The sequence below is a fragment of the Magnolia sinica genome, chromosome 6 (genome assembly GCF_029962835.1).
Source record: "Magnolia sinica isolate HGM2019 chromosome 6, MsV1, whole genome shotgun sequence".
Lineage (NCBI taxonomy): Eukaryota > Viridiplantae > Streptophyta > Magnoliopsida > Magnoliales > Magnoliaceae > Magnolia > Magnolia sinica.
In genome coordinates this window covers 50,716,134-50,788,222 of record NC_080578.1, presented here as the reverse complement: position 1 = coordinate 50,788,222, position 72,089 = coordinate 50,716,134, and the positions used below count along the sequence as shown (strand labels likewise).

At 37.0% G+C, this 72,089-nt stretch overlaps 1 long non-coding RNA gene across 7 annotated transcripts; it reads left to right on the top strand.

Moving 5' to 3' along the window:
• The first annotated feature begins 50,886 nt into the window (after nucleotides 1–50,886).
• LOC131248759 (uncharacterized) lies at nucleotides 50,887–59,951 on the top strand. Of its 7 annotated transcripts, XR_009172433.1 has the most exons (5): nucleotides 50,895–51,039; nucleotides 57,174–57,250; nucleotides 57,363–57,853; nucleotides 58,837–59,104; nucleotides 59,185–59,951. It is a non-coding gene; the product is annotated as an uncharacterized LOC131248759 (long non-coding RNA). The 7 variants fall into 7 exon arrangements; XR_009172427.1 differs by having other exon boundaries at nucleotides 50,891–51,039; nucleotides 58,837–59,951; XR_009172432.1 differs by having other exon boundaries at nucleotides 50,894–51,039; nucleotides 57,174–57,227; nucleotides 57,460–57,853; nucleotides 58,837–59,951.
• The last annotated feature ends 12,138 nt before the right edge of the window (nucleotides 59,952–72,089 follow it).

Sequence of the window (72,089 nt, the reverse complement as noted above, 5' to 3'; positions counted from 1 at the left end):
TCACATGGTTACTTATCATAACTCATACATCTATGGGCAACCACTTTATTAAGCTCCCACATGGTCAGGTTGCCGATGCCATAATTTCACTTGGTTAAGTGGACATATAATTAGTATCATGGTCTAGTGACCGCATCTCAAAGCATCCAAGGCACAATCACAAGCATACCCACCATACCCAGTTATACTAACTCTTAAACTATGACCGCCATATACTTCATATGGAGAATGACTTGGATTCAGTGTCACGTGATCAAGAGGCCAAGAACTAGCTTCCATCACATTAGATATAGTTTAGTGGTCCCCACATCTGCCTCACTTATGAGCATAATGTAAGGGTTGTATTTATGTCGCATGACACCGAATTGAGGGCCACTCCATTATCAAGTTGTATAATTGAACCTATATAATAATTCTCATAACTAAGAAAATTTACACATACAACCCGATTGTTCATGGTTTAAGTGACTATGGCTATGCCCATAAGCGCATAGTCTTGTCATTGGGTGGTCACCAATGCCACCCAATTTCATGTAGTTGGATGGCCTTATGTCAATTTCGCAATCATACGGTTAGACGACTACATATACTCCACAATTGCATATGATTAGGTGGCCAAACATACGTCACATGCCCACATGATTAATGGGCCAAACATGTATATCACATCCTCACACCACTAAAGTCTATATATTTGTTATAATTGAACATGTTTATGGGTTTAGACAGATGTTATATGATCCTATTACTTAGGGTCGTACTCTAACCAAAGTGCCAAGTGGTGAAGGGTTGTGCACTCGTTATAAAATTAGGCAATCTAAGGCAACAACATAATACAACTTGTATCACATACCAAGTGGTGAAGGGCTATAGACACAACACAATTTCACATGATTCAACATAGCATACATTTAACACATGGGGATCACAAACTCTTGCCGAAGAGGGCCAATGGTTGGCCCAAACAAGGCTACTACTGATGGGCCCACACGACATTCACTCAAAATGGGCCTTAACATTCTTAGGCCCACACATCAATGGAATTCACATGGGTTCTATACGGTGGAGCTCATGGGGTTATGCATTTATCATAGTTATATCAATTGTAGGTTGTCCACGCATTACATGGTCACATGATTGTACACCATCAATATATAGAAAATTTAACAAAGATCCGGACCATTCACGTGTCAATCCAATTTGCGTAATTAATGGGCCACCAATCCATGGTGGGCCTGGGGCTTAAAATCAAGTCAATTTGTGGCACATGTGGGCCACACCAAGCTTAAAAATTGAGAGGATTACCCTCCATTAAAACATTCATAATTGCTTGTTGGGCCACCGAGGCGTGGATCACAAATCTAGCCCATCCATTATGTGCGTCCCACTTGGTTAAGGGGTGAAGCCAAGTTTCAGATGCATCCAAATTTTAGGTGGACCTCAACAAGTGATCCTATATACTCGAGCTCCGAGTTGTACGAAAGGTTCAAGGAGATCAAAGTTACATGGATCCCAAAGTGATGTATTTATTATATATACGTGGTTCATTTATTTTTTGAGATCATTTTAGAGAATTATCCAAAGATTAACTAGACCTTACCACAAATAGCAGTGAATAAAATGATTTCACCATTAAACAATTCACGGGGCCTATCATAATGTTTATTTTCCATCCAATCTGTTCATAAGGTCACAATGACCTGAATTAATAGGAAAAACAAGTTTCATATTGGTCCAAAACTCCTATGACCCAAAAAGGGTTTCAATGGTAGACATTCAATCCCCTACGGCTTTTGTAGTGTGGTCCACTTGATAGTTAGATATATCTTATTTTTCTTCTCAAGCATTAAGACAACTCACCAAATGGATGGATAGTTTGGATATAAGACATACCTCATGAACACAACAGACCCATAGCTTCAAAATTTATTTATTTATTATTTTTATTTTTATTTTTAATGGTGTGGGCCACCTGAGTTCCATGTACGACTGATTTTTAGGGGTGAGCCATTTTTAAAGGGGACCCATCAAATGCACGGTGTAGATGCTCGACATGCATCAAGGTGGGGCCTGTGGTGGGGCCCACTTACTTTCAGCGTCCAGCAGCAGGACGCTGTTTGCTGCAGCGTCATCTGGACTCTTACAACAACAGCGTCCAATGTTGTTATTCTTTTTTGTATTTGAGGTTTTTCATAGGTGGGACCCACATCATGCCGATCTACTCCATCCACTGGATTCTCAGGCTCGTGACTGATATAATAAGCCCAATATTCTATATATTTCGGTGTATAGAAATATCACAGTGGGCTCCAACCATTTATTACTATTAAAATATCTTTTTGATGGTGTGGCCTACCAAATATCTGGATTGGCTTCATTTTTTGGCTCAATGCCTAAAATGAGTTGGGAAATTGTATGGACGGTGTGGATCAAACATATACGTCAAGAAGGGGGGGCGTTGGTGGCCCACAGCCCCTTCCCTCAAGCAAGCTGGGACGCTGCTTACTCCAGTAGTCCTCTGGACACTGGCAGGAACGTCCTCTCTTCCTTCTCTTTTTTATTTTTAAATTTTTTTTTTTATAATTAGATATGTGCACGTGTGTGCATGGTGTGCGTGTGTGGCCAGCTCAATGAGCAACACTTGGACGGTTTGGATGGCATACAAAATTTTGGTGGGGTCCACTATTGATGGTCCCACATGAAGCCTATGACAATTTAAGTTTTGTATATATTCTCCTATACATCCACATCATTATCATCAAATTATCACCACCATTAATTATCCAAATAATAAGAAAGAGAACACACCATAAGAGTGGAGGGGGGTGTACTCACCTTAATGGACTAAATGGATGGTTGAGATGAATGGAATGGATGGGATTGATGGAGTTGATGGCCCACCAAGATCACTCCTCTCTCTCTCTTGTCTAGAAAAATGGTGAAATGCTAAGGGATGAAGGACTATTTGTAAAGAAATTGTTAAAATGTGGTTAGATTTAATTAATGTGATCTTGGTTAGCTTAAACTAAGATTATGAAAATTAATTCATGATTTGTAATTAATGATGGATTAAAGGATCATGGGATGACATAGTATGATGATGTCATACATAGGGTATGGAATGGAGAGATGTTGACTTTGGGGAGCACATGAAAGAGGGGAGGTATGGGTGTGTGACATCATACACATGGGTAGAGATTCTCTCACCCATTTGTGGCATGTGCATGTGTGCATGGCATGTGTTGTGCACATGTGTTGAATGGAGTACATGGCGCCTTACGCACATGATACACTAATGATTCTTCACGGCGTATCTCACTAACAGAGTATCGTACAGACGCACGGGTTGTACTTCCACGATCGCGGCGATAGGGCAGTCGATATGAAATAGGTTTCGAGATCTTGAGGTCCCTGTCAGTTAGGTGTATACTATGAACGGCCAGTCTAGCTAAGGGTGTCGATTATCATGCACATATGCATAGAAACTACTACAAAATGGATTGGGTGTTACAATCTACCCTCCTAACAAAAATTTCATCCACAAAATTTATAGTCATAATACATTAACAAACTCATAACATGGAAAGCCAAACATATGTATCATCATACATATACAGTACAATCATCTATCCCACAAGTGAGGGTATTACTCGTGGCTATCTCCCTCATGCCTGGGTGCTAAGTATAATCTCTACGGTTTCAACTAGGGAATCCTGTTTTGACTAGGTTCTCAAACTGGGAATCCTATATTTATCTCTCTAGATTCATACAAATCAGCAGTACTAATAGCATCTAGGTTTTCAATCAATCACTGTGGAAAACCTATTTTAAGTTCTTCTATGTTTTCCAACTACTAACTTTGCTCGTAACTGATCCCAAATGTTATGCTTTGATACCATCTTCTGTCACACCCTAAATCCGGGGACGGACAGGTTCTGTGATGCCCCGAATTCGGCACTCGACTTCTATACACCAAGTCCCGAGTTCGGCGCACCACAACGAAGATTTTTGATTGATTTTTTTAATCCAAAGATTATCTGGACCTTACCACAAATAGCAGTGAATAAAATGATTTCACCAATAAACAATTCACAGGGCCTGCCATAACGTTTATTTTCCATCCAATTTGTTCATAAGGTCACAATGACCTGAATTAATAGGAAAAACAAGTTTCATATTGGTCCAAAACTCCTATGACCCAAAAAGGGTTTCAATGGTAAGCATTCAATCCCCTACGACTTTTGTAGTGTGGTCCACTTGATAGTTAGATATATCTTTTTTTCTTCTCAAGCCTTAAGACAACTCGCTAAATGGATGGACGGTTTGGATTTAAGACATACCTCATGAACACAACAGACCCATGGATTCAAAATTTATTTATTTATTTATTATTATTATTATTATTATTAATGATGTGGGCTACTTGAGTTCTGTGTACGGCTGATTTTTGGGGGTGAGCCATTTTTAAAGGGGACCCATCAAATGCACGGTGTAGATGCTCGACATGCATCAAGGTGGGGCATGTGGTGGGGCCCACTTACTTTCAATGTCTAGCAACAGGATGCTACTTGTTGCAACGTCATCTGGACGCTGACAACAACAACGTCCAATGCTATTTTTTTTGTATTCAAGATTTTTCGTAGGTGGGGCCCACATCATGACAATCTACTCCATCCACTGGATTTCCGGGCTCGTGACTGATATAATAAGCCCAATATTCTATATATTTCGGTGTATAGAAACATCACAGTGGGCTCCAACCATTTATTACTATTAAAATATCTTTTTGATGGTGTGGCCTACCAGTGATCTGGATTGGCTTCATTTTTCGACTCATACCTAAAATGAGCTGGGAAATTGGATGGATGGCATGGATCAAACATATATGTTAAGGTGGGGGGGCGTTATGGGCCCACAGCCCCTTCCCTCAAGTAAGCTGGGATGCTGGTTGCTCCAGTGGTCCTCTAAATGCTGGCAACAACGTCCTCTCTTCCTTCTCTTTTTTATTTTTTTAACTTTTTTTTTTATAAATTAGATATGTGCACGTGTGTGCATGGTGTGCGTGTGTGGCCAGCTCAATGAGCCACACTTGGATGGTTTGAATGGCATACAGAATTCTGGTGGGGCCCACTATTGATGGGTCCCACATGAAGCCTATAACAATTTAATTTTTGTATATATTCTCCTATACATCCACACCGTTGATCACATCATTATCATCAAATCATCACCACTATTAATTATCTAAATAATTAAAAAGAGAACATACCATAAGAATGGAGGGGGGTGTACTCACCTTAATGGACTAAATGGATGGTTGAGATAGATGGAAGGGATGGGATTGATGGAGTTGATGGCCCACCAAGATCACTCCTCTCTCTCTCTTGTGTAGAAAAAATTGTGAAATGCTAAGGGATGAAGGACTATTTGTAGAGAAATTGTTAAAATGTGGTTAGATTCAATTAATGCGATCTTGGTTAGCCTAAACTAAGATTACGACAATTAATTCATGATTTGTAATTAATGATGGATTAAAGGAGCATGAGATGGCATGGTGTGATGATGTCATACATAGGGTATGGAATGGAGAGATGTTGACTTTGGGGAGCACATGAGAGAGGGGAGGTATGGGTGTGTGACATCACACACATGTGTAGAGATTCTCTCACCCATGTGTGGCATGTGCATGTGTTATGCACATGTGTGGAATGAAGTACATGGCGCCTTGCGCACATGATACACTAATGATTCTTCACGGCGTATCTCACTAACGGGGTATCGTATAGACACACGGGTTGTACCTCCATAATCGCGGCAACGGGGTGGTCGATATGAAATAGGTTTCGAGGTCTTGAGGTCCCAGTCAGTTGGGTGTATACTATGAATGGCCAATCCAGGTCTAGCTAAGGGTGTCGATTATCATGCACATTTGCATAGAAACTGGTACGGAATGGATAGGGTGTTACAATATGAGTTTACGATGGAAATTTATTTGGTTAGTAGCACTTGGAACTTAATTACCGAATTAGCATTTATACATGCTTAGTCTAATTCGTCATTGCTTGCTAATACCTGATTAACTGTATGCATTTGTGACTAATCATTGCACACGTGACACTTAGGAATTCGGGAGCCGAGTAACTACTTGGTCCTTGACTTTCAGGGCATTATGGAGTTGGTATCAGAGCATGATTTGGATTAAACTGGGCCTATGGTAACGGGTTTATCGCGATTCACTCTGACTTAGGAGGGAGCGACTAAATTTAAGGACAGTATTAGGATCCTAAAACTTTATCTAATCAACGAGATGAACCCCTATAAACTAGCCTAGTATAATAAGTAGGACCACTTAAGTAATACGAAGTGATCCAAGTCATTTCTAACTAGAAATTAGATGGTCTAAGCTGACCATGGTTAAATAACGTAAGTCCAAGTCGCTCTAGTAGCTTAGAGGACTTCTATAGTCCGGTCTGTGAATTTGACGGTCTCATTTGATATTGGATCAGTTTAATCTCAACTAAGACGAAGCAAGGATGTGTCTATATCGAATCTAAACCACCTGGGCTAGTGTACTCAGCTTACGAACTTCATATTAGGTAGAAAACAACCCCTGGATTGTAGTACATGCACCATACTCAACTTAGAGAAGAAATAGATACATTTAGGGGGACCCAGGGGGTCACATGGAGTGAAAACACAAACCTCAGGGGGGTGGACAGCGCCGAATGGTGGCGACACCGTCAAAACCTCCAGAGTGGGCTGGCGGCACTGCCAAATCTATGGCGCACCACTGCTGGCTCGAGCGTGTGGGTCCCTCCCACTTGCGGGGGCCCCCCTTACATGTCCCTACACCCCTTTAAACCCCCTTTTACCCTTTTTCAAAACATTTTCACCCTTCGAAACCCTTCCTCAACCCTCTTTCACTCTAAAATCCTCCTCTCTAAGCTCCTAGGACATTTTCCTCCTTGCATGCTCTAATCCTAACCTCCTCTCAACCTCGATCTTCCTAAATCCTCCCTACACATCCCAAACTTCTCTCATTGGGGCACAAAATCCCCTTTCCAAGGTCTTATAACCTTCATCTCCTTGAAATCTCTCCATTCCATGCACTTTTCCACCTCCATGGCTTTCTTCAAGGTGGTAACCTCCATTTTCTCCATTTATATGCTCCTTTCCCTCATGGGGAAGAAACGAGCGGACCCAGATGAAGTCGAGCCAAGTCGTTCGAGTGGTTCCAAGAAGAATATGAGTGCCAGTGCGAGTTCGAGCACCAAGCGAAGGTCAAAGCGGGACCTTGATCCCTAAATCCCTATAGAGAGGTCTCTACCGGCGAGCATTGAGCTTGGTAAGTTCCATCAACATAAGGTCGTTTTTGAAGCTCATGTGAATGAGAAGCTATTTGGAGAATATCCAGTGATCGACCACCTTTTGGCAAATGGTTAGGGTCTTGTATTTGAAGGAAACTCTCACACTAGTGGGGGCTTTATACAAACCTTTTATGCACACATGAAGGACCCAACCCTTGAACCACTTTAGTTTATCATTCCACTGGGTAAATAGGAAGCTAGGGTTGATGTGGATGTTATTGCCCGCATTATGAGAGTGGAGTGTAGCATTGTTCATGCCAGTGAGACTAATCTCACTGAGAGACAGGAGAGAGATCAGCGCATGCGTTTCCTATGTGGCTGACTAGCTGAATGAAGGTGTGAGAACAACCTCAAAATGACACACATGACCCTTGACTATCGCCTGCTCCACCATATACGCACGTATAATGTGTATCCCAGGTTGAGCAACCACACGAAGTGCACTAGATTCATGGTGGACTTCCTGTACCGGGTAGGACATGGAGATAAGGCATGCCTGCCCACTCTTGTCTTGACCTAGATTGTGAAGGTGAGGCAATCTATTTGGGAAGATCAGTCCCTCCCATTTAGCCGACTGATTTGCAAAATTGCTCATAGTTTTGGGTTCAGACAGCACATTGATGATCTCGCCCCTATCCACTTCATCAATGAAAACACCCTTAACAATATGAAGATGGGCCCCAGGCAGCATATAACACAACTAGAGGAGATGGGGGATGAGATAGGGGAAGAAAGTGAGGATGAAAAACAGGAAGAAGAAGTGAAAGCCTAGGACTACGACTGGGAGCCTCTTGCCACTCATGGTGAGCGAGAGACCCTAGCTAAGGTGGTGGAGAACCAGGAATATTTGAAGAAGAAATTCAAGAAGATATCTCGCACTTTGAAAGCCCTCCTGTGCTACATGCAGGATAAGGGAGCACCTCCACCTTCGCCGGAGTCGGAGGATTAGGAATGTAGTATGTGTTTGTTTCTTCCTTTTTGTAATAGCCTTGGGTACACTTAATTTATTTGTTTGGGGTTATGAATGTTGAAGTTCTTCGGTTTAGGTAGAAATCATGCATCCTCTATCATTGTACATTAATGCCATAGCATATGTAACAATGACAAATTTTGTTTAATGAAATGCATGAAACTACTTTTGTTAAGTAATGTGTGAAATGTTTGGAGAACTAATGAGGCTCGAATGATAATGCTTTAACTCCATAAATATTGTATAATATGTCTGTGGATGTTTGGTGCTTAAACGTTAAGAAATTGTCTTTCAGGACAATGAGGCCCCAAGGTGACAATCGTCTTGTCCGCCTAGCCTTGGGCGGGAGAGACGATCGTGGGCGGCTTACCACAAATGAATTGCCCCCTAGTCAGGGCGGAGCTAGTCAAATTGACATGGACAATGAGATGCTGAACTACCACTTAGAGGCACCACAAATCCAAGGCGAGACCTTCACACATTAAGCCACCCTAATTGGGGGCACTATGGAGAAAATTTTACATGTGATGCAACAACAACAACAATCATTGCATACCTTGGTGGGAGCAATGGCCCATCATATGAATGCACCATCACTAGATCAAGTCGGTATGTCAGCCGCTCCATACAACCTTTTCAAACGCTTCCAAAGGTTACGACAACCTACTTTTGCCGGTACTCACAAACCCGAGGAGGCTGAGAGTTGGCTAAACCAGGTTTGAAAAGCGATTCGGCCTCTTCATTTCTCAGGCACTGAGCAGGTGGAGTTGATATCATACCTGTTTGAGAAGGAAGCTGACGTTTGGTGGGACACCGTGTTGAGAACGGTCCCTGAAAATTTTGTATGGATGTAGGACTTCGAGACGTGGTTCTTTCAAAAGTATTTCCCACGTACTTACCGTATAACAAAGGAGAATGAATTCTTGCACCTCTAACAGGGAGGTATGTTGGTGGCCGAATATGAAAATCGGTTTACCGAATTATCTCGATATGCTCCAAAGATTGTGGCCGACGAAGAAACACCCATGAGGCGCTTTGCTGAAGGTTTGAGAGATGGGATTTGCATGAAAATGTGCTGTGCAAATATTTAGACTCATGCAGAACTGGTTTAGATGTCCCTATGGTTAGAAAAGGATGGCGAAAGGATTTCTCGAGCACGTATAAAAGCTGAGTCCCGGGATGAACTGGAGGAGAATCCTCGTCCTCATCAGGAAGAAGAGTGCCACCCAATCTGCCTCCCCAACACATGCCTTATTCACCCGCTCATGCTCATCTCGACCGTGTGCGGGTATTGTCGGAAGGTGGGCCATTCAGAGGCCTACTATTTTTCAAGAATGAGAGAGACAGCGTACAAGCCGTCCGCCACAGCTAGAATCGCCTTCACCCCCTCAACATGCCACAGCCCCATCTTAGCAACCATGTAGGCCACCGGCCCCTCAAATTAGGCCACCATTTCAAACTATATATCAGCCCAACCGACCTCAGTAAGCTCGAGTTCATGCTTTAATAGCCGAGGGCATAGAAGCAGTCGCGACTACTCCTGCAGCATTTGAGGTTACGGCCTATGTTCAAGGTACTCCCATATTCTTTCTTGTGGACACAAGGTCCACAACTTCACTTATAGCATCCATAACTATCAAGAGTCTAGGACTACCAACTGCTCTCATGTCAGAAGTAAGAATTATAGCGGCAGCCGGAACATTCGCCGAAGTTACGTCCATTTGCCGAGGTTGTCTCATAGACTTTAGAAAAAAAAGGATACACGTGGATCTCATAGTCATAAAGGTCTCCACCACGACATAATCCTGGGAATGAATTAGCTCTCCGTAATGAGAGCTGAGATTGATTGCGAGGACTAAACGGTGACCATATATGAAGATGGTAGCTCTCCTTTTACATTCATAGTTCAGGTAAGCTACTCACAACGGGTCCTCTGTTTTGCTTTGTTAGAAGAAGATTACGAAGAGATTTCATTAACTCGCACCCCCATAGTGAGCAACTTTGTTGACGTATTCAAGAACATTCCAGGACTTCCTCCCCAGCGGGAGATTGACTTCACCATTGATTTGCTGTCGGGCACTGCGCCCATTTCTTTCCCGACCTATCGGATGCCTCTATATGACATGGAGGAGCTCCGACTTCAAATTGATGGGTTGTTGGAAGCAGGTTTTATCCAACCCAGTGTGTCTCTATGGGGAGCCTCAGTTGTGTTTATAAGAAAGAAAGATGGCTCCCTGCGTTTTGTGACTATTTAAGGTTGAATCAGGTCACCATAAAGAACAAATAGCTCCTACCTCGAATTGATGACCTGTTCGGCCAATTGAGAGGTGCCCGATACTTCTCAAAGATCAACCAACAATTCGGATACCACCAACTCTAAATTAGTCCTGAAGATGAGCCAAAGACAGCATTCAGGCCCAGCTTTGGACATTATAAGTACTTGGTTATGCCTTTTAGACTCACAAATGTGTCAGCTGTGTTCATGGACCTAATGAACAGAGTCTTCAGACCTTTTATGTATCGATTTGTCATCGTGTTTATAGATGATATTATGATTTATTCTAAGAGTTGTAGGGAACACGATGAACATCTGTGAGCGGTCCTAAAAATGCTCAAACGAAACAAGTTATATGCTTAGTTCCAAAAATGTGACTTCTGGAAAGAAGAAGTGAAAATTTTGGGCCACGTGGTGTCTAAAGAAGGCATAGCCGTGGACTTGGCCAAGGTAGTGGTGATACAAGATTGGAAGCGATGAGCTTAGTTACAAAAGTTAGAAGTGAAAAGGCCTAGCTATATGTCCTAAAGGGGGGGGGGGGGGGGGGTTAAAAGGACTATGGCAAATTAAAACTTTAATAGCAGAATTAAAATAAATAAAGTAAAGATAGCACTTTAAACCAATCATAATATGGAAATGTAAAGAAAACTTCAAATTTTAGAACAGAGAGGTTGATACCAATGTTGTTCCAAGGACAACCTTGCACCATAAAAACCAAGGGTTTATGGTAGGACAACCTTATTAGAACAATTTGAATATCAAAAACTCAAACTGAAAGGAAATAAAGGAAATAACAAGAAATGAAATTCTAAACTATTTTCCCCATAATGCTTGAAATGTAAATATTACAACATTCACATCCACACATACATCCTACAAACTTGAATGATAAAACATAGGAAAAATAAATCACACATCCACAAAACACAAAGAGTTATAGTGGTTCGCCTGTGTGTTCACTAACTGTTAAACAACAGCCACACAACTTGCTACTCCACTCCTAATATCCTCACACAGGGGATATCAGCGTTCACTATGAAAATAAGTTTCTTAGGTTCACCTAAAACCTTCACAATTGTGTCTTTCAAATGGGCTTATACAATTCAAAAAACCCCACTTTCTGAGTTTTCTGGCTCTCCTCAGATAACTAACACAATGAGATTTTTCTAGCTCAATCTCAAAAGAAACCAATATAATAAAAGATTTACACAAATGTAAAATACCTGGATTTCTCCTTTCATAGTAGCCTGATAGAACCAATCGGAGTAGAAGTTCAAATATAGAAGTTCAATGTCCAATACTCACTTTGAAATGGTTTTAAGTTTTAATTAATTTTAAACTAAACCAGATGGGCTAGCTATATTTGATTTTGATTCCAAGAAGAAGGAATACAAAAATTCCTCTTTTCAATTCAGATTGGAATATAGAAACAAAAGTAAATCAATAAAGCTAACAAAAGAGAATATTAAATATGCACAATATAGCTTAAAATGAACACAAACTTATCTCAGAGTGATGCCTTAATTTTACGTGAATTGAGTTATGAAACTCTGAAATTCGTCGTCTATTTATAGTTTCAAAAATCGAATCTATGACCGGTCCTGTGCACACTACGACTGGTCGTACGACCAACATCATTTTGAAATTTTAAGCGCGATCAGATCAAACTGTTCCACAACTGGTCAAAGGTCATCCATGACCGGTCGTGAGCCCTCCACGACTGGTCATGACCAACCCATGACTAGTCATGAGGCACTTGGTTTATTCCCTGGAGTTAAAGCGTAGGTGCACGACTGGTCTTGGATCGAGTCGACACTGTTCCTACAACTGGTTGAGCAGTCTCCAGGACTGGTTGTAGTCAACTTAAAAAATTCTAAAAAATTGCGACAAACTTAGGATTGGTATTGGAATTTCTTGAACTGGTCAAGGCAGTTCTAAGACTAGTTGAACAAGGATTAGGCCTAGTCTTAGAACAGACCAAACATCTATAAAATTATTCAATTTGAATTACGTATACAAAATGACCTACCCAAAGGTCAGTCTAAGGTCTTTCATACCTTAAATGTGAAGTATGGACATTGTGTCTTCATTTCTTCAGATGATAGTTGATCTTTGAAGATTATGAAGCTTGAAATCTCTATACTTGATGTAGCATTAAACTTAAGATCTTTTAGAGCTTGAATCATACTTCTTCTAGAGTTGTACACCAACTTGAGTCTCGAACAATATCACTTCTTTTGTTGTACCTTGTACTTGCATTTCTTGAAATGGTTTGAAGTAAATCTTCGTTCTCGACTTGAAGCAATGTGTTTAGAGAGATGATGCAATGTCTTGATCATATATACCAATGAGTGACACAAGACATAGATTACACAAGACATAGATTGATGTTTTGGTACCACAAAATTTGACAACCAAAGGAGCATAAAACCATCGCACTTACAATCTCTCCCTTTGTCAAATTTGTGACAAAACATACTCCAATCAAAATAAGAGAAACATTACATGCTCAATAAGGAATCATGCACCAGTCATCTATAAGACAACCAGTTACAACCTGGTTAAAGAATCATGCACCGGTTGTTATTAACTAGCATAAATTCTTCCTTACTTACTCCCCCTGAGTAGTACACATATATTCAGTCCATATTATCCATAATCAATAGCAATATATCAATCCATATGCAAAACCAAATAAATTCTCCCCCTTTTGTTGTAATATGACAAAGGAAGAAAAATGGAACAGGATAATAAACAGGAGTAATAAATAGATTAACTAGTCAAGAAATAAGTAAATTAAAGTCCACAAGCCATTAACTACTGTAAACAAAAGTCAGTTAACCAAACAAAGTTCACAAGCCAACAAAAATAGAAGTAAAGTTATTACAGACCAAGAGTAAAGCACTTAATCAGATCCTGAAGAAGGAGCAGGTATGGTAGGATCAAGTTGATGAAGGCCCTTGTTTAGGTGCCTAAGATACTTGCGCATATATTTAAACTATAAATCATGGGCAACATTCATATTCTCTACCTTTTCCTCTAGAGCACAAAGACGAGCATCATAATTAGAAGGCTCATAGTCAAGATCATTTCCAGAGTCTGATTCAATTTCATCAAAAATATCATCCATATTAATATTATCAGGAGGAAGATTGCCAGCCTCTTCTTCATTCCTTGCTTTCGCTCCACCACCACCCACATCCACTTGGCCAGGAGCTAAATCCAATTTCATCTTGTGAATATTTGAATTGTTAAAAATAAGATGATGGATAGGAGCCTCTCCAACAAGCATAGCAACTAGCATGTGAGAAGCTAAAACAGTCATAAGATAGGCAAACAGAATATCATCAATATTACCAGCCCAAACAACATCTGAGTACCCAGCTAGTTGAACACTTTAGTACCAGAAATGAAAGAATGCAAAACTCGAACCATAAAGGCAGTTAGCTCTGTTTTATTACCAGAACGCGGATACAGATTGAAAATAAAAATTCTATGGAGAACCCTGTATCTGGGTAATAAATACTTTGAGGGGAGCGCATTCCCTTTATGAGTCCATTGTACATTCAAATTACATAGATCTCTAATGAGCATGTGTTTTTCTAATTCTGAGGGTTTCTCAACTAGAGTATGAATAGGAATACCCTCGTCATTGACAGGTATGTCCACAAGGCCAGATATCAGATGACGATCTACATCAAATGGACCTTCTCTAGTAGTAATTTTAAATAATAAATTCTCAGTCAAAAAATCAGAAATACATGCAAACATGGACTGAGCAATAGATTGGTATGCAGGCCCACCCCATTGTAAGATGTTAGCCCATCCTACAGCTTGAAGAAGAGGTAGGATACCAAAAGGAGCAATGTGGTCAAGATCAACAGGACGTTTAACAATGAAATTGCACATATGTAAATCCCACACATATGAGGGATCATCTTCGGGTGATCGAAGATGGCGTCGAGTGATAAGGGTTGATCTAGAAGATGATGGACCATGGGAAGTTTTCTTTTTCCCTCTAGCATCCATTTGGAATAAAATAAACAAAGAAACAAGTAACTACACAAGATGTGGAGTGGGGTTTTGATAGATTGAATTTTTCAAGATAAAACCCCAAAATTGCAATGAATGACAAAATAAATTACTCTAAGAGTGAAAAGCGCAAAAGACGCACTAACCTTGAAGATCTAAGAAGGTGGGTACGACCAGTCGGGCGTCGGCTCGTTGGAGAGAAATTAGAAAATGAGGAAGATGAAGTTTTCTCCAAATTTTGAAAGGGTCAACGAGCTACACGACTGGTCGTGGGTCTCCTCGACTGATCATGCCACAACTGGTTGAGCACGTCCACGACTGGTCGTGTACCATAAAAAACATGCATTTTTCATTAAAAAAATGAAATTTAAATCAATAAATTATCAAATATATATACACTATGATACAAATATGCATATATAATCAATTTAGAATGCACATACCAAGATCAAATTTCAATTTATTAAACATGTTTTTGTCAAGCGGTTTAGTGAAAATGTCAACAAGTTGAGTCTTGGTAGAAATGTATTCCAAAGATATCAACATTTCTTCCACTAATTCACGAATATAATGACACCTAATGTTAATGTGCTTGGTACGTGAATGCTGGATTGGATTTTTTGAAATGTTTATAGCAATGGAATTATCACAATATAATATCATTGATTCCTATGCAATTCCATAATTGCTTAACATACATTTTATCTAGACAAGCTGAATACATGCATTTCCAGCTGCGATGTATTCAGCCTCAACAGTTGAGAGCAATATAGAACTTTGCTTCTTGCAAAACTAAGAAACTAAACAATTTCCAACATAGAAACAACCACCACTAGTTGATTTCCTATCATCAATATTACCAGCCCAATCAGCATCTGAGTACCCAGCCAGTTGAACACTAGTATCATATAGATACCAGAGAACCAATTTAGCAGTACTTGCGACATATCGCATAATCCTCTTAACAGCAGTTAGATGTGACTCTTTAGGTTCAGATTGATATCTAGCGTAAATACCACCACTAAATGCAATATCAGGTCTACTTGCAGTTAAATAAAGTAAACTACCAATCATACTACGATATAATTTAAGATCCACATTTTTACCTGTAAAGTCCTTTGAGAGTCTTAAAGTTGTACTCATAGGAGTATCAAAATTCTTACCGTTCTCAAATCTGAACTTTTTAATCAAGTTCAGAGCATATTTGGTTTGAGAGATGAAAATACCATCAGGTTGTTGTTTTACTTGCAACCCTAGGAAATAATTCAATTCCCCAAACATGCTCATTTTGAACTTAGATTTCATTAAATCTGCAAACTCAATAGTCATGTTAGTATAGGTAGATCCATAAATAATATCATCAACATAGATCTACACTATTAAGATGTGATCATTAAGTTTTTTAACAAAAAGAGTCTTATCTACACTTCCCATTTGAAAATCATGACTTAGTAAAAACTTAGTCAATTTCTCGTACCATGCTCTGGGAGCTTGTTTTAAGCTGTAGAGAGCCTTTTTAAGGTGATAGACATGATTAGTGTTCTTGAGGTCTTCAAAACCCATTGGTTGTTCAACGTATACTTCTTCATGCGGATCACCATTTAAGAAGGCACTCTTTACAACCATTTGATAAATTTTAAATTTTCTAAAACAAGCAATGGATATAAATAGTTTGATTGACTCAAGATGAGCTACTGGGGCAAATGTTTCATCATAATCAATACCTTGAATTTGAGTGCACCCATGTACCACCAGTCTAGCCTTGTTTCGAATTATATTACCAAGTTCATCAGACTTATTTTTAAAAATCCACTTCGTTCCGATAATATGTTTGTCTTTAGGTCTAGTAACAAGATACCAAACATCATTTCTCACAAATTGGTTAAGCTTTTCTTGCATCGCAACAATCCAGTTTTCATTAGTAAGAGCTTCTTTTATGTTTTTCAGTTCAATCTGGGATGTAAAACATACGTAATTACATATATCTTCTAATTGTCTACGAGTGCGTACACCAGTGAGAGGGTTTCCAAGAATCTGTGTGGGTCATTTTGATTTGATGAAGTATCCGGTTTGTCAATTAAAAGAACTTCATCATTATTTGAACTTGTGTATTCAAGTGATCGTTTATGACCACATTAATAGATTCTTAAATAACACCAGTCCTTTTGTTAATACCATTGTTACTTTTAGTGTCAAATTTTTTCTGATTTTCACGGTCACGTAAAATATAGCAGCCAAAAACTCAAAAGTATTTGAAAGTAGGCTTCTCATCCAGTTCATAAGCAGTTTTGTTATTTGACTTAATTGTATAAACTTGGTTGATTATGTGGGAGATTTATGAAAAGGCCAAGCTATATGTCCTAGAGGGGGTGAATAGGACAATGCCAAATAAAACTTATAACAATGAAATAAAAAGAAAATGATAGCCAAAGTAAATCACAAAGCAAGAAATTAAAATAACCTCAAAATTCAGATCTTGAGAGGTTGATACAAACGTTGTTTTAAGGATAAACCTTACACCAAAAAGAGTTTATGGTAGGACAACCTTATTTCTAGAAAGATCTTTGTATCAAAACTCAAATCGAAGAGGAATACAATAATACAAACTGAATAAATTATAATTAAAAATGTATTGTTCTAGGGATAGCCATACACCATAAAAATGGCAGGGCAACCTTGTTGGAACAACTTTCAAAAGAAATTAAAAATTAAGAAATAAATTCTAAGCTATTACAACATTTTCACAAAGCTTGAATTAAATAATTACAACATTCACCACCATACATACATCCCACATTAAAGATTAGAAGAATAAATCAATCAACCACAACACAAGGGTTTATAGTGGTTCGCCCGTGTGTTCACCAATTGCAGCCGCACAAAATGCTACTCCACTCCTAATATCCTCACACAGGGATATTAGCGTTCACTTTTCCCAGGTTCACCCAAAACCTTTACAATTATGTCTTTATATGTTTATAAGTTTTCCTGGCTCTCCTCGAAAACCAATACAACAAGATTTTTCTCGGCAAATCTTGAAAGAAACCAAAATAGAAAGGGATTTACAATTAAATGTAAAAACCTGATTATCTCCTAGAAAGAGTTTAGGTTCTAAAGATTTTAAATTAAACCAAATCCTTAATTGATTTTGATTCCAAAGAAAGGGAATAATAATTCCTCTTATCAAATCTAAACAAAATCAATTAAATAAAGTTAAGGAAAGAGAATATTAAATAAGCACACTTAGCTTAGATGGAGCACAAAATTATCTTGAATGAATTAATTAAACGATAATTTTTAGTGTCAAACTCGACTCACGGTCACGTAAAATATAGAACTTGCTACTTAGATTGGTAGAAGCAAGTCTAGGACTAGTAGGTAAAATAAACATATGGTTTATGTATCCGAAATGACCTACTTCTAAGGTTATCGCTCAATCATGAAGTATGGACATTGAAAACATTAGGAACAAGTGACCTTAAAGAATGAGTCTTGAAGTCTTGATGTAGATCAATCTTGAAATAGTGATGTAGCTCAATCTTGAAAGAGTCTTGAGTTATTTACCTAAGTCATTTTACCATTTGATTTTCTAGTGTAAACATGGTTAATTATATAATATACAGTATTTATGGCTTCAGCCCAAAGATTTTTAGGGAGCTTCATACTATTTAACATTACATTAGCCATTTCTTGAAGCACTCTATTTTTCCTTTCAACAATTCCATTTTGTTGTGGAGTTTTAGGTGCAGAGAATTCATATAATATCCCCTAATAGCTACAGAACTTCTCAAAATTGCTATTCTTAAACTCAGATCCATGATCACTACAAAATTTACTAACTTGAGAACCTTTTTCAGTTTGGATCCGTTTGATAATCCTTTTTACTTCATCAAGGGTTTCTGATTTATCCCTTAGGAAGGCTGCCCAAGTGAATCTGGTATAATCATCCACAATTATCAAAATGTATTTTTTTACCACCTCGACTCTCCATCCTGGTTGGTCCTATAAGATCCATGTGGAGAAGTTCAAGAGGTTTAGATGTAATACTAGAGTCCATCTTTTTGTGAGCACTCCTAGTTTGTTTGCCTATTTGGTATTCGCCACATATTTTGTCTACTTTCTGTAATTTAGGTAGACCTCTTATCAGTTCTATTTTGCTCAATCTATAGAGATTGTGGTAGTGTACATGTCTAAGGCGTTTATGCCATAACTCGGTCTCATCGGTATGGACCATGTAACACAGTTGATTAGATGAGCTAGAATTACTTATGATGTAGCAGTTTTTAAAAGTTCTACGACCAGCTAATATTACTGAACCATTTTTGTTTAATATTTCACACCGTTGGTTAGAAAATTTAACATTATGATTTTTATCGCATATTTGAGAAATGCTTAATAAGTTATGTTTTAAACCTTCAAAATACAAAACATTCTCAAATAAAGGAAGGTTAGAAAGTTGAACCATACCTTCACCAATAATCCTACAGTTGCTACCATCACTAAATGTGACTGAACCATCAGTCATATCTTTAAGATCGATGAATAGACCTTTATCACCAGTCATATGTATGAAGCATTTATTGTCTAGGTACCACTTTGAATGGCTTGAAGCTTTGAAAGCTGTGTGGGCAACCAAACAAGTAACCTTAGGAACCTATTCCATAACTGTTTTGGGTTTAGGAGTATAGTTGGTCTTCTTATGTTCGTAGTTATTGTAAGAAAGACCCACTGAGTTATATTTTAAGAGCTCCTTAAGCAAATCAACTATTTTTTCAGCTAAAGGGTTTCGGTTCTGATTTTTGTAGTTTATATGATTACTTTTATGTTTGAAAGATTAAAAAGTTTTATCATTTAAAAAAAAAATAATTTGATTTGAACTAATTCCTTTTGATTTTGAAGATTCTGTAAGTAATATGGTTTTATGCTCCTTAGGTTGTCAAATTTTGTGGTGCCAAAACATCAATCTATGTCTTGTGTAGCTCATTGGTATATATGATTAAGACATTGCAGCACCTCTCTAAATACTTTACCTCAAGTTAAGAATGAAGAACTACTTCAAACCATTTCAAGAAATGCAAGTACAAGCTACAACAAAAGAAGTGATCTTGTTCAAAGACACAAGTTAGTGTACAATGTGAGATGAAGTGTAATTCATGCTCTAGAAGATCTCAAGCTCAATGTTACATCAAGTAGAGAGATTTCAAGCTTCACAATCTTCAAAAGTCAGCTATCATCTGAAGAAATGAAGTCTCAATATTCATACCTCACTTTCAAGGTATGATTGACCTTAGATTAACCTTAGGGTAGGTCATTTTGTATACATAATTTAAAATAGATTACTTTACATGTATTTGGACTGTTCCAAGACTAGTCCTGAACTCTGTTCGACTAGTCCTAGTTTTGGCTCGACCAATCCAAGAAATTCCTAAACCAGTCCTAAGTTGTTGCAATTTTTAAAATTTTTTTGATTAAGCTACGACCAGTCCTGGAGACTGCTCGACCGGTCATAGGAACAGTGATGACTCGTTCCAGGACTAGTCGTGCACCTTTGACTCAAATTCCAACGACTAAATCTGGTGCCTCATGACCAGTCGTAGGATGCTCACGACCAGCCGTGGAGGGCTCACGACCAGTCGTGGACACCTTATGACCAGTCGTGAAACGGTTTTATCCGATCGCGCTTAAAATTTTAAAAATTTGTTCGGTCTATGACCAGTTGTAGTGTCCTCAGGACCAGTCGTAGATGCCTTTTCTACAACTATAAATAGAACACGAATTTCAGAGTTTCATATCGAATTTTAAGTAAAATCAAGGCATCACTCTAAGATAAATTTGTGTTCATTTTTAAGCTACATTGTGCATATTTAATATTCTCTTTTGTTAGCTTTATTATTTGATTTTGTTTCTATATTCAAATCTGAATTGAAAAGAGGAATTGTTATATTCCTTCTTCTTAGAATTGAAATCAAATATAGCTAGCCCAACTGGTTTAATTTAAAATCAATTAGAACCTAAAACCATTTCAAAGTGAGTATTGGACATTGAACTTCCACATTCGAACTTCTACTTCAATTGGTTCTTCCGGACTACTATAAAATGAGAAATCCAGGTATTTTACTGTATTGTAAATTTCTTTTATTTTGGTTTTTGTTTGAAATTAAGCTAGAAAAATCTCAATCTATTAGTTATCTGAGGAGAGCCAGGAAAACTCAGAAGTGGGATTTTTGAATTGTGTAGGCCCATTGAAAGACAAAATTGTGAAGGTTGTAGGTGAACCTATAAAACCTATTTTCATAGTGAACGCTGATATCCCCTGTGTGAGGATATTAGGAGTGGAGTAATAATCTGTGTGGCTGTTGTTTAACAGTTGGTGAATACATAGGCAAACCACTATAATTCTGTGTATTGTGGTTTAAATGTTTGCTTAATTTCTATATCATTTATCATTCAAAATTGTGGAATGTATGTGTGGATGTGAATGTTGTAATATTTACATTTCAAGTACTGTGGGGAATGTTGTAATAGTTTAGATTTCAATTCTTGCTATTTCCTTTCTGTTCCTTTTCAGTTTTAACTTTTAATTCTCTAATTGTTCTAGTAAGGTTGTCCTGCCAAAAACCCTTGGTTTTTATGGTGAAAGGTTGTCCTTAGAACAACTAGATTTTGTGATTGCTTTACATTCTGTATTGTGAATTATTATCTTTCCTTTTCTTAGCTATCTTATTATTTTGTTCCGCTGTTATTATTTTAAATTTGGCATAGTCCTATTCACCCCCCCCCCCCCCTCCAGGACATATAGCTAGGCCTTTTCAAGTGGTATCAGAGCCTACTAGCTTGTTCTAATTCTTTATATTTGGATTTATTTCTTGAGTTAATCGATTTAAGCTATTGATAAGATGTCAAATTTTGATAGCCTCTTAGTCACTAGGCCTCCACCATTTGATGGATCCAATTATGCCTATTGGAAAGCTAGGATGAGGATTTTCCTTAAATTCATGGATGAGAGCATGTGGCAAGCCACAATGACTGAATGGAACCCCCCTACCACTGAAGTAACTGGTATCGTTGGTTCAAAATCAATAAAAGTTTCACTATATTTCACTTGGACCACAGTTCAGAAAAGTGAGAATAGTGCCAATGCAAAAGCACTAAATGCAATCACTTGCGTACTATCACCGAATGAATTCAAAAGAATTATATCCTGTGACACTGCAAAGCAAGCTTGGGATATTTTAGAAATGACACACGAGGGTACTTCAATTGTCAAGAAATCTAATGTCTAACTCCTCACAACCAAATTTGAGGAAATTCTATAGAAGAAAATGAAATGTTTATGGACTTTTATATAAGATTAAATGACACTGTAAACTCTATGTGGGGTCTTGGCGATAAAATCTCAGAAAGTAAAGTGTGTGCAAAAATACTACGCTCACTTCCTGAACAGTTCAATTCTAAGGTAACCGCGATACAGGAACTTCGTGATACGGACAATATGAGGATAGAAGAACTAGTTGGTTCTTTACAAACCTATGAGTTAAACTTTAAAACTCCCAAAGGTAAATCTATCGCTCTTAAATCTTCTAAATGTATTTCTCAAGAAAATTTTGATTTAGAAAATTCTGAAGATGATATGGCTATTTTAGCGAAAAGTTTTACAAAATTTTCAAAAGTAAAAAGAGGGTTGACTTTCAAAAATCAAATGATAAGAAAAGATCTAAAACTAGAACTTGAAAATCTTTAAAAGATAGTTAATGTTACAACTGCCAATAATATGTGCATTTAACAAACAAGTGTCTTAAAAAGGACAAACCCAAAAAGAAGAGTATATTGGCTACTTGGGATGAATCCTCTGATTTTGAAGCCTCTTCTGAATCAGAAGATTCTGAAGCCGAGTCGGGCAGTGAAGTTAAAGCCCTTATGACTCTAGCCAAATTCACTTTTTCAGATAATGATGATTCAACAAGTGAAGAAAATCTGAACAGTGATTGTGATAATGAAGAAGATTTCAAGATGCTTACAATGCCCTATACAAGGAAAGTTGTAAAATTACCGTAAAACTAAAACTTCAAGAAGAAAAGTTTTTAAAACTTAAACAAAATTTTGAATCACTTGTTTTAGAAAAAACCCACATTCAGATTGTTTTGAGAAATCAAAATGTGATTTAAAGTTCAAAACTTCTCTGATTGAAAACCTAAAATTTGAAAATGAAAAACTTAAACTTGAAGTATCTTCACTTTTGAGTTTAAAGGATATATGGAGATATGCCCAAGGTGATACAAAGTTAGAAAAACTTTTGTCTAGATCTAGAAAATGTGGCGACCAATACGGTTTGGGCTATGATAAAAGTGTTCCTCCTAAACAGAAGAATACTTTTCCTAAGTTTGTGAAAGGAGAATCTTCAAACTCAAAAGGAAATAGTTCAAATCAAAAGTTTTCTAAAAATGTTAAAATATTTTAATCTTTCAAACCTAAAAGTAATTATATCAACCATAAAAATCAGAATCAAAACCCTTTAGCTGAAAAGATAGTTGATTTTCTTAATGAGCTTTTAAAATCTAACTCAGTGGGTCATTCTTATAACATTTACAAATACAAGAAGACCAACTATACTCCTAAACCCAATGCAGTTATGAAATGGGTTCCTAAGGTTACTTGCTTGGTTACTCACACGGCTTTCAAAGCTTCAAGCCATTTAAAGTGGTACTTAGACAGTGGATGTTCAAGGCATATGACTGGTGATAAAGGTCTATTCACTGATCTCAAAGACATGGTTGATGGTTCAGTCACATTTGGTGATGGCAGCAACTATAGGATTATTGGCCACGGTACAGTTCAACTTTCTAACCTCCCCTTATTTGAGAATGTTTTGTATGTTGAAGGGTTAAAACATAACTTGTTAAGCATTTCCCAAATATGTGATAAAAATCATAATGTTAAAATTTCTAACCTACGGTGTGAAATTTTAAACAAAAATGGTTCAATAATATTCATTGGTCGTAAAACGTCTGAAAACTGCTACATCGTAAGTGATTCTAGCTCATCTAATCAATTGTGTTACATGGTCCATACCGATGAGACTGAATTATGGCATAAACGCCTTGGACATGTACACTACTGTAATCTATATAGATTGAGCAAAAGAGAGCTAATAAGAGGTATAGCTAAAATATAGAAAGTAGACAAAATATGTGGCGAATGCTAGATTGGCAAACAAACTAGGAGTGCTCATAAAAAGGTGAACTCCAATGTCACATCAAAACCACTCGAGCTTCTCCATATGGATCTAATTGGACCAACTAGGATGGAGAGTCGAGGTGGCAAAAAATACATACTGGTAATCGTAGATGATTATACCAGATTCACTTGGGTAGCTTTCTTAAGGGATAAATCAGAAACCCTTGATAAAGTAAAAAGGATTCTCAAACGGATCTAAGCTGAAAATGGTTCTCATGCTAATAAGATCCGTAGTGATCATGGGTCAGAATTTGAAAATAGCAGTTTTGAGAAATTGTGTAGCGATCGAGAGATATTACATGAATTCTCTACACCTAAAACTCAACAACAAAATGGAATTATAGAAAGAAAAAATAGAGTGCTTTAAGAAATGGCTAATGTAATGTTAAATAGTATGAAGCTATCTAAAAATCTTTGGGTTAAAGCCATACATAATGCCTGCTATATAATCAACTAGGTTTATACTAGAAAATCTAATAATAAAATGGCATATGAAATGTGGTTCGATAAGAGCCTAATATCAAATACTTTCTAGTTTTTGACAGTAAGTGCTATATTTTACGTGACCGTGAAAGTCTGAAAAAGTTTGACACTAAAAGTGATGAAGGAATCTTTTTAGGATATTCTTTAAACAGTCGCGCATATCGTGTACTTAACAAATGGACTGGTTTTATTCAAGAATCTATTAATGTGGTCATAGACGATCACTTGAATACACCTGCTCCAAGTTTAGATAATGATGAAGTTCTTTTAATTGACAAACCAAATACTTCATCAAATCAAACTGACTCTGAACTGAGGACTATTAAAGATCATTCAACCACTCAGATTCTTGAAAACCCTCTTACTGGTGTATGCACTCATAGACAACTAAAAGATATATGTAATAACGTATGTTTCACATCCCAGATTGAACCGGTAAACGTAAAAGAAGCTCTTACTGACGAAAACTGGATTGTTGCGATACAAGAAAAGCTTAACCAATTTGTGAGAATTGATGTTTAATATCTTGTTCCTAGACTTAAAGATAAACATATTATCTGAACAAAGTGGATTTTCAAAAATAAATCAGATGAACTTGGTAATATAATTCGAAACAAGGCTAGACTGGTCGTACAAGGGTACACTCAAAGTGAGGGTATTGATTATGATGAAACCTTTGCCCCAGTAGCTCATCTTGAGTCAATCAGACTATTTATAACCATTGCTTGCTTTAGAAAATTCAAAATTTATCAAATGGATGTGAAGAGTGCCTTCTTAAATGGTGATCTGCATGAAGAAGTATATGTTGAACAACCAATGGGTTTTGAAGATCCTAAGAATACTGATCATGTCTATCACCTTAAAAAGGCTCTCTACGGCTTAAAACAAGCTCACAGAGCATGGTACAAGAAATTGACTAAGTTTTTACTAAATCATGATTTTCAAATGGGAAGTGTAGATGAGACTCTCTTTGTTAAGAAACTTAATGATCACATCTTAATAGTGTAGATATGTGTTGATGATATTATTTATGGATCTACCTGTTCTAACATGACTGTTAAGTTTGCAGATTTAATGAAATCTAAGCTTGAAATGAGCATGGTTGGGGAATTGAATTATTTCCTAGGATTGTAAGTGAAACAACAATCTGATGGCATTTTTATTTCTCAAACCAAATATGCTCTGAACTTAATCAAAAAGTTCAGATTTGAGAACGGTAAGAATTTTGATACTCCTATGAGTACAACTTTAAGACTCTCAAAGGACTCTACAGGTAAAATGTAGATCCTAAATTATATCGTAGTATGATTGGCAGTTTACTTTATTTAACTGCAAGTAGACCTGATATTGCTTTAAGTGTTGGTATTTATGTTAGATATCGATCTAACCCTAAAGAGTCACATCTAATTGCCGTTAAGTGGATAATGCGATATGTCGCAAGTACTGCCAAATTGGGTCTCTGGTATCCACATGATACTAGTGTTAAATTGGCTGGGTACTCAGATGCTAATTAGGCTGGTAATATTGATGACAGGAAATCAACTAGTGGTGGTTGTTTCTATATTAGAAATTGTTTGGTTTCTTGGTTTAATGAGAAATAAAGTTCTATATCACTCTTAACTACTGAGGCTGAATACATCGCAGCAGGAAATGCATGTACTCAACTTATTTGGATGAATCGTATGTTAAGCGATTATGGAATTGTACAGGAATCAATGATATTATATTGTGATAATTCCAGTGCTATAAATATTTTAAAAAACCCAATCCAACATTCACGTGTTAAGCACATTAACATTATGTATCATTACATTCGTGAATTAGTGGAAGAAAAGCTGATATCTTTGGAATACATTCCTACTAAGACTCAACTTGCTGACATTTTCACTAACCCGCTTGACAAAAGCAAGTTTAAAAAATTAAAATTTGATCTTGGTACGTGCAATCTAAATTAAATATTCATGCTTATTTGTATCATAATGTATATATATTTGATAATTTATTAATTTAAATTTCAATTTTTTATGAAAATTACATGTTTATATTGATACACGACCAGTCGTGATACGACTGGTAGAGGACGGTTCAAGGCTGGTCGTGAAGCGCGCTGATCTCTTTAATTTGGGGAAAAGCATCATCTTCCTCATCTCTTCTTTTCTCTCTAGCAAGTCGTGGCACGACTAGTCGAACCCTATTATTTGATTCATCAATGTTAGTGCAATTTTTCAGTCAATCTTATAGATTCATGTTCTATTCTCTTCATTTTTGTCATTGGAGTACTTGATTTCAAGCTTTGTTGAGATTTTAGGATTTTTCTTCTCCAGTTGCTGATCTAGAAAAACCCATCTCTACTTCCTTTGTGATTTCTTGTTGCTTTGAGTAAATAAATGCTAGAGGGAAAAAGAAAACATCCCATGGTCCACCTTCTTCTCAATCAACTCCTATTACTAGGCACCATTTTCGGTCACCCGAAGACGATCCCTCATATGTGCGGAATTTGTGATTTGTAATGTCATTGTTGAACGACCTGTTGATCTTGACCACATTGCTCCTTTTGGTATTCTTCCTCTTCTCCAAGCTGTAGGATGGGCTAATATCTTACATTGGGGTGGGCCTGCATACCAATCTATTGCACAGGGTATGTTTGCGTGTATCTCTAAATTTTCATTTGAGAATTTAACATTTAAAATTGATGCTAGAGAAGATCCATTTGATGTAGACCACCATCTGATTTCGGGTCTTATGGAAATACCTGTCAACGATGAGGGTATTCCTATTCATACTTTAGCTGAAAAATCTTCAGAATCAGAAAAACGTATGCTCACTAGTGATATATGTAATATGAATGTGCAATGGACTCATAAAGGAAATGCACTCCCCTCAAAGTATTTGTTACCCAGATACAGAGTTCTCCATTGAATCTTTATTTTAAATCTGTATCCTCGTTCAGGTAACAAAACTGAACTGACTTCATTTATGGTTCCGGTTTTCCATTCTGTTATCTCTAGTACTAAAGTTTGTCTTCCTTCATTAATATGTCATTCCGTCATTCAGTTTCATCTCCATTTAGGTCATAGTGATATTCCATTTGCTTATCTTATGATTGTGTTAGCTAATCACATGTTAGTTGCTATGCCGATTAGAGAGGCTCCTATCTATAATCTTAGTTTTAACAATTCGAATATTAATAAGATGAAGTTAGAATTAGCTCCTGGCCTAGTGGATGTTGATGTTGGAGGAGCCGAAGCAGGGAATGAAGATGAAGCTGGTGATCTTCCTGGTGATATTAATATGGATGATATCTTTGATGAACTTGAATTAATTCTACTAATGATCCTGACTATGAGCCATTTAATTTTGATGCTCGTCTTCGTGCTCTTGAGGAGAAGGTTAAGAATATGAATGTGGCCCATGATCTTTAGTTTAAATATATGCGCCAGTATCTTAAGCGCTTAAACAAGGGCTTTCATCAACTTGATCCTACCATACCTGCTCCTTCATTTAGATTTGATTAAGTGCTTTATCCTTTGGTCTATATTAACTCTAATACTATTTTACCTTTGTCGGTGTGTGAACTTTGTTTTTACTTCAGTTTGGTTGACTGACCTATGTTTGTGGAATTTGATTTGGTTAATGGTTTGTGGACTTTAATTTGCTTAAATCTTGACTAGTTAATCCTTTTCTTACTCCTGTTAATTATCCTTTTCCATTTCTTTTTTGCTTCCTTTGTCATATTGTGACAAAAAGGGGGAGAAGATTTCAAGTAATTTGGATTGATTGGAATGGATATGGATTGAAGGGTAGTAACATTAATTTTTACGATATATATGTGTGTGCTACTCAGGGAGAGTAAATAAGTAAGGAAGAATTTGTCTAGTTAATGACAACTGGTGCATGATTCTTTAACTAGGCTGTAACTGGTTCTCTTATATATGACTGGTGCATGATTCTTTATTGAGCATGTTGTGTTCCTCTTCTTTTTTTTTGGAGTGTGTTTTGTCATAAATTTGACAAAGGGGGAGATTGTAAGTGTTATGGTTTTATGCTCCTTTGGTTGTCAAATTTTGTGGTGCCAAAATATCAATCTATGTCTTGTGTAGCTCATTGGTATATATGATCAAGACATTGCATCACCTCTCTAAACACTTTGCTTCAAGTCAAGAACGAAGAACTAATTCAAACCATTTCAAGAAATGCAAGTACAAGCTACAACGAAAGAAGTGATCTTGATCAAAGACTCAAGTTACTGTACAATGCAAGATGAAGTGTAATTCAAGCTCTAGAAGATCTCAAGCTCAATGTTACATCAGGTAGAGAGATCTCAAGCTTCACAATGTTTGAAGGTCAACTATCATCTGAAGAAATGAAGTCTCAATGTTCATACCTCACTTTCAAGGTATGATTAACCTTAAATTGACCTTAGGGTAGGTCATTTTGTATACATAATTCAAATTGAATTACTTTACATGTATTTAGACTGTTTTAAGACTAATCCTGAACTATGTTTGACTAGCCCTAGCTCTGGCTCGACCAGTCTAAGAAATTCCTAAACCAGTCCTAAGTTGTTGCAATTTTTCAGAATTTTTTGGTTGAGCTATGACTAGTCCTGGAGACTGCTCGACCGGTCATAGGAACAATGACGACTTGTTCTAGGACCAGTCATGCATCTTCGACTCAAACTCCAACGATTAAATCTGGTGCCTCACGACCAGTCGTGGAGGGCTCATGACTGGTCATGGACACCTTACGACCAGTTGTGAAACGGTTTTATCTAATTACGCTTAAAATTTCAAAAATCTATTCGGTCTACGACCAGTCGTAATGTCCTCAGGACCAGTCATAGATGCAATTTCTGTAACTATAAATAGAATACGAATTTCAGAGTTTCATATCGAATTTCAAGTAAAATCAAGGCATCACTCTAAGATAAGTTTGTGTTCATTTTAAAGCTACATTGTGCATATTTAATATTCTCTTTTGTTAGCTTTATTAATTTGATGTTGTTTCTATATTCCAATCTGAATTGAAAAGAGGAATTGTTATATTCCTTATTCTTGGAATTCTTGGAATCAAAATTAAATATAGCTAGCCCAACTGGTTTAATTTGAAATCAATTTGAACCTAGAACCATTTCAAAGTGAGTATTAGACATTGAACTTCCACATTTGAACTTCTACTCCAATTGGTTCTTCTGGGCTACTACAAAAGGAGAAATCCAGGTATTTTATTATATTGTAAATTTTCTTCATTTTGGTTTTTGTTTGAGATTAAGCTAGAAAAATCTCAATTTATTGGTTATTTGAGGAGAGTCAGGAAAACTCAGAAGTGGGGTTTTTGAATTGTGAAAGCCCATTGAAAGACACAATTGTGAAGGTTTTAGGTGAACTTGTGAAACCTATTTTCATAGTGAACGCTGATATCCCTTGTGTTAGGATATTCGGAGTGGAGTAGCAATATGTGTGGTTGTTGTTTAACAGTTGGTGAACACACAGGTGAACCACTATAATTCTTTGTGTATTGTGGTTTGAATGTTTGCTTAATTTCTATATCATTTATCATTCAAAATTGTGGGATGTATGTGTGGATGTGAATGTTGTAATATTTATATTTCAAGCACTATGGGGAATATTGTTATTTCCTTTCTATTCCTTTTCATTTTAGCTTTTAATTCTTTAATTGTTCTAGTAAGGTTGTCTTGCCGTAAACCCTTGGTTTTTATGGTGAAAGGTTGTCCTTAGAGCAACTAGATTTTGTGATTGCTTTACATTTTGTATTGTGAATTATTATCTTTCATTTTCTTGGCTATCTTATTGTTTTATTCCACTGTTATTATTTTAAATTTGGTATGGTCCTATTCACTCCCCCTCGAGGACATATATGTCCTAGAGGGGGAGTGAATAGGACTATGCCAAATTTAAAATAAATACAACGGAAATAAAGAAAGGTAGATAGCCAAATAAATAAATCAATACACAATGCAGAATGCAATATCAAAATATTGATTGTTCTAAGGACAACCATGTAACATAAAAATGGCAGGGCAACCTTACTAGAACAAATAGAGAAACTGAAGCTCAAACTGATAAAGAGATAGCAAGGAATAAATTGTAGAAATATAAATCTAAACTATTACAACATTCCCCACTGAGCTTGAAATAAAATGATTACAACATTCACATCCACATATACATCCCACAAATGAACAATTAAATATATGAAATATAAACCACACAACCACAAAACACAAGGGGTTATAGTGGTTCGCCTGTGTGTACACCAACTGTTAATAAATGGCCATACAGCTACTCCACTCCTAATATCCTCACACAGGGGATATCAGCGTTCACTATCAAAGATAGGTTTTCTAGGTTCTCCCAAAACCTTCACAATTGTGCCTTTCTCCGTGGGCTTACACAATTAAAAAAACCCCTCTTTTGAGTTTTCCTGGCTCTCCTCAGATAACCAATACAATGAGATTTTTCTGGCAAATCTCAAAAGAAAACCAAATGAAAGTAAATTACATAAACGTAAAATACCTGAATTTCTCTTTCCTTGTAGCAACCTAGAAGAACCAAGTCGGAGTAGAGATTTGAATGTCAAAATTCAATGTCCAATACTCACTTTATAATGGTTCTAAGTTCTAATATATTTTAAATTAAACCAAATGGGGCTAGCTCTGATTGATTTTGATTCCAGAAAAAGGAAAAATGAAACTTCCTCTTTTTCAGATCAGATTGGAATACAAGAAACAAAATCAATTTGAAAAGCTAAAGAAAGAGAATATTAAACACGCACACTTAGCTTAAACGGAGCACAGACTTATCTCTCAGAAGGCCAAATTAAATTAGCTTGAATTTTCTATTTTATTCTGAGATTCATGCTCTATTTATAGGTGAACAAATCACGTCTTCGACTGGTCTAAAGATCTCTATGACTGGTCGTAGAACCAACAAATATTTGAAAATTCAGGCGCGATAAGATCTGGCGGTTTCACGACTGGTCATAGGTGGTCTACGAATGGTCGTAGGTCTCCTTTGACTGGTGTAGGTTGCTCACGACTAGTTGAAGCTAGCCGAATTTCAACACTGTACTTTGAGTCGTAGGTCTACGACTGGTCGAAGAAATAGTCGACACTGTTCATACGACTAGTCGAACAGTCCCTAAGACTAGTCAAAGCCTAACAGAAAATTTCTGAATTTTGCAACAAACTTACGACTGATCTAGGAAATTCTTAGACAGGTCGAAGCAATGCTAGGACTAGTCGAACAAAGTCCAGGACTAGTCTTAGAACAGACTAAACTCACTTATATAAAACATATGAATTATGTATCCAAAATGGCCTACTTTAAAGGTCAACCTAAGGTCAGTCATACCTCAATAGTGAAGTATGGACATTGAAACTTAGAAATGAGTGACCTTTGAAAGTAATGAAGCTTGAAGTCTTAATGTAGCTCAAACTTGAAAGCTTCTTGAGATCTTGAGGTTGAACTTGAAAACTTCTTGAGATCTTGCATTATCCTTGTCTTGAATTAAGCCGAACAATCTCACTTTCTTGAGTCTTGACTTGTGAACAGTGCTTGTCAACCAAAGTTGATCTTGAGCAGAGCTTTGTTCTTCACATATGTAAGCTTCATAACAGTGTCTTTGGCACCACAAATTTGACAAAAAAAGGGGTTATCAACTATAGCACTTACAATCTCCCCCTTTGTCAAATTAGTGACAAAACACACTTGACACTTTCAAGATATGTTACACAACGCAGAAGATCTTATTAAAGAATCATGCAGCAGTTGTTACATGATCCTGCAGACTCTTAAATTAATATTCAACATAACATACAGTCCACCTCTCTGCACATACTCCCCCTGAGTAACATACATCCAAAACACAATGCTACTCGCTACTCCCTCCTCATAACATAATCATTAGACACATACATCCATATCCATTCTCCCCCTTTTTGTCACAAGAGGACAAAGGAAGCACAAAACAGATGACTGAGGAGAAATAAGTAAAGAGATATATGAGAGGTAACAAGACAAGATATGAGTAACCAGTATAAACAAACCACATAATTCATAAATTGAGCTAAGTCAAAGATAGCTACAATCTCAAAACCAGTTAAGCTAGCGCAAGAGTAATAAAGTTATAACAGGCTAGTAAACTTAAAAGAACTAATCTGAACCAGATGAAGGAGCTGAGAAGGAGGGATCAAGTTGATGCATGCCCTTGTTCAAGCGCCTAAAATATTTGCACATATACATGAATTGTAAATCATGGGCAACAGACATGTTTTCTATCTTAACATTCATATTCACAACCTTATCTTCCAATGCACGCAGACGTGCATCAAACTCAAAAGGCTCATAATCTGGATCAGTTGCAGAATCAGATTAAAGTTCATCAAAAATATCATCCATGTTAATATCATCAGGAGGAAGATCACTAGCTTCTTCCTCATGTTCAGCTTCAGCATTGCCAACACCAGCACCTTGACTAGGAAGGAAATCAAGCTTCATCTTATTGATATAGGAATTGTTAAATACCAGATGATAGATTGGGGCCTCTCCCACTGGCATATCGACTAACATATGCGTAGCCAACACAGTCATCAAATAACCAAAAGGAATGTCACTGTGACCTAGATGGAGTCGAAACTGAATAATGGAGTGACAAATCAATGACGGTAGATAAACATGAGCACCGCTAGCAACAGCATGAAGAACACGAACCATGAAGGAAGTCAATTCAGATTTATTACCCGATCGAGGATACAAGTTAGAAACAAAGGTTTTGTGAAGAACTCTGTATTTGGGTAACTGATACTTTGAGGGAAGCACATTCCCTTTATATGTCCATTGAACATCTAAATTGCATAAATCTCTAGAGAGCATACATTTTTCAGTTACTGAGGGTTTTTCAAATAAGTTATGGATAGGAATGCCCTCATCATTCACAGGAATTTTCATAAGAGCTGAAATCAAATGACGATCAACGTCAAATGGTCCTTCTCTTGTGGCTATCTTAAAAGATAAATTTTCCAACGAAAAATCACTTATGCATGCGAACATGGACTGGGCAATGGACCGGTATGCTGGTTCACCCTAATGCAATAAGTTATCCTAACCTACAGCTTTTAGTATATGAAGGATATCAAAAGGAGCAACATGATTAATATCAACGGGATGTTTAACAATAACGTTACGTAATCTGTTGTCCCGAACATAAGATGGATCATCCTCAGGAGCCCGAAGATGACGCTTAGTGATAAGGGCTGATATTGAGGAAGAAGATGGACCATGGGATGTTGTCTTTCTCCCTCTAGATGCCATTTGCAACAAGGATTTCAAGAAAATAAAGAGTTGCAAAGGATTGGGAAGAGGGTTTTCTCAAAGCAGATTTTACAAAAGAAATACCCCAAATCTCAATGAAATTTGAAATAGATAACTTCAAGAGTAAAATAGAAGTAATCTAGAAACAAATCTACAAGAAAAAAGCAAATGGAGCACTAACCTTGAAGATTTTGAAGGAAGGGTTCGACTATTCGTGTGTCGGCTCATTGGAGAGTGAAGAGGAAATGAAGACGATGAAGCATTTTCCCCAATTTTAAGTGATTTACGCAATTCACGACTGGTCGTGGATGTACACGACCGATCATAATATGACTGGTCGTGTATACTCACAACTGGTCGAGTACCGGCCAAAAAATCTGATTTCCAGCATTATATACAAAAATTGAAATTTAATCAAGTAATTATATACAATATGATACAAATTGGCATAAATACTCATTTTAAAATGCACATGCGAAGATCAAATTTCATTTTGTTAAACCTGCTTTTGTCTAGCAGTTTAGTGAAAATGTCTGCAAGTTGATTCTCGGTAGGGATATATTCCAAAGATATAACCTTTTCTTCCACTAATTCTTGAATATAATAAAATCTAATGTCAATGTGCTTAGTATGAGAATGCTGAATTGGATTTTTTGAAATATTTATGGCACTGGAATTATCACAATATAATAACATAGAATCCTATTTAATTCCATAATCACTTAGCATACGTTTCATCCAAACAAGCTGTGTACACGCATTACTAGCTGCGATATATTCAGCTTCAGTTGTTGAAAGTGATATAGAACTTTGTTTCTTGCTAAACCAAGAAACTAAACAGTTTCCAATATAAAAGCAACCACCACTGGTTGATTTTCTACCATCAAGATTACCAGCACAGTTAGCATCCGAGTACCCAGCTAATTGAACACTAGTCTCATGTGGATACCAGAGACCGAGATTAACGGTACTTACGACATATCGCATAATCCGTTTGACAGCAGTCAAGTGCGACTTTTTAAGATCAAACTGATATCTAACGCAAATACCAACACTTAGAGCGATATCGGGTCTAGTAGCACTTAAATACAGTAAACTACTAATCATACTCCGATATAATTTTGGATCCACATTTTTACCAGTAGAATCTTTTGAGAGTTTCAAAGTTGTACTCATAGGAGTATCAAAATTCTTACCATTCTCAAATCTAAATTTCTTAATCAAATTCATAACATATTTAGATTGAGAAATGAACATTCCATCAGGTTTCTATTTTACTTGCAACCCAAGGAAATAATTCAATTCCCCAACCATGCTCATTTCAAACTGAGATTTCATCAAATTTACAAACTCAATAGACATGTCAGTACATGTAAATCCATAAATGATATCATCAACATAAATCTATACTATTAAAATATGATCATTATATTTTTTAATAAACAGAGTCTTATCAACACATCCCATTTGAAAATTATGGCTTAATAGAAACTTTGTTAGTTTCTCATACCACGCCCTAGGAGCTTGTTTTAAATTGTAAAGTGCCTTTTTAAGGCGATACACATGATCAACATTTTTGGGGTCTTTAAAACCCATCGGTTGTTCAACATAAACTTCCTCATGTAGATCGCCATTTAAAAATGCACTTTTCACATCCATTTGATAAATCTTAAACTTTTTAAAACATGCAATGGATATAAAGAGTCTAATTGATTTAAGACGTGCTACTCGTGTGAAGGTTTCATCATAATCAATACCTTCAATTTGAGTGTAACCTTGTACCACTAGCCTAGCCTTGTTTCTAATTATATTGCCAAGCTTATCAGACTTATTTTTGAAAATCCATTTGGATCCAATGATGTGTTTATCTTTAGGTCTAGGTACGAGATACCAAACATCATTTCTCATAAATTGGTTAAGTTCTTCTTGCATCTTAATAATCCAGTTTTCATCAACAAGAGCTGTTTTTACGTTAGATGGTTCTATATGGGATGTAAAAGATACGTAATTACATATATCATCAAGTTATCTATGAGTACGAACACGAGTGAGAGGGTTTCTAAGAATCTGTGTGGTTCGATGATCTTTAACAGTCCTCAGTTCAGAATCAATCTGATTAGATGAGGTATCAGATTTATCAATTACTAGAACTTCATCATTATCTGAACTTGAGACTGGTGTGTTTAAGTGATCATCAATGACTACATTGATAGACTCTTGAATCACACCGGTCCTTTTGTTCAAACCCTATAAGCTCAACTGTTTAAAGAGTATCCTGAAAAGATCCCTTCATCACTCTTCGCATCAAACTTTCCCAGATTTTCACAATCTCATAAAATATAGCACTTGCTGCCAAAAACTCGAAAGTATTTGACAGTAGGCTTTTTGTTAAACCATATTTCGTAAGCCGTTTTATTATTACCTTTACTAGTGTAAACCCGGTTAATGATATAGCAAGCTGTATTGACTGCTTCAGCCCAAAGATTCTTAGAGAGCTTCATACTATTCAACATGACATTAGCCATTTCTTGAAGCACTCTATTTTTCCTTTCAACTATATCATTTTGTTGTGGAGTTTTGGGCATTGAGAATTCATGTAATATTCCCTGGTCGCTACAGAACTTCTCAAAACTGTTATTCTCAAATTCAGATCCATGATCACTACGAATCTTACTGACTTGAGAACCTTTTTCAGTTTGAATCCTTTTGAGAACCTTTTTCACTTCTTCAAGAGTTTCTGATTTGTCCCTTAAGAAGACAACCCATGTATATCTGGTAAAGTCATCTACTATTACCAAGATATATCTTTTGCCACCTCGACTTTCCGTCCTGGTAGGTCCTACAAGATCCATATGGAGAAGCTCGAGTGGTCTTGATGTGGTATCGGAATTCACCTTTTTGTGTGAGTTCCTCATTTATTTGCCAATCTAGCATTCACCATATATTTTATCTAATTTTTGTAGTTTGGGAAGACCTCTTATAAGTTCCCGTTTGCTCAATCTATATAGATTTTAGTAGTGTACATGTCCAAGACGTTTGTGCCACAAATTAGTCTCGTCTGCATGGACCATGTAACACGATTGATTAGATGAGCTGGATTCACTAACAATATAGCAGTTTTCAGACATTCTACGTCCAATTAGTATTACTGAACCCTTATTATTTAGAATCTCACAGCTTTAATTAGAAAACCGTACACTATGGTTATTATCAAAAATTTGAGATATGCTTAGAGGATTATGTTTCAATCCTTCAACATACAAAACATTTTTAAACAAAGGAAGGTTATAGAGTTGAACTGTACCTTGGCCAATTATCTTGCAATTGCTTTCATCATCAAAAGTAACTGACCCATCAGTCATATCTTTAAGATCGGTAAATAAAGCCTTGTTGCCTGTCATATGCCTAGAGCATCCACTATCTAGGTACCACTTTGAATGGCTTGTAACTTTGAAAGTGGTATGGACAACCAAGCAGGCAACCTTAGGAACCCATTTCTGAACTGTTTTGGGTTTGGGAATATAGTTGGTCTTCTTCTGTCTGTTGTTATAAGAATGACCTACTGAGTTAGATTTTAAGAGCTCCTTGAGTAAATCAATTATCTTTTCAGCTAGTGGGTTTCTGTTCTGAATTTTGAAGTTGACATAGCTGTTTTTTGGTTTTTGAAAAGCTTTTGTATTTTTAGAAAAACCTTGACTAGTATTTTTCCCTTTTGAGTTAGAGGACTCTCCTTTCACAAACTTAGGAAGAGTATACTTTTGTTTAGGAGGAACATTTTTATCGTAGCCCAACCCAAATTTGTCACCACATTTTCTAGTTCCCGAAAAAAGTTTTTCTAACTTTGGATCTCCTTGGGCATACCTCCATGTATCCTTTAAACTCATAAGGGAAGATACTTCATTTTTAAGTTTCTCATTTTTAGATTTCAAATTTTCATTCAGGGAGGTTTTGAATTGTAAATCGCATTTTGATTTTTCAAAACAATCTAAAATTTGAGATTTTTCTAAAATAAGAGATTTAAAACATTCTTTGAATCTAAAAAACTTTTCTTTTTGAAGTTTAAGTTTGACAGCAATTTTACAACTTTCCTTGTATAGGGCATTGTAAGCGTCTTGAAGATCATCTTCATTTTTATAATCACTATTCAGATTTTCTTCGCTAGTTAAATCATCATGATCTGAAAAAGTGAATTTGGCTAGAGTCATAAGGGCTTTAACTTTACTGCCCGACTCGGTTTCAGAATCTTCTGATTCAGAAGAAGCTTCAGAATCAGATAATTCATCCCAAGTAGCCAACATACACTTCCTTTTTGGTTTGTCCTTTTTATGACATTTGTTTACTAAATGCCCATATTCTTGGCAGTTGTAACATTGACTATCTTTCAAAGACTTCCAAGTTTTAGATTTGGGTTTTGATCTTTTCTTATCATTTGATTTTTCAAAATCAACCCTCCTTTTACTCTTGAAAATCTAATAAAACTTTTTCGTTAAAAGAGCCATATCATCTTCAGAATCAGAGTTTTCTTGAGAAATACATTTAGAATATTTAAGAGCGATAGATTTACTTTTAGGAGCTTTAAAGTTTAACTCATAAGTTTGTAAAGAATCAACTAGTTCTTATACCCTCATATTGTCTGTATCACGAAGTTCCTGGATCGAGGTTACCTTAGAGTTGAACCGTTTAGGAAGTGAGCGTAGTATCTTTGCACATACTTTACTTTCTGAGATTTTATCGCCAAGACCCCACATTGAGTTTACAATGTCATTTAATCTTGTGTAAAAGTCCATAAATATTTCATTTTCCTCCATATGAATTTCTTCAAATTTGGTTGTGAGGAGTTGGACTTTAGATTTTTTGACAATTGTAGTACCCTCGTGTGTCATTTCTAATATATCCCAAGCTTGCTTTGCAGTATCATAGGATATGATTCTTTTGAACTCATCCAGTGATAGTGCGCAAGTGATTACATTTAGTACTTTTGCATTGTTACTACTCTCATTTTTTTTGAAGGGTAGTCCAAGAGAAATAAGGAGTTACTCTCATTGATTTTGAACCATCGATACCAGTCACTTCAGTGGTAGGTGGGTTCCATTCAGTCATTGTGGCTTGCTACACACTCTCATCCATTGATTTGAGGAAGATCCTCATCCTGGCTTTCCAATAGGCATAGTTGGAACCATCAAAGGGTGGAGGCCTAGTGACTGAAAGGCTATCAAAATTTGACATCTTATATAAAGCTTAGATCGTTAGCTCAGGAATTAAATCCAAATAAAAAGCAATAAGAGCAAGCTATTAGGCTTTGATACCACTTGAAATAGCCAAGCTATATGTCCTAGAGGGGGGGTGAATAGCACTATGTCAAATTTAAAACAAGTACAGTGAAAATAAAGAAAGAGAGATAGCCAAATAAATAAATCAATACACAATGTGGAATGCAATTTCAAAATATTGATTGTTATAAGGACAACCATGCACCATAAAAATGGCAGGGCAACCTTACTAGAACAAATAGAGAAACTGAAGCTCAAACTGATAAAGAGATAGCAAGGAATAAATTGCAGAAATATAAATCTAAACTATTACAACATTCCCTACTAAGCTTGAAATAAAATGATTACAACATTCACATCCACATATACATCCCACAAATGAATTTATAGTGGTTCACCTGTGTGTACACCAACTATTAATAAACAACCACATAGCTACTCCACTCCTAATATCCTCACACAGGGGATATCAACGTTCACTATCAAAGATAGGTTTTTCAGGTTCACCCAAAGCCTTCACAATTGTGTCTTTCTCTGTGGGCTTACACAATTAAAAAAACCCCTCTTCGGAGTTTTCCTGGCTCTCCTTAGATAACCAATACAATGAGATTTTCCTGGCAAATCCCAAAAGAAAACCAAATGAAAGTAAATTACATAAATATAAAATAGCTAAATTTCTCCTTCATTGTAGCAGCCTAGAAGAACCAAGTCGGAGTAGAGATTTGAATGTCAAAGTTCAATGTCCAATACTCACTTTATAATGGTTTTAGGTTCTAATAGATTTTAAATTAAACCAAATGGGGCTAGCTCTGATTGATTTTGATTCCAGAAAAAGGAAAAATGAAACTTCCTCTTTTTCAAATCAGATTGGAATATAAGAAACAAAATCAATTTGAAATGCTAAAGAAAGGAAATATTAAACACGCACACTTAGCTTAAATGGAGCACAGACTTATCTCTCAGAAGGCCGAATTAAATTAGCTTGAATTTTCTATTTTATTCTAAGATTCGTGCTCTATTTATAGGTGAGCAAATCACGTCTTCGACTGGTCTAAAGATCTCTACGACTGGTCGTAGAACCAACAAATATTTGAAAATTCAAGCGTGATAAGATCTGGCGGTTTCACGACTAGTCGTAGGTAGTCTACGACTGGTCGTAGGTCTCCTTCGACTAGTCATAGGTTGCTCACGACTAGTCAAAGCTAGCCAAATTTTAATACCATACTTTGAGTCGTAGGTCTACGACTGGTCGAAAAAATAGTCGACACCATTCATATGATTAGTCGAACAGTCCCTAAGACTAGTCGAAGCCTAACAGAAAATTTTTAAATTTTGTAACAACCTTACGACTGATCCAGGAAATTCTTAGACAGGTCGAAGCAGTGCTAGGACTAGTCGAACAAAGTCCAGGACTAGTCTTAGAACAGACTAAACTCACTTATATAAAACATATGAATTATATATCCAAAATAGCCTACTTTAAAGGTCAACCTAAGGTCAGTCATACCTCAATAGTGAAGTAAGGACATTGAAACTTAGAAACGAGTGATCTTTGAAAGTAATGAAGCTTGAAGTCTTGATGTAGCTCAAACTTGAAAGGTTCTTGAGATCTTGAGGTTGAACTTGAAAGCTTCTTGAGATCTTGCATTATCCTTGTCTTGAATTAAGCCGAACAATCTCACTTTCTCGAGTCTTGACTTGTGAATAGTGCTTATCAATCAAAGATGATCTTGAGTAGAGCTTTGTTCTTCACATATGCATGCTTCCTAATAGTGTCTTTGGCACCACAAATTTGACAACAAAAAGGGGCTATCAACTATAGCACTTACACATATAGCTAGGCCTTTTCAGATTCCCCTTTTACAAAGTTAGGAGAAGTATTCTTGTGATTAGGGGGAACATTTTTATCGTAGCCCAAACCAGATCGGTCGCCACATTTTTTTGATCCAGACAAAAGTTTTTCTAACTTTGGATCACCTTGGGCATATCTCCATGTATCATTTAAGCTCAAAAGAGAAGAGACTTCAAGTTTTAGTTTTTCATTTTCAGATTTTAGATTTTCAAGCAGGGAAGTTTTGAAATCTAAATCGTATTTTGATTTTTCAAAACAATCTGAAATATGGGATTTTCCTAAAACAATTGAATCAAAATATTCTTTAAGTTTTGTAAACCTTTCTTTTTGAAGTTTTAGTTTTACGACAATTTTACAACTTTCCTTGTATAGGGCATTGTAAGCATCTTGAAGATCTTCTTCATTCTTATGATCACTATTTTGATTTTCTTCACTAGTAGAATCATCATGATCTGAAAAAGTGAACTTGGATAGAGTCATAAGGGCTTTGACTTAATTGCCTGACTCGGTTTCAGAATCTTCTGATTCAGAAGAGGCTTCAGTGTCAGAAGATTTATCCCAAGTAGCCAACATTCCTTTCTTTTTAGGTTTGTCCTTTTTAAGACACTCATTTGCTAAATGCCCATATTCTTGGCAGTTGTAACAATAACTATCTTTTAAAGATATCCAAGTTTTAGATTTAGATTTAGATCTTTTCTTATCATTTGATTTTTGAAAACCAACCCTCTTTTTACTTTTGAAAATCTTGTAAAACTTTTTCGTTAAAAGAGCCATATCATCTTCAGAATTTTCATAATCAGAATTTTCTTGAGAAATATATTTAGAAGATTTAAGCGCAATAGATTTACCTTTAGGAGCTTTAAAATTTAATTCATAGGTTTGTAAAGACCCAACTAGTTCTTCTACCCTTATATTATCCGTATCACGAAGTTCCTCGATCGCGGTTACCTTAGAATTGAACCGTTCAGGAAGTGAGCGTAGTATCTTTCCATATACTTTACTTTCTGGGATTTTATTGCCAAGACCCCACATAGAGTTCACAATGTCATTTAATCTTGTATAAAAGTCCATGAACATTTCATTTTCCTCCATATGCATTTCCTCAAATTTTGTTGTGAGTTGGACTTTAGATTTATTGACGATTGATGTTCCTTCATGTGTCATTTCTAAAATATCCTAAGCTTGCTTTACAGTATCACAGTATATAATTCTTTTGAATTCATCCAGTGATAGTGCGCAAGTGATTGCATTTAGTGCTTTTACATTGACACTACTCTCATTTTTCTGAAGAGTGGTCCAAGAGAAATAAGGTGTTACTCTCATTGATTTTGAACCATCGATACTAGTCACTTCAGTGGTAGGAAGGGTTCATTCTGTCACTGTGGCTTGCCACATGATCTCATCTATGGATTTAAGAAAAATCCTCATCCTGACTTTCCAATAGGTATAATTGGAGCTATTAAATGGTGGAGGCCTAGTGACTAAAAGACTATCAAAATTTGACATCTTATAAATAACTTAGATCGATTAACTCAGGAATTAAATCCAAATATAAAGAATTAGAACGAGCTATTATGCTCTGAGGGTGAATAGGACTATGCCAAATTAAAACTTTAATAGTAGAATTAAAATGAATAAAGAAAATATAGCACTTTAAACCAATCACAATATGGAAATGTAAAGCAAACTTCAAATTCTAGAACAGAGAGGTTGATACCAATGTTGTTCTAAGGACAACCTTGCACCATAAAAACCAAGGGTTTATGGCAGGACAACCTTACTAGAACAATTTGAATATCAAAAACTCAAACTGAAAGGAAATAAAGGAAATAACAAGAAATGAAATTCTAAACTATTACAACATTCCCCACAATGCTTGAAATGTAAATATTACAACATTCACATCCACACATACATCCCACAAACTTGAATGATAAAAGATAGGAAAAATAAATCACACATCCACAAAACACAAAGAGTTATAGTGGTTCGCCTGTGTGTTCACTAACTGTTAAACAACAGCCACACAGCTTGCTACTCCACTCCTAATATCCTCACACAAGGGATATCAGCGTTCACTATGAAAATAGGTTTCTCAGGTTCACCTAAAACCTTCACAATTGTGTCTTTCAAATGGGCTTACACAATTTAAAAAACCCCACTTCTGAGTTTTCTGGCTCTTCTCAGATAACCAATACAATGAGATTTTTCTTGCTCAATCTCAAAAGAAACCAATACAATAAAAGATTTACACAAATGTAAAATACTTGAATTTCTCCTTTTGTAGCAGCTCGGTAGAACCAATCGGAGTAGAAGTTCGAATATAGAAGTTCAATGTCCAATACTCACTTTGAAATGGTTCTAAGTTCTAATTGATTTTAAATTAAACCAGATGGGCTAGCTATATTTGATTTTGATTTCATGAATAAGGAATACAATAATTCCTCTTTCCAATTCAGATTGGAATATAGAAATAAAATCAAATCAATAAAGCTAACAAAAGAGAATATTAAATATGCACAATATAGCTTAAAATGAACACAAACTTATCTCAGAGTGATGCCTTGATTTTACTTGAATTGAGTTATGAAACTCTAAAATTTTTTGTCTATTTATAGTTTCAGAAATCGCATCTACGACTGGTCCTGTGGACACTATGACTGGTCATAGGACCAACATCATTTTAAAATTTTAAGTGCGATCGGATCAGACCATTCCACGACTAGTCGAAGGTCGTCCACGACCGGTCGTGAGTCCTCCACGACTGGTCATGACTAACCCACGACTAGTCGTGAAGCACCAGGTTTAGTTGCCGGAGTTAGAGTCATAGGTGCATGACTGGTCTTGGATCGAGTTGACATTATTCTTATGTCTGGTCGAGCAGTCTCCAGGACTGGTTTAGCTCAACCAAAAAATTCTGAAATTTTGCAACAAACTTAGGACTGGTCTTGAAATTTGTTAGACTGGTCGTGCTAGTTCTAGGACTAGTCGAAAAAGGTACAGTACTAGTCTTAGAAAGGACTAAACATCTATAAAATGATTCAATTTGAAATATATATATAAAATGACCTACCCTAAGGTCAGTCTAAGGTCTTTCATACCTTAAATGTGAAGTATGGACATTGTCTCTTCATTTCTTCAGATGATAGTTGATCTTTGAAGATTGTGAAGCTTGAGATCTCTATACTTGATGTAGCATTGAACTTAAGATCTTCTAGAGCTTGAATTATACTTCATCTAGAGTTGTACACCAACTTGAGTCTTGTACGAGATCACTTCTTTCGTTGTAGCTTTTACTTGCATTTCTTGAAATGGTTTGAAGTAAATCTTCGTTCTTGACTTGAAGCAACGTGTTTAGAGAGATGATGCAATGTCTTGATCATATATACCAATGAGCTACATAAGACATAGATTAATGTTTTGGCATTACAAAATTTGACAACCAAAGGAGCATAAAACCATAGCACTTACAAGAAGCTTCTTGGGTTTGGTGGGATATTACCGCCGATTCTTCCAAGATTTCCCAAAGATTGCCCGACCATTATCCTAGCTTTCCTAAAAGGACCTCAAGTTTGCCTAGAATGAAAAGGCAGAAGCGACCTTTGAGGAATTGAAGGAAAGGTTAACTTCGGCCCCAGCTCTCGTTCTACCTGAATAAGAGATAAAGTACACCATTTTTACCAATGCATCTCGTATGGGTCTAGGATGCGTCCTTATGCAAAAGGACAAAGTTATTGCTTATGCTTCTCAGCAATTGACGAAGCATGAAGAAAATTACCCCACTCATGACCTTGAACTGACTGCAATCATATTTTCCCTGAAGATATGGAGACACTATCTGTCTAGGGAAGAATTTGAGCTCTTTTATAACTACAAGAGCCTCAAGTACATCTTCACCTAGAGAGATTTAAATACGAGTCAACGACATCGGATGGAGACCTTAAAAGACTTTAAATTCGAGGTTTCTTATCATCCTGGTAAAGCCAATCTAGTGGTAGATGCCTTGAGCCAAAAGAAGACTGTAGAAATTGGCTCCAATAATGGTAGAAGATTGGAATATGGTAGAATTTTTGCAAGATTTTGAGTTGAAATTAAGAACAGAAGAACTATATGAAGTCATTGCACATGTTCACGCCCAACCTATGATCGATAGTTAGATCATTGAGGCCCAAAGGGGTGATGACTTGTTATTAAAGATGAGAGAACTTGCGGCCATTTGAAGTGATTCTGAATGGGGAATCGACATTGATGGAGGTTTACACTTTCAAGGCTTTCTCTGTGTCCCAGATCATCCTAAGCTAAAGGAAACACTGCTAACTGAGGCCCATAACTCGAAGCTAGCCATGCACCCTGGAAGTACCAAGATATACCAAAACCTTAAGCGCCATTACTGGTGGGACAACATGAAGAGAGAGATAGTTGGCTTTATATCTCGGTGCCTTATATGTCAATAGGTCAATGCAGAACATCATCAACTACCAGGTCTCTTAGAGCCCATGCCACTAGCTGAATGGAATTGAGACTACATTTCCATGGATTTCATTTCAGGTTTGCCTAGAACGAAGAAAGGGCATGACTCGATTTGGGTGATTGTGGACCGATTGACTCAATCAACTCACTTCCTCCCTATTCATACTTCATACTTTGCGGATGACTTAGCCAGATTATATATCAAAGAGATAATTCGACTTCATGGCGTTCCTTTGAAATTTGTGTCGAACTGAGACATACAATTCACTTCTATGCTCTAGACCCGAATGCAAGATGCCATGGGAGTCAAGTTGAAGGTCAGCACTGCTTTTCACCCTCAGACTGATGGACAGACATAACGGGTGAATCAAATACTAGAAGATATGTTCAGAGCGTGTATATTGGATTTCTCAGACAGTTGGGATGAGTGTCTCCCTTATGCCAAGTTCGCCTACAAAAACAGTTTCCAAGCTAGTATAGGCATGACACCCTGTGAAGCCTTATACAGGTGCCCGTGTCGAGCTCCATAATGCTGGGTTGAAGTTGGCGAGAACATCTTGTTGGGACCTAAAGTAGTACAAACGATTATTGAAAATATCGAAATTGTTGACGAGCCAGAGCAGGTGGAAAAGTTATGCAGATACAAGGTGAAGAGATTTAGAGTTTGAAGCAAGAGACCATGTATTTCTAAAAATTTCACCAAAGAAGGGAGTTCTGCATTTTGGTAAGAAGGGGAAACTTACCCTACAATATATTGGCCCTTTCCAGATCTTGGATCGAATAGGACTAGTTGCGTATCGCCTGGCTTTGCCAACTCCCCATGCTGGCGTACATAATGTATTTCATATCTCCATGCTCAAGAAGTACGTTTCGGATCCTTCACATGTTATTCGGTAGGAGCATGTGGAACTCAAGGACAATGTCACATATGTTCTTAAACCCACCAGAATTTTGGTTAAGAGGAGCAAGTACAGTGAAATAAGGTGATCCCACTAGTGAAGGTATTATGGACGTACCACAGAGAAGAAGAAACTACGTAGGAAACAAAAGTCAAAAGTTCGTAAACACTACCCCAACCTTCTCAAGAAATATGAGCAGGTACAAATTTCGTGGATGAAATTTTTTTGTAAGGGGGGTAGATTGTAATGCCTCGTGCAAAAAGGAAACAGTGTCATGAGGCATACGTGCGAACTGACGCAGGATCGGATATTTCAGTCACACGTGTGGTCCTATTATGGACTAATTAAGGTAAATCTTAACCACTAATGAGATTAAAGCAAATCGTGCTCGGGCTAAGCATGGGCTGTAGAGCCAGGCGGCCGAGCCATACTTGGCGGTTGTCCGTATGGGCCATGTATCACCCATGGAAGGAAAAAAATCTTGAAATTTTGTCTGGCCTTGTGTCTCACTGGGCTTGTGGTCCCATGTGAATGCTAGGCTCTGAGGATGCCCAGAAATGGTTAAACAATGCTACCCTACTGGCACTTGCAAACTGCGAGTCTCCTGACTTAAAGAAATAAAATCCTGAAATTAAACCAATTGGCCCTACTGCTTGAGTCAACAAATCTAGGCATTTCAGCCTTTAGATCTCTTCTAAATTCACACTGAAGGTTGAAAATAATTCTTGGCCCTTACCCACAAAATTTGACTACTGATCGTAGAACGGTGACCGTTGATCATAAATCGAGCCGTCGCGGCAAAACTCCACGTCCATATGTGATCAAACTTTACCCAACCCTTCATCAGGCCATGGGGTACCTATCCCATGTGTCAGATGGGACAGGGGCCCATTAGAGTAGCTCTAATAACCTGATATGGGATCCACTTGGTTATTTGGGGAATTACCCAAAAGCCACGGTCAACTGAAATAATCTTGAGCATATAAAAGCTTAATCCTCCCTCAAATCTCATAAACTCCAATAGGTGAGAGAGAGAGAGAGAAAGAGAGAGAGAGAGAGAGAGAGAGAGAGAGAGAGAGAGAGAGAGAGAGATATCAAGGGAGAGAATCATCCACATCTGTGAGCACACCTTGTTTTAAGTGTAAAAACCAATAAGCTAGCCTGGTTTTATACTTGATTTTAGGTAATGATATACTTGATTTTTGGTAATGAGGTAAAAAAATCAGCTTTCCTTAATTTTTGTAACATGTATGTGAGACCCTGTCTATTCCATACCATTTTCTATGCCTATGTGGATGATGATCGACGCCCTTGGCCTGATCTGGACTATCCATGCACAGTGCAAACCTAGCTGACCGAAACCCCAAGGCTTCAAAACTGATTTCATATCGACCATCCAATCACCGCGATCGTGTACATCGCTCCGTTAGTGAGATATGCTGTGAAGAATTGTTAGTGTATTATGTGCGCATGGTGCCATATGCTCTATTTCACACATGTGCACAACACATGTCATGCACACATGTACATGCCACACATGGGTGAGAGAATCTCTACCCATGTGTGGTATGTCACCCTCCCATGTCATCCCTCTCTCATGTGCTCCCCAAAGTCAACTTCTCTCCATACCATACCTATGCATGACATCATCACACCATGCCGTCCCATGTCCCTTTAATCCACCATTAATTACTAATCATGAATTAATTTTCATAATCCTATCCTAAGCTAACATTAAGCACATTAGCCTAACCTAACCAAATTTTTATCCATTTCTCTACAAATACCCCTCCATCCCTTAGCATTTCACCATTTTTCTACTCTAGAGAGAGAGAGAGAGGAGTGATCTTGGTGGGCCATCAACTCCATCAATCCCATCCATCTTAACCATCCATCTAATCCATCAAGGTGAGTACACCCCTATTTACTTGCATTTTTGTATGTTTTCTTTATGTTATGTTGATGGATGATGATAATGAAGGCCCCATTGATAGTGGGTCACACTGTCATATTTGTATGACTCCCAAACTATTCAGTAGACCCTATATAATGTGGATGAATGGAAAATACAAAAAAAATCAGTTTGATTTGGGGGACCCACTAACCGTGGCCCCACATGATTTTCATTAGTTGTCCAACCTGTTTACACAGTCACAAAGACCTGGATGGAGGGACCGTACATATCTCAGCATGATTAGGTATTGTCGCCTCATTGATGGCCCACTATGACATTTATACGTGATCAAACGGTCCAGGCTGTCTGATCAGTCCCTTACCCTCTCACAGTCATTCACACGAACACACATTCTAAGAGAGAGAGAGAGAGAATAACAACAACATAGATCATCCATTGAACGAGTAGCAGTAGCATGTTGCTACATTTAGGTCACTTGTCTATGAGCCCTGTTGGCCCTACATGATTTATGTGCTTCATTTAAACCATCCATCAATTTTACCGTATCATTTTAGGCTATAGGCTCGAAGAATGAAGCTAATTCAGGGCTTAAGTGGACCACACAGTCATAGTGAAAACCTACGGTTTGAACCCTCAATGGCCCATTGAAAATGCTCATCGGCCATTGCCATTGGATAAAATAAAATCATATATATACTAACTAGGTAAGGCCTCTCTTGACGTTGTACGTTCCAGAGAGTGATGTCCCATACCTCTCTTTTGCTGAAAAGACTATCGGCTGACCATGGCCACAACATGATGTTCATGTTAGATCCACATCATTCATATATTTCAAGAACCCATTTTACGGTGTGGTGTTAACAATTAAGCCGATATTATGATTAGGCTAGCCATATAACGTAAAACAATGTAGATTGAACTCTTAAGGCTGGAATCATTTCAAGACTTACATGATGTATGTGCAGTATATCCACACCGTCCGTCCATATCACCAGCCCATCTTATGGCATGGTTCCAAAAATCAGGTCGATCCAATGATTAGGTGGGACATACCACTGTAAACAGTGAGGGTTGAATTTTACCATTGATATTGTTCTAGGGCCCACCTTGATGGTGTACAATACATCCATATCATCCATCTGTTTCACCAGCTTATTCTAGATCATAATGTTAAAATCATAGCATATCCGTCAACCACATGCAGTAAATGACAAGTTTGAGTGCCTACCGTTGAATGATATGGGGCCACTACGAAAAAAGAAAAAGAAAAAAAAGGAGAGAACGAAGCAAAGAAAAGAGACACCATGGTATTGGTATGTGTATCTGATGCCTATGATGTCCAACCACCCTTTATTTTATATTCAGACCTTAGGTGGGAATGAGATGATGACCGTTTATCAAATCTTGGTGGCCCGTTCTGATGTATATCTTGTATATCCACATGGTATATCTGTTTTGTCTAGCCCACTTACTAGGTAAATGGCCTGGTAGTAAGGCAGATCCAAGTCTCATATGGGCCACACACTACAAGAAAGTAGGCCTTCAGCCTCAACTTTTTAGCCTCGGTTCAGCAAAAAGAGGCTAAATATGGTTTTTAGCCTCGGTTGTAAAGGAACTGAGGTTAAAAATTCACTTTTTGCCTCGGTTGATGAGAAACTGAGGCTAAAACTTTGCCCTATTACGTCAGTTGGTGAGAAACTGAGGCCAAAAGTCTGCCCTTTTGCCTCGGTTGGTGAGCAACTGAAGCTAAAAGTCTGCCCTTTTGCCTCGGTTGGTGAACAATTGAGGCTAAAAGTCTACCCTTTTGCCTCAATTGTTGAGAATTGAGGCCAAAAGTTTACCCTTTTTCCTCGGTTGGCGAGCAATTGATGCCAAAAGTCTACCTTTTTACCTCGGTTGTTGAGAAACTGAGGCTAAAAGTCTGCCCTTTTGCCTCGGTTGGTGAGCAACTAAGGCCGAAAGTCTGCCCTTTTGCCTCGGTTATTGAAAACTGAGGCCAAAAGCCTACCTTTTTACCTCGGTTATTGAAAACTGAGGCCAAAATTCTACCCTTTTGTCTTGATTGGTGAGCAACTGAGGCCAAAAGTCTTTCCTTTTGTCTTGGTTATTGAAAATTAAGGCCAAAAGTCTGCCATTTTGCCTCGGTTGATGAGAAACTAAGGCCAAAAGTTTGCCCTTTTGCCTCAGTTGGTGAGCAACCGAGGCTAAAAGTCTGCCCTTTTGCCTCAGTTGGTGAACAACTGAGGACAAATGTCTACCCTTTTGCCTCAGTTAGTGAGTAACTGAGGCCAAAAGTCTGTCATTTTACCTCGGTTGGTTAGTAACCAAGGCTAAAAGTTTGTCCATCATTTTTGGAAACTCATTTATAGAAGTGGGTTGAAAAATTATTTCTTGAAGACGTCTATCATTAAAGCCTTCTTCAGGCTACCGAACTCATCACGGTCGACCACGGTAAGATTTCAAAGGTAAATGGTCCCATTATCACTGATCCATGCATTATGGCCCATTGGAGTGTTGAATCAGCCTACTATTTTGGGTCCCATTCTAAAATAATTTGTCAAAAGAGATGGATGGAGTGGATGTCATGTCATGGTGGGCCCTACAGAGCTCGTTGGTGTACTGCCCTTTTTGCCTCCGTTATGGAAAACTGAGGCTAATATCGCCCCAGACACGTGCTGTTATACTGAGAAAGTAGAAAGGGTACTTTTGACCTTGCATTTTCATTATTTCCTGTAAGGCCCAGCTACAAAAGCAAGCCACCGTTCCTCCCACTCAGAGGCTTTTCGGGCAAAATGTCTCTCAGCGAGTCCAAGCAAGTCTCCTAAAACCCTCATTTCTCTCGATTTCTGCTCGAAAATTGCCATTTCTTTCTTCAGTTCCAACCATTTCATCAATTGATGGTTAAGTGAGCTTTGGAATTCTCGTTTCTCGGACGTGCAGGTCGGTATTGCTCTTATTCCATCATTTTCTCGTTAAATCTCGTTGAAGATCAGATGTTCTAGCTCTCAATTTCATTTTTCTTGATTTGTTTGGAATTTCTTTGCTGTTTTTCTATTTTCTCTCAATTGAGAACCCTAGATTGTCTGGTTTAGAGAGGAATGCAGAGATTTTTTTAAATTTTTTTTTTTTTTTTTGTGGAATTCTGTCGGATTCCCATGAAGAAGACCTTTGTGATTTCCTTGTTTGCGGATTTTGATTCTTTTAGAATGTTTTTGAGTTTTTTTCTAGTCGAAACCCTGGAAACGGAGATTTCACATGAAAATTTCATCGATTTTTATTTATTTATTTATTTTTACTATTTTGAGTTTTTGTTGATTTGTGACTTTAGAACTGGAAATTTAGAGAGTGGAACTTGAAATTTTGCGATTTTTTTTTGAAATACTTCTCATTGTTCTTATTTTTCATTTTCTTCATTTTGATGATCTTTTCTCTATCCTTTGTATACATTTTTTCCTATATGAGACCCTAAATTTTTAGACTTGGAGAGTAGAATTTGGTTTTTAATGGCAGTTAGGTTTTAAAGACCAGTATATTAAGGGTTTTAAAAACACAGCACGTGCACTCCTGAGGCACAATGAAGACACCCGAATGATCGGGTCTTCACTCCTGCATTTGATGCCCCCTGCAAGTTTCGGTAAAATGCTATTTGACATAACTCCCAAACTAGGCCTAGTTCTTGCATTACCTCAGTGACGAAAATGCCCCCTCCAATTGTGGACATTTGCCACTGGGACATTTGCCAGAGATTACCAGAGGATATAATACTGGAATTTGGTTTCGTATCCTATAAATCTATAATCGGACAAGGATTTTAGGTGAAATAGGTTCAAATCTTAGTACTGGAACAAGATCTATTGTTTTTTTTTTCCCCCAAAAATTTTAGTCTCCCTGTTATCTACATCTGTAGATAAAATGGATCAGTGATTTCCTAAAAAATCTCACATTGTAAAGAGCTCGAAGGATTGAAAAATCTGCTCCAGCGCCATCATATCTTTAACTTGGATTGTTGTCATTCTAAGCTTTTAGATCAGATCTGTAAAAATTAAAAATTAAAAATTAAAAATAAAATAAAATTTGTTGCTTGCTATGAATGGCTCTATATGTCAACCTAGCACAAATCTAATTATAAGCACAATGTTTTAAGTTACTTGCTATGGATGGCTTTACTAATTATAAGCACAATGTTTTAGCTTTCATTTTATTTGAAGTTATTATAATTTTTGTTGTATGCTAATGATAATAATGTTGATGATGATTTATATTGCTATGAATGCCAGGTCAACCAAGGTGGACTCGATAGACTAATCAAACTTTCATCTATATTTTCTGAAGACCGATCTGTGTTACAAGAGGTAAATTGAGAGATGAGTTGTGCCAGACTTAAAGTTGAATACATACGATAAGATAGATTGCTATGCACTTGCAAATCCATGACTTTGTTTTACAAGAAATGAAAAAGGGACCAGCCTGAGTGGCATTCCATGGAACTTCCATTCTATAAACATGTTTGAGGATACATTTTAGACTATCATATAAGCCTTTCTAACATGTATGGTGATATATTTAGCCTTTTAAGCATGATAGGCTATCCTTAGGTAACTGTTGCATTAGTTGTATACTCTGTACTGATTTTTCTCTTTATGGTAGTGTAATAGTGCTTGAGGAACTACTTACATGTTGTCTATGCAGGATGGCATGTGCACTACATGACTTTGCATGCACCTAGATTAGCTCTAAAAGTCCACACAGTTATTAAAAAATAAAAAGGCCTATGCATATTTCATTTTACTTTTATTTTTATTTGTCTTAACCGAATCTTGCACAAGAAATCTGGATCCTCATCACACATTGGAGCATTGTTACAATGATCATTTTTACATGTTGGTAGCTACCTCAATGTTACATAGCTACCACATGTACACTTAGTTTTTTTGAGATGGCAATCATTCATGGTGTGGATGTTTAGGGGTTTTGTAATTTAATTAGGTGTCGTGCTCCCTTAGTAGTAGCGAAGGGATGTGTTGGTGACTCTAGAGGAGTCCTAAAGCATTGGCGGCGAATTTATTCTAGAATATAAGTTAGTAGCAGGACCAATGTTAAGTATAGTAATAACTACAGTGGAATGACATGAATTTTGGGTAGAGTATTACATTGTTCAAAGTTGGATACAAGTGATGGATAAAAGCTGGATGCAAAAGTCAAGGTAAAGTGTTGAGCAATACTTTCTCCTTTGAATTTGGATTCCTTATAAAGTTGCATTATTTTAAGAGTTCCCTTTGTTTCCTTGGACAATATAGGGTGAGCTTGGAATATGTTAAGGGCATGAAGGAATTCACTGAGTTTGCATTCAACAATACTACTAGCGAGGGGAAGATCTTATGTCCATGTGTAAAGTGTACCAACCTCTTTTGGCGTGCTCATAAAGAAGTGGTAGATCATCTTGTGTGTGAGGGAATTATGCCGAATTACACCTGTTGGGTGTTCCATGGGGAGGTGTCTTCTTCATTAACTTCCGGCCCTGCAACTAGTACACATGATGATATGCCTCCACGTGATGACATGCATGGATTGTTGCATGATGTGTTTGGATTATCAGGTGTGGATGACATGCCAACTGAGTTGCCATCACAGGAGCCAATACAAGAGGAACCGAATCCTGAAGCTGTAAGATTCTTCAGGTTGTTGCAAGACGCCGAACAAGCCTTGTACCTAGGATGTAAGAAGTTCATGAAACTCACTTTTGTTGTTCGAATGTATCAACTTAAGTGCTTAAATGGATGGAGCAACAAGTCATTCACCATGTTGCTTGAATTGTTGAAAGAAGCACTCCCCGAGGGTGAGACGTTGCCGAGTTCCTTTTATGAGACCAAGAAGATTATTAAAGAACTGGGCCTCAGCCATAACAAGATCGATGCATGCCCCAATGATTGCCAGTTGTATTAGAAGACTAATGTGAACGATGAGTCATGTGCTGTGTTTGGTATATCCAGATGGAAAACGATGGAGCATGATTCTAATGACGATGAGGCAACAATTATTCCCTCCAATGTTAAGAAGATTCCAGCAAAGACATTATGGCATTTTCCATTAATACCAAGGTTACAAAGGTTATTTATGGAAGCACAAATAGCTAAAAAAATGAGATGGCATGACAAGGGACGAACCAAGGATGAGTGCATGAGACATCCTGCTGATTCTCCTATATGGAAATCTTTTGACGAGCAACACCTGAATTTTTCATGTGATAGTCGTAATGTCTGGCTTGGGTTAGCAACTGGTGGATTCAATCCCTTCTGGACGATGAGTATTGCTCATAGCACATGACCTATTGTTTTGATGCCATACAATTTACCACCGTAGATGTGCATGAAGCAGCCTTACATCATGATCTCTCTACTTATACCAAGCCCGCATGGTGTTGGCAATAATATCGACGTGTATTTACAACCGTTGATAGAAGAATTACTTAAAATGTGGGAGGTCATTGTCGACACTTACGATTCATTATCGAAGTTAAATTTTCGAATGCGTGTTGCCTTGTTATGGAATATTGTGACTTCCCTGGATATGCAATGTTGTTAGGATGGAGCACAAAAGGTAAGCTCACTTGTCCTAACTGCAATAAGGACACAGAGTCCCAGTGGTTGACACATAGCCATAAGTTTTTTTACATGGGTCATCGTTGATTCTTAGATAGAGATCATAGGTATAGACATGATAAAAGGAACTTTAATGGAAAGCTGGAGTTGAGAGAATTGCCGAAACAACTGTCTGGAAATGAAGTGTTAGCTCAAGTGAGCAAAATTAATATAATATCTGGAAAGAAGTTTGATACCAAAGTTAGAAAGAAGAGAAATCGAGACGATAATAAGGAAAAGGGAAAGGCATCTTGTTGGAAGAAGAGAAGTATCTTCTTCGATTTACATACTAGGCAGGTAATATGTTACGTCACAGCCTTGATGTGATGCACATCGAGAAGAATGTATGCGACAATATTCTTGGGACGTTGTTGAACATCGACGGGAAGACAAAGGACAATGTGAAGTCTCGTCTGGACCTCCAAGAAATAAAGATAAGACGAATACTTCACCTAAAGCAGAAACCATCAGGCAAAACATATTTGCTCCCTACGTGCTTTATAATGGTGAATAAGGAGAAGGATGATTTCTGCAGAGTCATAAAGAACATGAAGGTACTAGATGGCTCACGATGTACCAATCTCAAAATGAAGAAGATTTTAGGACTCAAGAGCCATGACACTCATGTTTTGATGCAACAAATACTTCTGATCGCCGTGCGAAGGACATTACCTCCAAACGTGAGCTCAATCCTAATTGAATTAAGTGGGTTTTTTAGAGATTTGTGTTCCAAGTTTGGCCGGATGCAGGATTTCAAGTTTCTTGAATCTCAGATTACTTTAACGCTTTGCCATTTAGAGAGGATCTTTCCACCATCGTTCTTTGATATCATGGTGCATTTGCCTATACATTTAGCCAGCAAGGTAATGTTAGTCGGGCCAGTACAGTACCGCTGGATGTACCCAATTGAAAGGTGTGTTTTAAGGTCTCAATATGACCTTTCATTTATCTTGCTGTAATAGATAAAATCATGTATACTTATATGTCTGTTATGTGACTATAGGTACCTACAGAGACTAAAGTCCTACGTTCGAAACAGAAGTCGGCCAGAGGGTTCGATTGCAGAGGGGTACCAAGCTGAAGAATGCCTAACATTCTGCTCTTGGTACTTACATAGTGTTAAGACAAGATTTAACAGATCGGTTCGAAATGAGGACTTTAGGGATGCGGCAGTAGGTCGTCGATTGGGAAAGATTGATGTGTTTATTATCGAATATGTTGATAGGACACAGGCACATAGATATGTGTTGTTCAACACCAATGCGGTCACACCATTCATTGAGTAAGAGTAGTTTTATTTGTAACGATAATTCATAAGAATCTCACTTGTTTACAACTTATTCATCGAATTGAATAAAATGCAGTGATGCACATGCAATTTACTAGTGTGTGCATGCTCACACACATAGTACAATTCCACACACATGGGGAACAAAGCACAATTCCTGATTCTTTTCAATTTCTAATTTTTCAAAAATAGGTGATTCCCTGCTCTTGCTTTTTGTTTATAAGTAAAGCAGGTTTTTGTTTGATTTTCATTTTTTTACTGTGGCAATTGAAGTTATGGCTTAAAGATCATTATGCAGATCTTGTAGTCTGTTTGTTTGGCAGGCTAAGCTATACATATTCTAGGGCTCTGGCATATAAATCACATGTTGATGAGCATTCAATTTGGTAAGACGTGGGTTTTAATTGCCCCATATGTTTTTTCTTGGGGTATGGACTTTAGGGGCATCAACTGCATAATAAGTTATGATTTCCCTGAATTAGCAGTAGCTTATATTCACCAGATTGGTAAGGCTACTCAAATGATTCCTGTCTTAAACTATGCACCAGTAAAACATCTTTTGTGCTTCAATTTTTTTCTTTTTTCTTTTAGCCCAACCTCTGGTGTGATGAAAACCCTAATCATGTCATGAAATTCCATATAATTTCTGCTTTGATATTGATTCTATTGACACCCAACACAGCCATGATGAGGTCTTTTAACTTCCAAGGAACACATTGATTTAACATTTTAAGGATTGAAAAAACAACCCCCAATTATTAATATTAATTGTTCATTCTTTATTCATGTCTATCTGTTTGTGCACACAAAAATCTAGGAGATATAAGTTTGACTGTTTAAATTTTCATGATTAGTGATGTTGATTTTAGTTATTTAGTGGGCAGAGGCAGTCCTCAATACTGCTCGAAGCAAGTTCGCTTGTTGTCCATCCACTTCTGCTGGCCCACAGATTTTTGTGCAGCTTCCATCCACTTCTGCTGGTCCACTTATGCAACAACAAAAAGATTAAAATTGTAGTAATTGCCTGTTTTTTGCTAATCTTATAAACCATGGAGTTGTTCGTGATTCATGGTTCTGCCAGTGTTTTGATTATTAACTCTTTAATGATACTGTTCTGCCAGCTCTTGCTGACAAGAATGTTTTAATAGGTGCCCCACTTCCAAGAGGTCACGTGCTTGCTAAAAAGGTGGTTGAACCCAATGGTGATCACATAGAGGATAAACTAGTAAGTTCCTCAGACTTTTTATTCTTGGATGTCATAAGACAAAAATCATACCATCTGCTCATTGGAAATCTCATTTTCCTCTTACAATACTCACCTTGTTTCTAGTGTCAAGAATCTAAGTTATGGAAAAGCATTCTAAGTTTTTGATGGAGTCCAATCCATCCTATTTTGCAAACTATTCTTGTGGCTCATTCGGCTTCCCTTTACAGCACAACATCCACTTTCCACAAGAAGTTCTGCAACACCAAAGGTCAAATCACTTGGAATGGTGTGTCATTCTACTATTAAGTATAGATAACACACCAAGAATTACTCTAGAGAGAAACATGATGGAGGAATGGGAAGGATGGCTACTTGGGGTCCAACAACTATTTAAAGAGGGTTCCTCAATCCAGAAAGTCAACATTCTCCCTCCAAGATTGGCAGGAACAACTGCAGCTAGCAATGAAGAAATTCAGATTCTGCACACTCGTGACAACCGAACAGAGCTCAGTTCCGTAGAGCAGAGGTGACGATAATGGAAGTCAACAATAGTCAGGATGGTAGAGGAACATATTCAAATGCGGCATCAGACATTGTTAATAGGCTTACCACAGGAGGTCAGTCCTTCCACGTTCACAAGTTGAGTGCTAAAATGTTTACTCTCTTGAGTTCAATTGGCGATCTAACGATAAAATAAAAATAAAAAATGCTCAAAAAAATAATAGAGAGAGAAAGAAGAAGAAAATATGAATTTACTCACTAAAATATATAAGGATTCACTCACAGTACTTAAAAATGATCAAAAGATCTCATAAAAGGAGAAAAACATTATATTAACTCTTCTCAACCTATAAAATGATATTTATAAAAAGAAGGAAAGGAAGAGATAAAAAGAGTAAATGGGGGAGCCTGAAATTGGGAGGGGACAAGATGATTAGGTCCCTCTCCAAAGCTATGTCAATTTTTACATCATAAAAAAAAAATACATCTGTGAGTTCACTTTATTGACGTCTTCATGAAATTCAAAAAGTCCACAACACTAAAAGTATGTGAGATATCTAAGCCTTTCTATAACTCAATACGATACACATTATCATCAACTTTTTTCAACACCCAACAAAGGCCAACTTTCTTTGGGTTCAACTTATTACAAGTGCCGGTTGAAAATCATTTCTCATGCAAGTACACCATAACCAAATCACTTTTAGCAAACATCGTGGAACACCTATGTATGTTGGCATCCTCTTTATATTTTTTATATCATTTTAGCGTGCAACTTGTTAATAGACATTGCTTATTTCTTCTTCCCTTGCACCCGATTGGATATCAGATGAATGTTTCTAACCATGCATATTTGAGGGTTTTACTACCATTACAAAAGCTCACATTGTAGAACTCGACATTTCAAATAGAAATAAGTCAGTGCTTTATGACTTGTCATTACTCGTCAAAGTTACCAGTTATACATTTTTGTATCATAAATAAGTGCATCACATTACATCTTCATCTTATTTTCTGTCATATAGACTGAAAGATTTGTGTAAAGTTTTTCTAGCCAAGTAGCTGATTTATTTTATTCGAACCTGCAATATCTTCTCTGGGAGCCAAGTGTATGGACTGATGTGCTCCAAGAAGCTGAAAAGAACGTGCTCGAATCGACAAAAGCTGTGAATGGTAACCAACTTTTAGTGAGCTATTTAAGTGATTGCAAGTATGTTCTGCAGATAAGGGACTTGGAAACAGGTCTATTTCAACATCCCATACCGCTAGACATAGGTACCGTTTACAGGATTTTTGGATCCCATCCTATGTCTAACAATAGACCTCTTCTGCAGAATATCTTCATTTCTGGAACCTCACCGCTAGACATAGGTACCGCTAGACAGGTCTATTGAAACATCCATATTTTTTATTAGCTTCACTAGCTTCCTTACTCCCGGCATTATTTATAGGTGCAACTTAGCGACTGAGGTTCCAGAAATGAAGATATTCTGTGAGATTGTTATATCTGGATTTGATTACATAGAGTTCTAGTTAATCAGGTAAGCTTATTACTAAAAAAAATATGTTTTGTGCTGCAAACCTAAAGGCTTTCTTACTGTTATGGTATCTGTCTTTCAGATATACTCTTCTCCCAATGAGCCGTATATGCTTTTCAAGGTATTTTACTAAGTGAACAAAAGATCCTCCATAATCATTTAAATCCCATGGTTGTGTGGTTTTGATGTTGATTTGTTTATTTAGGACACTTGCAATAGTTCACAGACTGTTGTACCTACTATTGCTCCAGCAGTAGTTGGAGATCGGAGGATATCTTTAGGTCCTGGGGCAGGTTGCGCCAGCCTTGCTACACAACTAGAATTAGGATATCACTAAGCATGTCTTACAGCCAGCAGGTCAGAGCTCCCTATTGAGGTTGCAGGGCTTGTTACGCACAATTCGAATGGAGAATGCTAGTAGAGGTAATGATAACGTTGGCCTAAATGCAGCAGAAGATGGACGGGCAGTGTTATCTCAGGGTCCGCCAAGCACGACGGCACTGGTGATGACGGGCGCGACCATGACTTTGTATTATTTGTGGAACCTAATGTTGTGTAACAGTTTGATTGAGTTAAACTTTAAATAGACTATTATTAACTGTTTTGTTGGTATTGTGGCTTTCATGATTGATTGTTTCATGAGTGGATTGAATAAATATTTTTAAAAAAAATATTTTTAGCCTCAATTTGTAACTGACGCTTGAATTTAGCCTCAGTTGTTGATAACTAAGGCTGAAATTCCTGTGGCTAAAGACTTTAGCCTCGGTTGTCGAGAACCGAGGTTAAAAATAGATATAGCTTTGGTTGGAGGCAATTGAGGCTAAAATTTGGATTTAGTCTCAGATGAAAACAATGGAGGCTAAAATTTTGATTTAGCCTCATTTCGAGAAAATTGAAGTTAAAAAGGTTTTTAGCCTCACTTGAAGAACCGAGGCTATAAAAGTCATTGTAGCCTCGGTTGCTAAAACTGAGGCTAAAGCCTTTAGCTACAAGGGTTTCAACCTCGGTTTGGATAACTGAGGCAAAACTGAGGCTAGAGGCTTTAGCCTCAATTTTTAACCTTCTTAGCCTCAATTTTGAACCGAGGCTAAAACCCCCTTTTCTTGTAGTGACATCTAATTTGCAAACAATAATGTACACTATTAAAACTTAATTGAACTCCATGTTTTACTTAGGCACCGTCCATCTCAGGAACCCACCATGATGGACATGCTTTATTCACGTTGTCCATCTGTCTCCCTATTTAGTTATGGGCTAGCAGCCCTAAAAACTGCATAGAACTAGATCTTGGGTGGGCCACATTAAGGGACAATGGGGATCAAACCACCCACCATTAAAACCAGTTTGGCCACACTCAAACAACCCAAAATAATAATAATGTTTTAATGGAGGGTAACCCTCTCAACTTTTGTGTGTGGTGTGGCCCACATGAGCCACAGATTGACTTGATTTTAAGCCAAGAGGCCCACCTAATGTCTGCATTAGATCTGCACCGTACATTGTCTTTGATAGACCATTTTAGTTCATGAGCCCAAAAATAAAGGTGATCCAAATTTTAGGTAGGCTACACCAAGCAAACAATAGAAATTGAACAATTACCATTAAAGACTCTCCGTGGGTCTATCATCATGTATCTGATTCATTAAGTTCGTCTATCATCCTTTCCAGCCCATTGCATGGTAGGGTTTCAACAATCAGGCTGATCCAAAGTCCACGTAGGCCATGCCACCTGAAAGAGTACTGAACGGACTCTTATCACTAAAATTTTTCCTAGGGCCGACGTTAATGATGCAATGTATATCCATACCATCCATCGACTTTACCAGATTGTTGGAGTGGATCCTAGCCTAAGGTGGGCCACATTACATAAAAACAATGGAGATTGCACACTTTTGACCAAATTGCAGTACCCAATGACATTTGTCATATCCAACCATACATGATAGGCAATTCTGATTCGTGGAGCCCACTATTGACCACACTTGATGTGCAAAACAAATCTAAATATATTGTGATCCACGTAATAGGAAATGGAAAATGAATACTTGCCCTTGAACCCACCATGTAGAATCCACATTGTCCAATTTTTTTTCTTTATATCATCTTAGGCCATGGGCCCAAAAATGAGGTAGATTCAAAACTCTAATGAGCCACACAATGGAGTTAAATTCTAACCATTGTAAACTTTACAAGACCACTGTGATAATTATTTACCATTAATTATTTAAAGTAGGGAGCGCTATGAATCTTAGTTTGATGTATGTAACGACAGCGTCCATCAGGTAGACTGTGTCCCAAACTTGAAGCAGATAAAAATTTCAGATTAGCTATACCACTCTAAACGAAATATAATAATGATGTCCACCTATGACACCTTCCTATGGCCGACTACAGAGGTTCCTTTCTATCTAATTGATTGAGAATGCTTGTGAAATGAAGATGATAATAATAAATGGGATCCATTCACAACTCAAGTGGACCACACCATAAGAAATGGTGTTGATTTAGCACACTATTAAAGCTTCCCAGTGCTCACTATAGTGTTTATTTAACACAACCATATGCAGGTCTGACCCCACCTTGATGAATGTGTTTTATCCGGGCCACCTAAATATATGTATTGTATACTTAGTCAAATGTGGCCAATCTAAATCTCAAGTGGAATGCGCCATAAGAGGAAAGTGTGATTGAGCAATTGCTATATTAAAAAAACTCTAAATGTGAATTAAAATGATCACATGCCATTCAAATTGTTTAGATTTAGGTTATATTCACACTGGCCAGACCATCTTACTAAACAAATGGTCCAATTTGAGGGGCTGATTATGGACCCTACCTTGATGTAAGTATTGCATATTTCACCATTAGGCTAGCTAATTCTAGAACATGATTCCAAAATGACCTAGATCCAATTCCTAAATAAGTAAGACGAAATGAAATAGTGTTAATTGAATGTAGAACTTTTAAACACTTGTGAACCCATTCAATGTACGTATTTTATTCGTACTGTTCAACTGTTTTACCAACCAAATAGTTCGATTATGGAGCCCGATGACGTGTGCCTTGTACATTTGAACTATTCTTCCTTATACTACCTTAATGTATGTGAGTTACCTATACTAACTACTTGTTGGGACCCACCGTAATGTTTGTGTGAGGACCTATCTGCTTACAGTACCACTTGGAAGTAGGACCCACTACGTTGTAATAGATTATATCCCTGTCTGTTGTCAAATTTGTGGTGCCAAAATCACTGTTATATATAACTTGCATAAGTGAAGGTCTCTCAAGGATCAACATTCATAAACAAGCTAAGCTCACAACAAGCAAAGCTCACAAGTACAAGGATCAATCTTGAATACAAGAACTGCTCACAAGACAAGACTCAAGCTGCAAGACTTCAAGAAGAGTACAAGGAAGTTTGTAAAGAACTCAAGACTCTTTCAAGATTGAGCTACATCATGATTTCAAGATTGAACTACATCAAGACTTCAAGGTCACTAGTTCCTAATGTTTCAATGTCCTTACTTCATGGTTGAGGTTTGACTGACCATGGGTTTACCTTAGAAGTAGGTTACTTTAGATACATAAATCAAATGTTTACTTTACATAAGTTTGGTCTGTTCTTCGACTAGTCCTAGGCCTTCTTTGACTAGTCCTAGAGTTGCTTCGACCTCTAAGAAATTCCTAGCTCGTCGTGAGTTTGTTACAAATTTCGGATAAAATCTGCTAGGCTTCGACTAGTCCAGAATCTGTTCAACCAATCGAAGGAACAGTGTTGACTACATCTTCGACCAATCAAAAATCTTTGACTCAAAATCCAGCGTTGTTTTTCAGGTTCTTCGACCAATCGAAGGAGACCTTCGACCATCGAAGGTGACCTATGACCAATCGAAGGAGACCTTCGACCGATCGTAGAACGGTCAAAGCTTATCGCGCTGATTTTTCAAATATTTATTTTGCTTCGACTAGTCGAAGAGCTCCCTAGACTAGTCGAAGAGCGATCTGCTCTCCTATAAATAGTGCACGAATCTCGGAAGAAATCATCGAATTAATTAGTCCATTCAATCCAATCTTCGTCGAACTTCGAGAGATAATTCGTGCTCCATCTAAGCTAAGTGTGCTTATTTAATATTCTCTTTCCTTAGCTTTATTTAATTGATTTTGTTTCGCTATTCCAATCTAATTTGATAAGAGGAATTGTTATTCCCTTTCTTTGGAATCAAAATCAATTAAGGCAAGCCCTATTTGGTTTAATTTAAAATCTATTAGAATTAGAACCATTGTAATTGAGTCTTGGACATTGAACTTGGACATTCAATCATCTACTCGACTTAGTTCTACCGGGCCGCTACAACGAAGGAGATAATCGTATTTTACATTTAATTGTAAATTCCTTTCTGTTTTGGTTTCTTTCAAGATTTGCCGTAAAAATCTTGTTGTATTGGTTATCCGAGGAGAGCCAGAAAACTCGTAGTGTGGTTTTTTAATTGTGTGAGCCCACAGACAAAGACACAATTGTAAAGGTTTTGGGTGAACCTGGGAAAACCTATTTTGTTAGTAAACGCTAATATCCCTGGTGTGAGGATATTAGGAGTGGAGTAGCATTCTGTGTGGCTGTTGTTTAACAGTTGGTGAACACACAGGCTAACCACTATAATCCCTTGTGTTGTGGTTGAATGATTTATACTTCGATCTTTAATTATTCTTTTATGGGATGTATGTATGGTGGTGAATGTTGTAATCATTTAATTCAAGCATTGTGAGAATTTTGTAATAGTTTAGAATTTATTTTTAGCTATTCCTTTATCAGCTTGATTTTCAATTTCATTTAAAAGTTGTTCCAGCAAGGTTGCCCCGCCATTTTTATGGTGTATGGCTGTCCCTAGAACAATACATTTGTGATTGCAATTCATTTCAATTCCATTTGTATTTATTTTTGTATTCCTCTTCGGTTTGAGACTTGATACAAAGATCTTTCTAGAAATAAGGTTGTCCTACCATAAACTCTAGTTTTTGGTGTAAGGTTGTCCTTAGAACAACGTTTGTATCAACCTCTCAAGATCTGAATTTTGAGGTTATTTTACTTTCCTGCATTGTGCTTTACTTTGGCTATCATTTTCTTTTTAATTCCGTTGTTATAAGTTTTATTTGGCATTGTCCTGTTCACCCCCCCTCTAGGACATATAGCTTGGCCTTTTCAAGTGGTATCAGAGCCTAATAGCTCCTTTTTAATTCTTGGATTTAATTCTTGAGCTAACGATTTAAGCTATTTAAGATGTCAAATTTTGATAGTCTTTCAGTCACAAGGCCTCCACCCTTTGATGGCTCCAACTATGCCTATTGGAAAGCCAGAATGAGGATCTTCCTCAAATTAATGGATGAAAATGTGTGGCAAGCCACAGTGACTGAATGGAATCCTCCTATCATGGAAGTTACGGGGGTTGATGGTTCAAAATCAATGAAAGTCACACCATATTACCAATGGACCACCCTTCAGAAAAGTGATAGTAGTGCAAATGCTAAAGCACTAAATGCAATTACTTGCGCACTATCACCGGATGAGTTCAAAAGAATCATTTCCTATGATACTGCAAAGCAAGCTTGGGATATATTAGAAATGACACACGAGGGTACTACAATTGTCAAAAAATCTAAAGTCCAACTCCTCACAACCAGATTTGAAGAAATTCATATGGAGGAAAATGAAATGTTTATGGACTTTTACACTAGATTGAATGACATTGTAAACTCAATGTGGGGTCTTGGCGATAAAATCCCAGAAAGTAAAGTGTGTGCAAAAATATTACGCTCACTTCCTGAACGGTTCAATTCTAAAGTAACCGCGATCCAGGAACTTCGTGATACGGATAATATGAGGGTAGAAGAACTAGTTGGTTCTCTACAAACCTACGAGTTAAACTTTAAAGCTCCTAAAGGTAAATCTATCGCACTAAAATCTTCTAAATGTAATTCAGAAGAAAATTCTGATTCAGAAGATGATATGGCTCTTTTAGCTAAGAAATTTTACAAGATTTTCAAAAGCAAGAAAATGGTTGATTTTCAAAAATTAAATGATAAAAAGAAGTTTAGACCCAAATATCGAAAATCTTTAAAAGATAGTCAACGTTACAACTGTCAAGAATATGGGCACTTAGCAAATAGATGTCTTAAAAGGGACAAACCCAAGAAGAAGGATATGTTGGCCACATGGGATGAATCATCTGATTCTGAAGGTTCTTCTGAATCAGAAGATTCTGAAACTGAGTCGGGCAATTTGGTTAAAGCTCTTATGACTCTAGCCAAATTCACATTTTCAGATAATGACACAACAAGTGAAGAAAATCTGAGTAGTGAATGTGAAAATGAAGATGATCTTCAAGACGCTTACAGTGCCCTATATAAGGAATGTTGTAAAATTGTTGTCAAACTTAAACTTCAAAAAGAAAAGTTTTCTAAACTCAAAAAATGTTTTGAATCACTTGTCTTAGAAAAATCACAAATTTCAGATTGCTTTGAAAAATCAAAATGCGATTTGGAATTCAAAAACTCCCTAATTATTGATTTAAAATCTGAAATTGACAAACTTAAAACTGAAGTATCTTCTCTTCTGAGTCTAAAGGACACATGGAAATATGCCCAAGGTGATCCAAAGTTAGAGAAACTTTTATCCGGATCAAGAAAATGTGGCTATCTATCCGGGTTGGGCTATGATAAAAATCTACCTCCTAAACAAAAGTATACTCCTCCTATGTTTGTTAAAGGAGAGTCCTCAAACTCAAAAGGGAAAAGTACTTATTAAGATTTTTCTAGAAATTCAAAAACTTTTCAAAACCCGAGACTAGCCATGTCACCTTGAATCAGAACCGAAATCCACTAGCTGAACAGATAGTTGATGTACTCAAGGAGCTCTTAAAATCTAACTCTATAGGTCATTCCTACAACTATACACAAACGAAGACCAACTATATTCCTAAACCCAAAACAGTTATGAAATGGGTTCCTAAAGTCACCTGCTTGGTTGCTCACACTGCTTTCAAAGCAACAAGTCATTCAAAGTGGTACCTAGACAGTGGATGCTCCAGGCATATGACAGGTGACAAAGCTTTATTCACAGATCTGAAAGATATGACTGATGGTTCAGTCACATTTGGTGATGGTAGCAACTGCAAGATTATAGGCCAAGGTACGGTTTAACTTTTTAATCTTCCTGTGTTTAAAAATGTTTTATATGTTGAAGGCTTAAAACATAACTTGCTTAGCATATCTCAAATATGTGATAATAACCATAGTGTTCGGTTTTCTAATCAAAGTTGTGAGATACTAAACAATAAGGGTTCTGTAATATTAACTGGACGTAGAACGTTTGAAAATTGCTATATTATTAGCGAATCCAGCTTATCTAATCAAACATGTTACATGGTCCATACAGACGAGACTGATTTATGGCACAAACGTCTTGGACATGTACATTATCGAAATTTATATAGATTGAGCAAACGAGAACTTATAAGAGGTTTACCCAAACTTTAGAAATTAGATAAAATATGTGGTGAGTACCAAATAGGCAAACAAACAAAGAACTCACACAAAAAGGTGAATTCAAATACCACATCAAGACCACTCGAACTTCTCCACATGGATCTGATAGGAACTATCAGAACAGAAAGTCGTGGTGGAAAAAAGTATATCCTGGTAATAGTTGATGACTTTACCAGATTCACTTGGGTAGTCTTCTTAAGGGATAAATCTGAAACCCTTGAAGAAGTAAGAAAAGTTTTCAAAAGGATTCAAACTGAAAAATCTTCTCAAATCAGTAAAATTCATAGTGATCATGGATCTGAATTTGAGAATAGCAATTTTGAGAAGTTCTGTACCGACCAAGGAATATTACATGAATTCTCTGCTCCCAAAACTTCACAACAAAATGGAATTGTAGAAAGAAAGAATAGGGTGCTTCAAGAAATGGCTAATGTCATGTTGAATAGCATGAAGCTCTCTAAAAATCTTTGGGCTGAAGCAGTCAACACAGCTTGCTATATTATTAACTGAGTCTACACTAGCAAAGATAATAATAAAACGGCTTACGAATTGTGGTTCAATAAAAAGCCTACTGTTAAATACTTTCGAGTTTTTGGTAGCAAGTGCTATATTTTACGTGATCGTGAAAATTTAAAAAAATTCGATACAAAGAGTGATGAAGGTATTTTTCTAGGATATTCCTTAAACAGTCGAGCTTATAGGGTCCTGAACAAAAGGACTGGTGTGATTCAAGAATCCATTAATGTTGTCATTGATGATCATTTAAACACGTCAATTTCTAATTCAGATAATGATGAAGTTCTAATCATTAATAAACCCGATACTTCATCGAATCAGACTGATTCGAGTTAAGGACTGTTAAAGATCATCCAACCACACAAATTCTTGGAAACCCTCTCACCAGTGTTTGCACCCGTAGACAACTTGAGGATATATGTAATTATGTATGTTTTACATCCCAAATTGAACCATCTAACGTAAAAGAAGCTCTTGTTGATGAGAACTGGATTGTTGCGATGCAAGAAGAACTCAACCAATTCGTAAGAAATGATGTTTGGTATCTCGTACCAAGACTTAAAGATAAGCACATCATTGGAACAAAATGGATTTTCAAAAATAAGTCTGACGAGTGTGGAAATATAATTAGAAACAAGGCTAGACTAGTGGTACAAGGTTATACTCAAATTGAAGGGATTGATTTCGATGAAACTTTTGCACCGGTAGCATGTCTTGAATCTATTAGACTATTTATATCCATTGCATGTTTTAGAAAGATAAAGATCTATCGATGGATGTGAAAAGTGCTTTTCTAAATGGCGATTTACATGAAGAAGTCTATGTTGAATAGTCAATGGGTTTTGAAGATTCCAAAAATACCGATTATGTATATCGGCTTAAAAAGGCACTTTATGGATTAAAACAAGCACCTAGGGCATGGTATGAGAAACTAACGAAATTTCTTTTAAGTCATAATTTTCAAATGGGATCTGTTGATAAAACTCTGTTTGTTAAAAAACATAATGATCATATCTTAATGGTGCGGATTTATGTTGATGATATCATTTATGGATCAACTTGTATTGACTTGACTACTGAGTTTGCAGATTTAATGAAATCACAGTTCGAAATGAGCATGGTTGGGGAATTGACTTATTTCCTTGGATTGTAAGTAAAGCAACAACTTGAAAGAATATTCATTTCTCAATCTAAGTATGCTTTGAATCTAATCAAGAGATTTGGATTTGAGAATGGCAAGAATTTCGATACTCCTATGAGTACTACCCTGAAACTCTCAAAAGACTCTAATGGTAAAAATGTTGACTCAAAACTTTATCGGAGTATGATTGGTAGTTTGTTATATTTAACTGCTAGTAGACTTGATATTTCTCTAAGTGTTGGTATTTGCGCAAGATATCAATCTGATCCAAAAGAATCTCACTTGATTGCTGTCAAGCGAATTATTAGATATGTCGCAAGTACTGTAAATCTCGGTTTCTAGTATCCTCATGAGACCAGTGTCCAATTAGTTGGGTACTCTGATGATGTCTTGTCTGGTAATCTAGATGATAGAAAATCAACCAGTGGTGGTTGTTTTTACATTGGAAATTGTCTAGTTTCCTGGTTTAGTAAGAAACAAAATTCTATATCACTTTCAACAGCTGAAGCTGAGTATATCGCAGCTGGTAATGCATGTACACAGCTTGTTTGGATGCAACGAATGCTAAGCGATTATGGATAATTCCAGTGCGATAAATATTTCAAAAAATCCTATTCAGCATTCTCGTACTAAGCACATTGACATTAGATTTCATTATATAAGGGAATTAGTAGAAGAAAAAGTTATATCTCTAGAATATATTCCTACCGAAGATCAACGAGCTGACATTTTCACAAAACCTCTCGATAAAAGCAGGTTCAAAAAGATGAAATTTGATCTTGGCATGTGCATTTTAAAATGATTATTTATGCCTACTTGTATTATAGTGTATATATTTGCTAGATTGAATTCTAATTTTTGTATAATTTGCAAGAAATATGAATTTTTGGTCATTCTTCGACCTGTCGTGAGTATACTCGACCTGTCGACCTACGACCGGTCGTAGATACCCACGACCAGTCGTAGAACTCGTGAATCACTTAAATTTGGAGATTTTTGCTTTCTTCCTCATTTCGATTTTCTTCTCTAAGGAGCCGTGCTTCGACTTGTCGAACCCATCTTTCATGTTCTTCAAGGTTAGTGTTCCAAATCACGTTTTTCTTGCAGATTTGTGTCTAGATTGTTTTCTTTTCAAGCTTTAAGCTTTCTATTTTGGATTTCATTGAGATTTGGGGTTTGAATTTTGAAAATTCTATTTTGAGTAAACCCACTTCTCAATCCTTTGCAACTTCTTAATTCCTTGAGATCCTTGTTGTAAATGGCTTCTAGAGGTAGAAAAACTACTTCCCGTGGTCCTTAGTCTTCCACCAGATCGACCGTTATCTCTAAGCATCATCTTCTTGTTCCTAATGATGATCCATCATATGTTAGGGACATTAGATTACGTAATGTTATTGTTGAACATCCTATTGATGTTAATCATATTGCACCTTTTGACATCCTTCTTATGCTTGAAGCTGTAGGTTGGGTTAACTTATTACATTGGGGTGGGCCTGCATACCGGTCCATTGCCCAATCCATGTTTACATGTATTAGTACTTTCTCACAGGATAATTTAACTTTTAAAATATCTACTAGAGAAGGGCCTTTTGACATTGATCGTCATTTAATTTCAGCCCTTATGGACATTCCTGTGAATGATGAGGGTATTCCTATCCATAACTTAACTGATAAACCCTCAATGTCTGAAAAATGCATGCTCACTAGAGATTTGTGCAACATGGATGTTCAATGGACACAAAAAGGGAATGCGCTTCCCGCAAGGTATTTGTTACCCAAGTACGGAATTCTCCACAAAATCTGTGTCTAATCTGCATCCTCGTTCGGGTAATAAAACTGACTTGACTTCGTTTATGGTTCGTGTTATCCATGCTATTTCTAATGGTACTCGGATTTGTTTACAATCCTTAATCTGTCATTTCATTCTTCGATTTAGACTCCATCCTGGTCATAGTGACATTTCTTTTGCCTATTTAATGATTGTATTGGCTACACATATGTTAGTCGATATGCCGGTTGATGAGGCACCTATCCATCATCTGATCTTCAACAATACTAATATCAATAAGATGAAGCTGGATCTACTTCCTGAACAAGGTGGTGGTGGTGGTGGTGGTCATGAAGAAGCTGGTGATGACATTAATATGGATGACATTTTTAAGGAACTGGATTCTGACTCAACAAATGATCCAGATTTTGAATCATCTGATGTTGATGCTCGTCTTAGTGCATTAGAGGATAAAGTTGAGAATATAAATGTAAAGATGGAAAATATGTCTATTACTCATGATTTACAATTCAAGTACATGCGCAAATATCTTAGGCGATTGAACAAAGGCATGCACCAACTTGATCCCTCTATTCCTGCTCCGTCATCTGGTTCTGGTTCTGACTAGTTTATATGAGACTTCTGGTCTGTAATAACTTTATAACTTAGCACTTGGTTGACTGATTTTGAGTTGGATACTATCTATGTTTTATGCTGGATATTTATTCTATGTGAAGCTATGCTGAGTATGTCTATCACTGTTTTGCTATACTCTCATAACTCCTCATGTTTACTCTCATATATCCCTTTATTTAGTTCTCCTTTATTGTTGTTTCCTTTGTCATATTGTGACAAAAAGGGGGAGAATGGTTTGTTCTTAACGATGTGATTGTGAGAGGAGTAGCATTGGTTATGTTACTCGGGGGAAGTATGAGTATGTTTGAACTAGTTGAATGAAACTGGTTGAATGTTGAATGTTGTATATTGAATATTGATTATTGATTTGCAGTATTCAGTTTATATGACCTGGTTCATAACTCATTAACCAGTTGTTTTACTTTATGTTTATCTTGGTTATGTGTTTTGTCACAAATTTGACAAAGGGGGAGATTGTATCCCTGTCTGTTGTCAAGTTTGTGGTGCCAAAATCACTGTTATATATAACTTGCATAAGTGAAGCTCTCTCAAGGATCAACATTCATAAACAAGCTAAGCTCACAACAAGCAAAGCTCACAAGTACAAGGATCAATCTTGAATGCAAGAACTACTCACAAGACAAGACTCAAGCTGCAAGACTTCAAGAAGAGTATAAGGCAGTTTGTAAAGAACTCAAGACACTTTCAAGATTGAGCTACATCAAGATTTCAAGATTAAACTACATCAAGACTTCAAGGCTCATACTTCAAGGTCACTAGTTCCTAATATTTCAGTGTCCTTACTTCATGGTTGAGGTTTGACTGACCTTAGGTTGACCTTAGAAGTAGGTCATTTTGGATACATAAGTCGAATGTTATTTTACATAAGTTTGGTCTGTTCTTCGACTAGTCCTAGGCCTTCTTCGACTAGTCCTAGAGTTGCTTCGACCAGTCTAAGAAATTCCTCGATCAGTCGTAAGTTTGTTACAAATTTCAGATAAAATCTGTTAGGCTTCGACTAGTCCAAGAACTGCTTCGACTTGTCTAAACATTTCGACTGCATCTTCGACCAATCGAAAATCTTCGACTCAAAATCCAACGATGTTTTTCGTTCTTCGACCAATCGAAGGAGACCTTCGACCGGTCATAGAACGGTCAAAGCTTATCGCGCCTAATTTTTCAAATATCTTTTTGCTTCGACTAGTCGAAGAGCTC